Source organism: Felis catus, chromosome B2 (genome assembly GCF_018350175.1).
Source record: "Felis catus isolate Fca126 chromosome B2, F.catus_Fca126_mat1.0, whole genome shotgun sequence".
In the NCBI taxonomy this organism is placed as follows: Eukaryota; Metazoa; Chordata; class Mammalia; order Carnivora; family Felidae; genus Felis; species Felis catus.
In genome coordinates this window covers 138822142-138894230 of record NC_058372.1, presented here as the reverse complement: position 1 = coordinate 138894230, position 72089 = coordinate 138822142, and the positions used below count along the sequence as shown (strand labels likewise).

At 39.5% G+C, this 72089-nt stretch overlaps 1 protein-coding gene, 1 non-coding gene and 1 pseudogene across 2 annotated transcripts; 2 read left to right on the top strand and 1 right to left on the bottom strand.

The window, feature by feature from the left end:
• The first annotated feature begins 5822 nt into the window (after nucleotides 1-5822).
• On the top strand, nucleotides 5823-5907 carry TRNAP-UGG. Its single transcript has one exon. It is a non-coding gene; the product is annotated as a tRNA-Pro (tRNA).
• Nucleotides 5908-15275: 9368 nt separating this feature from the next.
• Nucleotides 15276-38176, bottom strand: LOC123385583 (nitric oxide synthase-interacting protein-like). The gene is made up of 2 exons (XM_045058259.1): nucleotides 37041-38176; nucleotides 15276-16690 (listed from the first exon to the last, which is right to left on the bottom strand). The coding sequence occupies exon 1, from the start codon at nucleotides 38051-38053 to the stop codon at nucleotides 37613-37615; it is 441 nt and encodes a 146-aa protein (XP_044914194.1). The 5' UTR covers nucleotides 38054-38176; the 3' UTR covers nucleotides 15276-16690; nucleotides 37041-37612.
• Nucleotides 26582-26679, top strand: LOC111560678 (annotated as a pseudogene).
• Nucleotides 38177-72089: the final 33913 nt, after the last annotated feature.

Sequence of the window (72089 nt, the reverse complement as noted above, 5' to 3'; positions counted from 1 at the left end):
GGATAGTCCTAAATTAAGTCAGGCTACAAGAAGAAATTTTAGTGAACAAAAAAAATTAAGCACAGACAACTCACAGACTCGGTGCTGTGGTACTTAACGCTGTGCATTATTCCCACTTAGCACAGGGCATGCACATAATTTGGGTGTTCAATGTATACTTGTTAAATGAACGAATGAATAAGTAGGTTATGTCTCCTGGCTTTCACCACACATTTACCCTAAATGCCTCTGCAGGATTGCCATTGCTAAAAAGCTGATTTCATCATGTGAATCTTCAGCTCAAAAATACCTTTGCATTGTCTACAAAGCAAAAATTTTCCTGGCCCAAATAAAATCTTGCTTTACTTTTAATTCTTGCTCCTTCTAAAATAACTCTTCCTGCCCCAGCCAAGCCCATTGTTTAGCACACTTCTTAAAATACACACATGCAGCCTTCGTCCACCGCTGAAACCTAATTACACCTCTCTGTCCTGGTAAGGTTAGCCCGTTGCTCATTTCCCTAGTGAAATACTCCTTGGGCACACCACCTTAGTTTGCTTTTACTTTTGTCTTAGTAATAGTCAACACCTGGCCCCTGTGAATGCAGATTCCTTGGCTCCTCCCCACATCTAATTAACAAATTCTAGAGGAGGAGGCTGGGGATCTCCTCCAGGGGTACTTTTGATAGAAAAGTATAGGAGACTGCCACATTGCAGCCCTTTTTGGTCATGTAGTCATTGGTAGCCTTTTACTGTTACCTGTTGCCTCTGTATTTCTCCTCGGTAAAATAGTGTGCTCCTGATGTGCAGGGACGATGTTTATATTTATTGTATTCACTACTCCATGCCTAATGTGATGCTGGGAGTATGTGATTGACAAATTCCATCTATATAAATGGATCATCTGATAAAAATTTTGCCTAGGCAAACTTTTTACAAAATGTGATTTGGAACATTGGTCCCTAATAGAAGTATTTGTGAAGAACAAACATTTCTAGTTGAAAATGTTCCTTTCTGTTTGGTTGAGAAAGGAATAGAAAAAACTATTACACATCTTCAACATTAAAAGTGAAAAGGGGGCATATGGGATTGTTTAGAAGTAAACTCTGGGTAAGTGCTTGCTCATCAAAGATTCTATATTTAAGCACTGATGTTGGAACGAATTCACAAATAGACAATATTCCATGAATATTTAAGTAAGCCAGAAATGTGAAGTGAAAGAGTGAGGCCCACGAAATTGGAACCAAACATCTTCAACTCCATGATCAATTCTGATTTTTTAAAAAATAAGTTAGTCTTTGAGACGCTGATTTGATACTAATGTGTGTTCTTCAGTTTGAGCTCTAAAATGAGTAATTCATTTTATTTCAAAAGTCTTTACTGTTGGGTGTCTTTTAGTGAATTTGTTAACCTTCAAAATCCATACATTCCTTGTATAAGATCATGAGAAAAGAGAGGTTACTTCTGGTTTCTTAAAGTGTGAAAGGTGTATTTTCCAACTTGAAACTCCTATTTTTCTAACTCAAAATTGGATAAATGAGGTTTTCTGTTCAAATCCTCTCCATTCCATCGATCAAATTGAAATGCTAAAATACACGGCTATTTAGAGGTTTACAGGAACATATCCATGACTGTCTGATAAAGGATGGGTGTATGAGAAGTTAGTTTTAGCTTTAACATATGTTCTCAGGGAATGAGAAAATGCCATTTCGAGAGGGAGAAAACCTGACCTGACCGAAGTAATTTGTTAGAAGAAGTTAAGAGACCATCTAATGAGATTTTAAGGGAGTTTGGCTTAAAAGGAAATGCCAGTTTCTGTACTATTTTCAAAGTATTTTTGCACATTTGATAACTTTCTTTATGCTTTTGTGACAGTAATGGTCCATGTAACACTGATTTGCATTTGCTGTATGTGGTGCCAACTTAGAATTCTTCTCTCGTTACGCTTCATGCTCCGGAAATACCAAAACACTTGTCAGTCTCTGAGTGTACCATGCTCTCTGAACACTTTGTGTTTTTCAAATGCTGTTTGGAATGCCTTTCCCAGGTCACACACTGCAGACTCCTAACCTTCTAAGTGTGGACTGAAACATTGCTTCCACGACAATCCCCCTGTCTCGAGACAAATTTAGAAGCTCCTTCCTCCTCGGTCCCATGGAGTCTCCTGGGGCCCCTGTATCTATTACCTTGCCATTTCACCATGAGGCTGTAAGCAATTTCAGGTCCAGAATGTGAGGCCTGTTTATTTGTTCTGTTTTGTCTCATTCTTTTTGATGCCTGGAGCAGTTGTCTTTTGCCTTATAGTAAGAAGTTGCCAATAAATATATTGCAAATGAGTAGAAACTAGACAATCAATAGTGATCAATAAATCCTCTAGTAACTGAGGGCCTCTATTACATTTTTCATATTAAAAAAAAAACCCTCTTAAATCTTTTAAAACTGATTTTTCCTGGGTGTGTCCTCATAATAAGATTGAAAACCAGTGAGGCCACATTGAAGGAGTGGTGGGACAATTTGTCTTCTTTGTAATGCTGATTTTCTGAGCAGTTCCCCAGTGTCTTTGTGGGTCCCCTCCTTAAGGCAGTACTCTCCTTTCATTTTTAAATATTCTCTACGAAAAATCAGAAAAAGTTCAGATACTAGTCATTTGTGCTTTGTTACATGATAGTACATAATTTACTAAGTCCCAATACGTTACCTTAATTATGTGTAAATAATGTAGTCTAATTCATTTATTTGGGGAACAAAGTTCCTTTTTAATATTCAAGTTAATTTTGAGACTGCTGGTTCAAAGTGGTGAATTCAGGGGCGCCTGGGTGGCTCAGTCGGTTGAGCGTCCGACTTCGTCTCAGGTCAGGATCTCATTGTTCGGTTCATGAGTTCGAACCCCACGTTGGGCTCGGTGCTGACAGCTGCTCAGTTGCCTACTTCAGAATCTGTGTCTCCCTCTCTCTCTGCCCCTCCCCCACTCGTGCTCTGTCTCTGTCTCTCTCTCTCTCTCTTAAAAAGTAAACATTTAAAAAATTAAAAAAAAATTCAAAGTGGTGAATTGAGCTCATGCTTTTTTACCTTTCCCTCTTGAATCCCTATCAAAACTTACAATAATGAAAAGAAAGAGTGCCTGGCTGGCTCAGTTGGTAGAGCATGTGACTCTTGATCTCAGGGTCATGAGTTCAAACCCACATTGGGCATAGAGCCTACTTTAAAAATACATAAATAAGTTAATTAAATAATACAAAATTTAAAGACCAATAATAAAAAATATATACATAGTCATCACAACATAGAAAAGAAATATGGGTAAGAATTTTAACTTGTTTGGAAAAGATGAAAAACAGAGGAAACAACCAATAAAACAGACTAGGTGACCTATTACTTAGAAACTATGTGTAACAGATGCTGCTAAAGAAAGAGCCCTCTGCTGTGCAGTATTTTGGGGACACTCAAAATCTGTAGAAACCAGGCACAGTGGAGGACACTAAAAACACAGAAATTAATGAGAGGATAATGGAGGGCCTTTTTTCTTCTAAATGCATTAAATGAAGTGGACAAAATCTGGAGAATTCGAATGAAGTCTGGGCAAAACCATGGCAGCTTTGGCATTCTGGCATATGGGGGGCTACTCTCTGTACGTGCATTTTTTTTTTTTTTTTGGAGAGAGTGCAAGTGGGGGAGGGGCAGAGAGCCAGGGGGACAGAGGATCTGAGGTGAGCGCTGTGCTGACAACAAGGAGTTCGAGTTCGATGTGGGGCTCAAACTCATGAACTGTGAGATCATGACCTGAGCTGAAGTTGGACGCTCAACTGACTGAGCCCCCCAGGCGCCCTGCCCTGTAACATGCCTTCTAAAGCAATGCCTGCTAGTTGAGAAACTCGTCCACAGCTACAGAGCTTCCAATCTGCTGTTCTGATTCTTTAGTCATAAATATGACAGTAAAACCTTCCTTTGTGAGCATAATTCGTTCTGGAAACGTGCTTGTAATCCAAAGCAAACTTGTATATCAACGCGAATTTCCCCTAAGAAAGAATGGAAACTCAGATGATTCATTCCACAACCCCAAATTATTCATATAAAAATGATTACAATACTGTAATATAATACAAAACAATAAGCAAAATATAAAACAAAGAAAAATAAATTAACCCGCACTTACCTCTGAAAACCTTCCTGGCTGGTGTGGGGGAGACAAGAGAGAGGAGGGTCGTTGTGTAGGACGACTTTCATGATCACTCGCAGAATCATTGCTATCTATTGGCCCAAAGGGATCTTTTTTTGTGTGTGCAGCTTTGACAAGGAACCTGTCCAATGACATTTGCTTGCCTCCTTTCGAGGATTTCTTGGAAATGTGACATTGCGTTGTCGTTAAATAGATTCATCGCTCACACTGCTACAGCCTTATTCAGGTGGTGCTTTTCTACAAAATTTTGCACTATTTTTCACATTTTACACATCTCCCTAATCTCATTTGAAGTGAGGGACTCCTCCACCTTTTTCTCCTCCTCCTCTGCAGACGTGATGCAGATGTAGACTTGTTTTAAAATCTTGCCATTTCAGCCACTCGCATGCCTCGTTCGTACTTCTCCATGATTTCCTTCTTAACTTGCACTGTAATCGTCTCCTTACCGCCTTTCTTTTCAACGTTTTTCTGTACGGGGGCCATCATATACACTTACACGGATGTTGACTACAGTACAGTATTAATAAGCTTTCGTCATATACTGTATTTAATGTAACTGGCAATAAGGCAGCAGAGGAAAGGGTCTATATCTGCAGGCAGCCTGACCTGGAATGAAGCAAAGCATTCCTAAGCTTACTCTTGAATGGGAAGCAAAGGACTGTCCATAGGGACTTTGAAGTGATAAAAAATACCCTAGTGCCAGTTGTGGGCACCTTCCAATGTTCTGAACCATCGCTGATTTCTGCCAAACACCGCAGCCTGAGACCGAGCACCCGAGCATGGGAGACGATCACCCACAATCCCACAGGGAGAGAGAGAGAGAGAGAGAGAGAAACCATTGGCTCAGTTGTGATCATGTGACATTCGGCATCACTTACTACTCGTGTTGCAAGACATTGCTCATTTATCAAGTTAAAATTTATCAGAAATGTTTGCTCCTCTTTGGGCACACTTGCAGGACAAGTTATTCGCAAACCAAGGTTTTACTGTATGATGAAAAGATCATGAAGTTAATGAGGAAGAACAAAATAGCAAGCAGAAAAACTGACCTGAGAGTAAACAGATGATTCAGGCAACAGAAGAGAACATAATTTTGTTTTTCACTAAAGAGTAGCCTCTTCCAAACTCTTTGTTTGGAACACAGGAGAAGGAGACTCTGCAAAGGGAATGCTCAGAGAAGGAGAAAGAGATTTTCTTTACCAAAATGTTATGGAATATCTGGGGCGGGGCGGGGGAGGGGGAAGCTGAAGAGAGATCTCAGGAAGTTGAGCCAAAGGAGATGGAAAAATAAAGCTGGAATCAGAGAGTATCATTTCAGGGGGTCAACGACAGGTGAGTCATTTGTCATTATGCGGTTGTGCAGTTCACAACTTACAACAGCCAAACGAGACGGATCTGGGGAGAGAGAAGAGAAATAACAGAGAAGAGGAAAGGAGAATTTTCCAGAGCTGCAAGATGCGCATCTTTAGATGTGAATACCAGAAACTTGAGGCTAAAGTAAGATTATTTTCATTTCCATTTTCAGCCAACGTGTTTTGCCTCCCAAATGTAAAAGCCTGAACATACATATGAGGGTGTGAAGAAACATGAACTACAAGACACGGTTGTGGACATGTAAACTGGAATAATTCCTTTGAAGAGCATTTTGTCAGTACTAGTAAATGGGTGCCTGGGTGGCTCAGTTGGTTGAGCGTCCGACTTGGGCTCAGATCATGATCTCATGGTTCGTGGGTTCGAGCCCCACGTCGGGCTCTGTGCCGACAGCTCAGAGCCTGGAGCCTGCCTCGAATTCTGTGTCTCCCTCCCTCTCTCTCTGCCCTTCCCCCCGCATGTTCTCTCTCTTTCTCTCTCTCTCTCTCTCTCTCTCTCTCTCTCTCTCAAAAATAAATAAATTTAAACAAAAATATCTAGTAAAACTGAAGCACACAGACTATGACTCAGTAATTCCACTTATGGATATATTCTCTGAAGAAACCAGGACCTTTTCTTAAAGAAACATAAATAAGATTATACCTTGCAACAGTGTTTATAATAGAAAAACAGATTATTGTATAATAGTTAAAACTATTACGTATCAACATGGGTAACTCTCAACACCATTATGTTGAGGAAAAACAAAAAAGAAAAAGCAGGTTACAAAGTGATATATTCAGAAGATACTATTTTAGCATATTTAACAATCTAAATGATACTGTATATATTTTTGATAATAAAAATAGAAAAAAAAATCCAGAGATGAAAAAAAAAAAGCAAAGAAACAATCCAGGTTATCCAGAAAGAACATGAATCAGACTGGCATAGGCTTCTAACAGCAATATTGAGTATTACAAAATATAGGGTGATACATTAAGAATTCTGAAGCTGTATGATTTTATGGCTTTATGGAGTTTTATTGAAGTAGAATTTACATATCATAAAACTCACCCATATTAAGTGAAAATGCCAATGATTTTTAGTAAACCTATAAAGTTGTGAAGCTATGCCCAAAATCCAGTTCTAGAACATTTCCATCACTTCAAAAAGATTTCCCCAAATCACAGTCGATTCTCAGTCACACTCCAGCTCCACGTAAGCACTAATCAGCTTCTCTCCCCATAGATTTGCCTTTTCTATACATTTTATATAAATAGAATCATACAATGTATAATCTTTTGCATCCGGTTTCTTTCTCTTAGCTTAATGCGTTTGAAGGTTACCCATATTGTAGCAAGTATCAGAAACAAGTTTCTGTTTATACTTAACTTTTAAAGAAACTTCCAAACTGTTTTCCAAAGTTTCTGTATCATTTAACATTTTCACCAGCTATGTAGAAAGGTTTCGGCTTTTCCACATCCTCACCAACACTTGTTATTGTGTCTTTTTTATTAGAGTCAAGTAAAGTAGCATTTCATTGTGGTTTTAATTGTATTTCCCTAATGACTAATGAGGTTGAGTATTTTCACTTATTTATTAACCATTCATATAGCTTCTTTGATAAAATGCTTAACAAAATGATTGGCCCATTTTAAAAATTGGGTTGTCTTTTTATTATTGAGTTGTAAGTGTCTTTTATATATTATGGACACTACTCCCTTAGCAGATACATGAGGTAAAACGAGTTAAAATAAATAAATGAGCTATTATATATATTTTTTCTCAACAGATTTTTTTTTAAAGTTCATTTACTTATTTCGAGAGAGAGGATGAGTTGGGGAGAGGGACAGAGAGAGAGGGAGAGAGAGAATCCCAAGCAGGCTCTGCACTGTCAGCATAGAACCCCATGCGGGGCTCGATCTCAAAAACCGTGAAATCATGACCTGAGCTGAAATCAAGAGTCAGACATGTAACCTACTGAGCCACCCACGCACCCCTTGCTATTATATTTAAGAACTCTGCAAAACCAAGTCATGAAGGTTTTTTCCTATGTATTCTTCCAGAGTTTTATAGTTGTAGCTCTTATATGTAACTGTTTGATCTACTTAGAGTTAATTTTTATGTATGTGTGAGATAAGAATCTAAATTTATCTTCTAGGACCTGGCAATTGTTCAAGCTAAGGTTCAAGCTAATTATTCAAGCTAATGATAATTGTTCAATCATTTGCTAAGAAGACTGTATTGTGCGTTACATTGTGCTTCCTGATCCCTGTCCACCCAACTCATATGTTGCCATCTTAACTCCCAGTACCTCAGAATGTGGCTTGGTCATCGAAGATGTCATTAGTTAAGATGAGGTCATCCTGAAATAGGGTGAACCCTTGACCCACTGCAACTGGTGTCCTTATAACAAGAGGAAATTTGGATGCAGACACGCACACAAGGAGACACCATGTAAAGATGAAGACAAGGATTGGAGTGATGCTTCTACAAGCCAAAGAACCCAAAGATTGTCCTTAAATCCCCAGAAGCTAAGCAAGAGGCATGGGACAATTCCTCCCTCATGGCCTCAGAAGGAGCTGACCCTGATGACGTCTTGATTTTAGACTTCCAGCCTCTAGAACAGTGAGAAAAGGAGTATCTGTTGGTGAAGCCACCCACTCTGTGATATTTTGTTACAGTGGCCCTAGCAAACGCATGCAGACTGGCCGTCCGATTTTTAACCTAAAATTCTAATCTTAGCCCAAACTTAATCAAGGGAGAAGGTTGAATGAGAGTTTTGTTTGTTTGTTTGTTTGTTTGTTTTGACATTCAAAGACTCAGAAGGTTTATGTGCAGTACACCATTTCTTAGGAAGTTACTTTAGGGTATACTGTAGTAGGGGTGCCTGGGTGGCTCAGTCGGTTGAGCATCCGACTTTGGCTCAGGTCATGATCTCGCGGTTTGTGAGTTAGGGCCCTGCGTCGGGCTCAGAGCCTGGAGCCTGCTTCGGATTCTGTGTCTCGCTCTCTCTCTACTCCTCCCCCACTCACACTCTGTCTCTCTCTCAAAAATAAATAAACATTAAAAAAAATAAAGATAGGGTATACTGTAGTAAAATGAGGAAGAAACTAAGAAGAAGAAGAAATGTGATCTAGAAAGTGTGGAGCTAGAAGAGAAAGAAAAGAAGACCCAGCCGTGTAGCGGATCCATAGAGCAGTTGATCTGGATGATAGCAGGAGTATGGAGGGCCTCAGGAGGAATCCCAGAGATTTGTTTGTGCTTTTGTTGCTGGGAACATGAGGCTTTATTTATTTACTTATTTTATTTATTTATTTTGAGAGACAGAGAGAGAGAACACAAGCAGGGGTGGGACAGAGAGAGAGGGAGAGAATTTCAAGAAGCCTCCCTGTTGTCACAATACAGAGCTAGAACTCATGAACCATGAGAATATGACCTGAGCCAAAATCAAGGGTTGGATGCTTAACCCACTAAGCCACCCAGGCACCCCAGAAAAATGGAGCTTTACGCTAAAGATGTCAATAAACCCACAGGAAACTTGTATTCATTTTCTAGGGCTGTTGTAATAACAAAGTACCAGAGACTGAGTGATTTAAGTAAAAAAATTTTTTTTCTTACAGTTCTGGAGGTTTGAAGCCTAAAATCAAGGCATCAGCTGAGTTGATTTCTTTTGAAAGCCCCTCTTTAGCTTGTAGATGGTCTTGTGTGTGTGTCTGTGTCCCAGTCTCTTCTTCTTATAGGGACACTGGTCATATTGGACTAGAGCCCACCCATATTACCTCATTTTACCTTAATTAGCTCTTTAAAGGCCTTATTTTCAAATCCTCACATTCTTTTTTTTTTTTAATTGTTTTTAATGTTTATTTTTGAGACAGAGACAGACAGAGCGTGAACAGGGGAGGGTCAGAGAGAGAGGGAGACACAGAATCTGAAGCAGGCTCCAGGCTCTGAGCTGTCAGCACAGAGCCCGACGCGGGGCTGGAACTCACGAACCGTGAGATCATGACCTGAGCCGAAGCCGGACGCTCAACCGACTGAGCCACCCAGGCACCCCTCAAATAGTCACATTCTTAAGAAGGGAGTAGGATGGGAGTAGGGGACACAACTCAACCCATAACCAAGTTGAAGAAAACAGTACAGATCCAGTGGTCTAGTTTTTCAGCCATCTTTCTTTTCCTTTTTTTAAAGTCTATTTTTGAGGTGGGGGGGGAAGGAAGGGGAGAGAGACAGGGAGAGAGAGAATCTCAAGCAGACTCCAAGCTGTCAGCACAGAGCCTGGCATGGGGCTCAGACTCACAAACTGTGAGATCATTGCCTGAGTTGACACCAAGAGTCAGACGCTTAACCAAATGAGCCACCCAGGCACCCCTCAGTTGTCTCTCTTCACAGCAGGAAACACTGAAATTTTCCCTCCTCCTCCAAGTATGGCAGTGATTGTTTACATGGTGGGGATGACAGGTGGCAGGCAAGTTTCTCCCGGATTTCTTTCCCAGAGGGACTCCACCTCACAAGAGCGGGTTCGGGCTTCCCATGTTCCAGTTAATTGTGAATACAGATCTTTCAGTTTACTCCTACAAGTCTGTTGATATTCCCTGTGGTATAGTATTGGCATCAATGGAACTCAGTTGGGAGATTAAGTCAGTTGATTTCAGCATCAAGGCAACAACAGGAAGTGTGAGCCCCATGTGGGATGGGATATGTGTGCCGTCTCTAGAGGAACAGCCTCTTCTCACATCACCCAACTTTTGCAACATGAGTATGCCGCCCCACTGGTGTATGTCTGTTTTCGGTGGAAAGTTGGAAATCTGGACTTTTATGTAGGGTTTTCCCAATTCTAAATATGATCAGCACATTCAAATTCAAAACACCGCAGAACCGATGCCTTCTGAGCCAAACTAAACATTTCTACACGTGGAATTTGACTAGTGCGTAGTCTTGGCACGGACTCCACCTAGCCCTCGCCTAAACACCTTGTACCTATTTCATCATTGCCAGTTCTGTTCTACAAAGTCCATTCAGGCACGAGGCCACTGCTTTATTGAAGCACAATGGGAGAGCAGGTTTGGCCAAGGTCACAACACTAGTTAAGGTCACAAAGCTAATTGGTAGGAAAGTTGGCCTAGAAGGTAGGTCTTCTGACTCCTTGGTCACTGCTTTTGCCAACACATTCTATTATTTTCTGGTTGACTTCTGGTAGATTGACCTAGAGTTATTCCCTAACCTTTTCTTTCTCCTTTAATCGTTCAATTTGTATCAGCATCTGGCCTTTTTGTGAGTTTAGATTCCTCTGAGACTGTGTACAATCAGTCTAGCGGACAGTCTTACATGGCCCTGAAATGAAAACTTCTTGATTTTCAACCTGATAAATCACAGAGATTTCATGAAACTTCTGGTCTCTGACAACCTCATTCTCAATGATAACTGGTGGGGAAATTATAGTGATCGATTAAGAACTGGTTATTCAAGGCGCCTGGTGGCTCAGTCAGTTGAACGTCTGACTTTGGCTCAGGCCATGATCTCACGGTTTGTGAGTTTGAACCCCACCATCTGGCTCTCTGTTATCAGTGCAGAGTCCACTTTGGATCCTCTGTGCCCCCCTCTCTCTGTCCCTCCCCTGCTCACTTTCACACTCAAAAATAAACATTGAATTTTTTTTTTAAATAAAAGAAAGAACTGACTATTCAAAATGTTATTTTATTATTAGGCTATTAAAATGTGATTACTTAAAAAGAAAATTTCTTTTTTTTATTAAAAATGTTTATTTGTTTCTGAGAGAGAGAGAGAGCTCAAGAGTGAGCAGGGGAGGAGCAGAGAGAGAGAGGGGGGTCCCAAGGATACAAAGTGGGCTCTGTGCTGATAGCAGAGGATACAATATGGGGCTGGAACTCACAAACCATGAGATTGTGACCTGAGGCAAAGTCGGATGCTCAACCTACTGAGCCACCTAGACACCCCCAAAAAGAAAATTTCTTGGTTAGAATCTAATTGAGAAAAAGAAATTCACATGAATGCATCATATTTCCTTTTTGAAACATAAAACATTTTGTTTAAGTAAAACTTCAGCTCTTGCCATGAGAAGAAAATAAAGCTATTTCAGATGACACCTAGAAATTTACAGATTGTTATAAATATACAACTTGCATTTATTAAGTGTAATGTGTGCTGGGGTGCTTGGGTGGCTCAGTTGGTTAGGCGACCGACTTTGGCTCAGATCATGATCTCTTGGTTCATGGTTTTGAGCCCCATGTTGTGCTCTGTGCTGATAGCTCAGAGCCTGGAACCTCTTTGGATTCTGTCTCTCTCTCTCTCAAAAATAAATATACATTAAAAAAAAATTTAAAGTGTAATGTGTGCTTAATATTATATAAACAAATTCTCTTTTTTTCTAATTTTTTAAAATGTTTATTTTTGAGAGAGAGAGACACAGAGCACAAGCAGGGGAGGGGCAGAGAGAGAGAGGAAGGCACAGAATCTGAAGCAGGCTCCAGGCTCTGAGCTGCTATCACAGAGCCTGATGCAGGGCTCGAACCCGTGAGATCATGACCTGAGCCGAAGTCGGACGCTTAACCGACTGAGCCACCCTGGAGCCCCAGTATATAAGCAAATTCGCAAATTCTTAATGACTTATATTCTTCTGTAAAAGACTAGGTAAAATACAATTCTGTCTCATTTTGATGCAAGACATTAAATTATAGTAATTCAAAATATTTTCAGTAACACATGCCCCATGAATATCTTTGGTCAACAGTTTTGGAAAATTGATCTTAAAGTTGTATGCACTGTATCAGGTTGCTCATTTGGCCAGAAGTTCTAGGGTCACTTTAACTTAACCTTTGCATGTACCCTCACCTTTACAGCCCTTAGTTTGTCAGGGCTATGACTATTTGAACCTCATCTATAAGCTCATAGCACTATCTTTAGGACTAATGCCATCCCTAAGTAGGATATATTAAAGCGTATTAGACAATCTGTCTAGAATTCAGCAGAACCTTCCTTATCTTGCTAATAGTCCAGCTTTGACCTTATCTCCAGTTCTAATATTTAGGCATTTATCTTTTCTCTCATATGTATTTTTTTTCTATAACACATAGTATGACATAGTAGACATTCATGACAAAAAGTGCTCAATTATCTCAAAGTGAACACAATTACCACCACCTGAGTAAGAAATAGAACATTAACAATGTCTCAGAAGCCCTGTGTTCCCTGCCCCGTCTGCTACCCTCTTCCCAAAGTTGACACTAGTCTGCCTTCTAATGCCTGGTTTGGAACTAGAATCTTATGGTATGTATTCGTTCATGACTGGCTTCTTAACGCTCTACATTGTGTTTATGAGATCCAAGAAAGTTACATATAGCAGGAATTCATTCTTTTTCATTGCATAAAATGCCATTGTACAAATGTACTGTGATTTATTTTGCTTATCTACTAATGTTGCACGTTTCATCCTAGACTTTTGCTCTTGTGAGTAATGCTGTTCTGGACATTCTTGTACATATCTTTTAGAGTACAGATGCATGCATTTCTGTTGAGTATACATGTAGAAGTCAAGCTGTGAGGTCATAGACTATTTGTATATGCTCAATGTTAGTAGGTGATGCCAACATTTTCCAACTTGCACCCACTTACACTCACAGTGTAGGCGATTTCTCATTTGTTCTTAGCCTCACCAAAGATGTGTCTTTTATATTTTATTTCTTGGGAATGTTGTGCTCTCTCATTGCCATTATAATTTGTATTGCCCCAGTGATCGATGAATTTGGGTCCCTTTTCAAATGTGTGTTGGCAATTAAATTATTCTCTTATAAAGTGTTGATTCAAGTCTCTCGTCCACTATGTGGCAATGAGAAAGAATGAAATATGGCCCTTTGTAGCAACGTGGACAGAACTGGAGAGTGTGATGCTAAGTGAAATAAGCCATACAGAGAAAGACAGATACCATATGTTTTCACTCTTATGTGGATCCTGAGAAACTTAACAGAAACCCATGGGGGAGGGGAAGAAAAAAAAAAGAGGTTAGAGTGGGAGAGAGCCAAAGCATAAGAGACTGTTAAAAACTGAGAACAAACTGAGGGCTGATGGGGGGTGGGAGGGAGGGGAGGGTGGGTGATGGGTATTGAGGAGGGCACCTGTTGGGATGAGCACTGGGTGTTGTATGGAAACCAATTTGACAATAAATTTCATATATTTAAAAAGAAAGAAAGAAAGAAAAAGTCTCTCGTCCATTTTTCTATTAAATTCTCTGTTTTTACTAATTTGTAGGAGTTCTATATATATAATGGATAGAAATATTGAGTCAATTATATTGGTTGCAAATATCCTTCCCTACTTTTTGGTTTGCCTTTTCATGGCAAATGAAAACACCATCCTAATGGCGTTTTGTTGAAAAGCAGAAAGTTAATGAAGCTTAATTTTTCTGTCACTTTCTTTATTGAGACTGCTTTTCATTTCCTTTTAAAGAAAGATTTTCCTATCCCAAGGTTTGAATTTTTTCCTATGCTATCTTCTAGAAGCTTTATTGCTTTATTTGTCATAGTTAGAACTATAATCAATCTGGAATTAATTTTTGTGATGTGAGGTATGGACAAGTTATATATATTTTTTCTGTATGGCTATCTAAGTGACCTAGCACCATTTATTGGAAAGATTGAGCTTTCCCCGTTGCTGCCTCTGTGTGTGTGTGTGTGTGTGTGTGTGTGTGTGTGTGTGTGTTTAAAGACTACTATTGTATGTGCAAATGTTTTCTTGAAAGATGCTCTGCGACTTGATCATTATAACCGACCATAAGTAGACGCAAACACATTTGAAGTTTTATTTTTAAATTACAATGAGTTATATTTCATAACCTGAGGAAAAAAAGCTGAGAATAAAAGGAGGCAGATAGGGTTAAAGAAGCCAGAAATGGGAGGAGAAGGAAACACATATAAGAGATTCCAGCAATGAGGAATTGAGTCAGAGCCCTCACAAATCTGTTCTAAGAAAATTAAAAAGGAGAATATATGGTCTACATGAAAGCCTAGGTCATGGTGGCAGGAAGAATTTTCCAAGTTTGAACTCACCCATATCTCAAGAGTGGTGGGGTGTGTGGCAGTAATTTAAGTGCAGTTTAAATGTGAGACTGAACGAAGAATCCATAGGTCTCTAGAAGAGACTGGATGGAGGCTTCCCCTAGTTGTGAATTACTGAAGGAAGTGAGTTTAACAATACATAATGAGATGGGAATGCAAGCTGGTGCAGCCACTCTGGAAAACAGTATGGAGGTTCCTCAAAAAACTAAAAATAGAGCTACCCTATGACCCAGCAATTGCACTACTAGGCATTATCCATAGGATACAGGTGTGCTGTTTCGAAGGGCACCCCCTATAAACATGCACCCCCATGTTTATAGCAGCACTATCAACAATAACCAAAGTATGGAAAGGGCCCAAATGTCCATCGATGGATGAATGGATAAAGATGTGGTATATATACACAACGGAGTATTACTAGGCAATCAAAAAGAATGAAATCTTGCCATTTGCAACTACGTGGATGGAACTGGAGGGTATCATGCTAAGTGAAATTAGTCAGTCAGACCAATTAGTCAGTCAGAGAAAGACAAAAATCAGATGATGTCACTCATATGAGGACTTTAAGAGACAAAACAGATGAACATAAGGGAAGGAAGCAAAAATAATATAAAAACAGGGAGGGGGACGAAACATAAGAGACTCTTAAATATGGAGAACAAACTAGGTAGGGTTCCTAGAGGGGTAGTGGGAGGGGGGATGGGCTAAATGGGTAAAGGGCACTAAGGAATCTACTCCTGAAATCATTGTCGTACCATATGCTAACTAATTTGGATGTAAATTAAAAAGAATAAAAAATAAGACAAGTTAATAAAAAAACAATACACAATGAGGGTGGTTTAGGTTTGAACAAAATGATTCAGTGTTGAGTAATTGTACTATGCTCTCTCTTACCTCCTGTGCAATTCCTCCCGTAAGAACCAAGGAGAAATTGTTACTATCAGAGACTTAAAGATTCCAGAAGCTTACACTTGGGAAGAAAACAGAAAGACACCGAAGAGGGGGAGTACCAAGAGCTTCCCTTGATGCTTTTCACTTTCAAAAAGGGAAGTTTCAGTTTCTGCCTGTGGCTGGTGATCACGTAGAGACAAGGAAGAAGTTGGCGAAAAGGCACACATAGGAATGGGTCAGGGAGGTGGTACTGGACTCAGAGTTGAGGGTGAGAGAGCTCTGGCTTTTATTTCATCGCAGACAACAGCTGTTATCATGTGAAAGACCTATTTCAGTTTATTAGGAGTAATCTTTTATGCAGTGCATTTACAGCCATCTGATTTACTCATGAAGATTATTTGGTGGCATATATGTGACTGGCTATTACTGGAGATTTAAGGTCGGGGTGGGGGGAGAAAAAACTATGGCTTTTGGTGTTCCTACTGAAAAGGTGTTTCCAGGCTCATAATAACTTGAGATGCTCTAAAATATCCTCAGTGTTAAGCCAGGGAAACTGCAGTGTAAGCATAAAGTACTAAACACATGATCTCAGGCTGCTCAGGCTCCGAGTTAATAGTTGAACCATTTTGTATGTGAATTATTGGAATGATGAGCCACTTGAGAGCTTGTATCATGTATGTAATCTGATCTCTGGAGTATCCAGTACAGTGGTCTGAGTATATGGGACTTAATAAAGGCTTTTTGATTGATTGCAACTAAAATCTTCAGCAAAATTCTGTAATGTTCACTGAAGCCGAGCTATACTGAACTGAAGATAGTCGGATGAAAGAACACTAAAAAATAACAAAGTGCTGGAAAATGTTGTCTCCTCTGTGGTTATAATAATCATCGCAAAGCAGACCCACAAAGAAGAGGACCTAATAACAGCTTCTCATTTCAACAGTCCAAATCTGTATGTTTTCAGTTTGTACAACTCCCAGAGCCTAGCCCTTTTTGAAGTAATGTAAAAATCCCCCTACGATCCCACGTAGCTCTAAAAACCTCTAAATTCTAGAGAGAAAACTGCTGCTCGCTTTTTCAGCTCCTGAAATCCACATCCTTTATCTTTCCGTCATCTTCGTCATCTTCGATGGTTCAGCATTATCCTGTCAAACCAGTTTCTGTGTTACTAGCCACCGTGCCTCTTGGTGAAGTACTTCAGCTTCTTGGGAGCACTGCCAATCCTGTTGTAAGGAGCAGGAAATGACGAGAAAATAGTTTTTCGAGAGTGGACAGTATCATTAATATGTTGAAGATATTTTCTCAGTCCTTCCAAAGGAGGGTTTAACCTCTCCTTATACTTGTTGATATTCTATCACTAGGAATTCTGGGTCTCCATGAAAAACTTTGCTGCTGACCAGTGTTTTTCTACCATCCCTTATCCCCCAAATGTCGTTGATGTACTCGGGTAAGCTGTCTACTCTGGGGTACACGCATGTAATTCTGGGAAACAGTTATACCTAAAACCATCTTTAGATCTTAGAAAGTGCTTTGAAGATTTGCTTTGATTTTATGACCTGTTGGATCTTCTCACATCAGTTCAGTACGACAAATACAATTGAATTCTCCCATATGTGTGACATTAACCCAAATGCTGAGGATACAAAGATGAGTATTTCCTTTGTCAAAGGGGTAAACATCTGATGCAATGGCCTTCAACTCTAGAGCATTCACCTCACTTGGGGAGCCTTAAAACTTATGAATACATGGGAAGCCACATCCAGAATCTTCTAAAGTAAAGGTCTTGGGTGGGTCCTGGGCATCAAAATTTAAAAAAAACTCCCCAGGTGATCTTAACATACAGTACAGAGCAACCAATCTAATAGGTGAGTTAATAAAAGTTAACATTTATTAAGGGCAGCTTTATGCGAGGCATTATTCTGTTCTCATATTTTATATTATTTAGTTATTCTAATAACCCAGTAAGATAAACGTATCGTTACCTCCATTTTTTAAAGAGAATGGCTCCATTGATTTATTATTATTATTTGTAATATTTGTTTATTTTTGAGAGAGAGAGAGAGACAGAGCGTGAGCATGGCAGGGGCCGAGGGAGAGGGAGACACAGAATCTGAAGCAGTTTCTAGGCTCAGAGCTGTCAGCACAGAGCCCGACACAGGGCTCAAACCCACAGACCACAAGATCATGACCTGAGCTGAAGTCGGATGCTTAACTGACTGAGCCACCCAGGTGCCCCTATTTATTATTTTTTTTTAGGTAAGTTTTATATCCAACATGGGGCTTGAACTCACAACCTCAAGATTAAGAGTCACATGCTTTAGGCTGAGCCAGCCAGGCACCCCTAGTTACCTCCAGTTTATGCATAAGGAAATGATTCAGGGTAAAGCTTAATGACATATCTAAGGCCACACAGTTAGTATGTGGGAGAATGAAAAATGAATGCCACGATCCGCTCTAGAGCCTGTGTTTCTGCATGTACTGCCTTGAGTTACCTGCCTGACAGTGATTTAACTTGATAAGCTTTTTAGTGGTGCCAGTTTGTAAAATGTACTCAGAGAAGAGAGCTCAGAGTTGTTGATTCTGACCATGATTGAGGAGGCTGGAGAATATTTTACAGTGAAGGGACTATCTGAACTTAACCTTAAATGATGAATAGGATTTATAGGCAGAGAAGACAGTTGAAACAGAAGAGACGTTCTCTGCAAAGGCATTCAAAATTTATGCATGGAATATTCCAGAAATATGTTCTGTCTTTTGAGTTGGGTTCTGCAGTCACTTTAAACCCTTGTCTTTGAATGATCTATCCTCAGTATCCCAGCCTACCTAAAAAGTATGCTTTTCCTCAGTGCTTTTAACACTCATTTTATATTTCAAGATATAAAGATCTATTTTAATATATTTAAACATCTTGAACCAAAATGAGTAAGAGTACAAGTAGAAGCACTTGTGCGTTGTGTTGGTCAGGTCACTGAAGCACATGACTTTTGTTCTCACTATGCTTCTCAACACTCTCTACGGTGTTGATAAAGTGGGGTATGTTCTACCATAGCTAAAATAGCACTTTCCTAACTGGAACTATAAGTTATCATTATTTCAGCTGAGTCATAATGATAAAAATGCTTATTTTTATTTATATTTATAAAAGTATTTATAAATACTTTATAATACAATATATACTTTATATACTATATATATATACAATATGTAATATATAGTATTACTATATAATACTTTATAAATACAAAAATGTTAATGTTTATTTCCATACTCATCCTTATTAGATAGCCTTTTGCTCTTGGAATGTTGTATTTATGAAATGGGTGATAAATGGAACTGGATGATATACACCAGATTCTGAGGCTGAGAGACCTCCATGAATGTTTCGTACAGGCTGCATCTGTCTGTGAAGTGATAGATTAATACTGCTTTCCTGACAAATCAAAGTCCCAGAGGTAAGGCATGGGTAGGCCTGCCCTAGGCATGCTGACAGCATAAAAACTAGAATTCTGAAGTAACTAAATCATGCAGCAATAAATTCCTAAGGTAATACAGTGTATCCTTGTGGGGGCTGATGTGGCCTCCAAGGCCTAACGTATAAATGACCATGAACTTGTGTTCTGGGTTCCTCTGACATAGCCAAGTCCTCACTGAAGGCTGTATTGATCAACTCTATTACCACTAAACTTGGTGTTATGGACTGAATTGTGTCTGCCTTCCCCTGCCCCAATTCACGTGTGGAAGCCTTAACCCCCAGTGTGACGGGTATTCAGAGATAGGGCTTTTGGGAGATAATTAGGTTTAGGTGAGTTCATGAGTGTGGGTCCCTCTTGATGGGATTATTGCCCTTGAAAGAAGAGACACCAGAGAGCTTGTTTTCTTTCTCTCCGCCATGTGAGAAAACATTGAGAAGGTGGTTGTCTGCAAGCTAGGTAGACAGTCCTTACCAGGAAGCTAATGAGCCTGCACCTTGAACTTGGATTCCCAGCTACAAGAACTGTGAGAAATGAATTCTGTGGTTCATTTTTATTTTTATCTATCTATCCATCTATCTATCTATCTATCTATCTATCTATCTATCTATCTATCATGTTTATTTATTACTGAGAGAGACACAGAGCACAAACCGAGGTGGGGGCAGAGATAGAGACACAGAATCAGAAGCAGGCTCCAGGCTCTGAGCTGTCAGCATGGAATCCAAGGCAGGGCTCAAATTCATGAAATGTGAGATCATGACCTGAACTGAAGTATGATACTTAACCAACTGAGCCACCCAGGCATCCCTGAATTCTGTGGTTTAAAAAGCCCCCCAGTCTGGGCGCCTCAGTGGCTCAGTCAGTTAAGTGTCTGACTTTGGCTCAGGTCATGATCTTATGGTTCATGAGTTCGAGCCCCACATCAGGCTCTGTGCTAACAGTGTGACGCCTGCTTAGGATTCTCTCTCTCCCTCTCTCTCCGCCCCTCCCCCACTCTCCCTCGTGTGCACTCTCTCTCTCTAAAAATAAATAAATAAACTTTAAAATAAATAAATAAATAAATACCCCTCAGTCTTTGGGATTTGGTTCTGGCAGCTCGAGCTCCAGCAGGCTAAGACCCTTGAGAGCACCTTGATGAGGAACAATGGAAGCGTGGAAAGCTGTGTGCACTCGTTTGTATCCCTAATCCTAGGTGTGGCATGTTTTTTGGTAAGAGCTGTTGAGAAGACAACTTTGGACCCAGTCTGAGTTGTCATTCCTGTCAATTAACCCTCTTGTTTTTCCCTCAGTTACCTTGTTATGTCAAGCAAGATATCTTATTTTGTTTTCTTTTCTTAGAAGATAAGTGAATTGTGTATGAATATTAGGTAGACTGTCTTGACAACCTAATAGCTTTATATTTTAAATTTTATTAAAATAACAAACTTAGCATAACCTGCCTTGACAGAAGGAGATGCTTATTTTCATGAAGTGTAACTGTTTAGCTAAGAATCAACTTCAGGATCCACGGGTTTCTAGTGACATCTGCTGGACACATGAATGGCAGCCATCATTTGTTGCCCAATTCTGCCTTCCTGTGCAGTAAGACCAACCAGACTCCAGAGTGAGGACAGTGACCTCTAGCGAACAAGCCTTAGAAAGTTTCTTTTTATTTGAATTTGTAAAAGCTCAGAATGCCATTTAGACAGTTTACAATTACAGGAAAGAAAGGTAAGAGTGTAAGTATTGAGTACACTCAAACTCATCGATGATGTTGAATTCTTTTCCCTGTGAAGAGAAATCTTCTATATGTAATAGAATTATATTTGGATGACTATAGCCTGTTTTATGGATTTTCCATTTTGCTCTCATGTATCATTTTATACCAAAAAGCTATCTAGTATAGTAGCTTAGAGCATAGGCTCTGGAGTCAGAGCCAGGATTAAAACACAGGCTTTGTCAATTACTAAATTTTTGCCTTGAGCAGGTTACTTAACTTTCCCATGCCTCAGTTTCCTTGGCTTGAAATGGAGATAATTGTACCTACATCATAGAGTAGTATAATGCAAAGTATCAAGTATACAAAGTGTCATACCTGATACAAAGTAAAACATGAAATTAGCTGCTTTTATTAAAAGAGGATTAAAAACAATCCTTGTAATTTCTATCATTCTTGGATCAGATTAGTCTCTTGGCCTTCTTTTTGTTGGTAGTAAGCTGCAGACAAATGACTCATCCCAAGGATAGGGGAGGCATTCAACAGAAGGGAAGATACAAATTTGTGCCCATGGCCTCATAAAATCTGGATGGAGAATCCATGGAGACAAAGATATTCTAGTGGTATGAATGTGGGTGGTTGTGGCTACTGTAGGAAGTGCAATTTTTGTGAGCTGATATATAGTCACAAGGGTGGCATTGGATTATCTCCATAGAGTGGGGGTCGGGGCGGAGTAGGAAGCTCAATGATAAAATGGCATGGAGTCATTGGGTACTAGAGAGGGCTGGAGAGGCCTTCAGGTCTGCTGAGCTTGGTCCTTGGATTGGACGTATGCTCTGCAGGTCCTCAGATATGGCCATTGTCCTCCCTGAGCCATCGGCAAGAATTATATACAGGGTATGCACAAAGAACAAGATCTCAGGCAAGCCAGTGTTGGAGAGGAAGGCACAGATACAGAAGCTGGGCACAGAACTTGACGAACACTTGCAGAGTTAACATTTCTGCAAAACTTCTGGAGCTGCAGTTAGGGCTTTGGTAGAGCAAGCGGTGGTGGAGAGTCAATTGCCTCACTTCTCTGATGGGAATACATTTTCCAGCCAGGGAAGTCAAATCAGAGTTGGCATTTTGTGGAGGGATTTTTAAATTCCTTTTTACTTTTAATTTTTTAATCAAAGTAATACAGGCAAAAATTTAAAGACTAAAATAGTGGAGCACCTGGGTGGCTCAGTCTGTTGAACATCCGACTCTTGGTTTCAGCTCAAGTCATGATCTCCTGCTTCGTGGGTTCAAGCCCTGTGTAGGGCTCCGCGCTGACAGTGTGGAGTCTGCTTGGGATTCTCACTCTCTCTCTCTCTCTGTCTCTATCAAAGTAAATAAACTTTAAAAAAGCTTAAGAAAACAAATAAAAACTAGTCTATGCTTAGACTAATAAAAACTATAGTCCTTCTGATGTTGTTCTAAAGATAACCAGTTTTAAGCCTTTTCACTTTTTTTACTCCCTTGGTTACCTTCACAGGTCTGAATAATGTACTAAACTCACTATTCATAAATATATCTATTTAAGAAAATATTGATTGACTTTCTGCTCTGATCCATGAGCTTTCAGTTCACCATTTTAGTGTCTTGCTAGTGGGTGTAGACTGGCAGTCTGTATTTGGCCTACACACTGTTCGAAAAAAAAAGTTTGAACCAAAATGTAAAGGATCAAATATAATTATAACACAAAAATATAGATTTTCCTGCTTCTCTTAAAAAAATGGTCAAATATTCAAAACTGGGTTTGCATTCTTTTACGAAACAGTTGGCGTGAGTTGAGTCATGACTGCCCGTCACTCCGATTTCCAGCTTCCCCCAGATTCTAGCACTCGTATCTTTAGTACTGAGGTACTAAAGCACTTTAGTACTAAAGCACTCGGTCTTTAGTACTGAGGCTGGATACGTATTGCCATTTAACATCACTGTCCCTGTTTTTCTTCTGATAGCAGTAAGCTATTTCTTCAACCCCATATGGGAAAATTAAAAACTGACCACGCAGGCCAAATAATCTTTCTTAGCCCTGTTTTACTCATTTGCTTTAGTTGCCTGCCTCTACATGCACATGTATTTGGGACTGTTGACTGCTCTATCCTTACAGTGTTAAATAAACAATACACTAGAAACAGTATATGAAAATGGGATGTGTCTTGTCTTCATTTTGACTGAACTTCTAATAGGATATGTACCATGACAGATATGAAGCAAACTCCCAAATGCAGAACTATAAAGGAAGCGGTCAAGAACCAGTTTATTGACGCTTGAGCTTTTCTTTAGCTGCTACGCTTCAAGAATGTGTTGCAGTGTAGATGGAGGGAGCGCTTTATCTGAGAAAGATTTTTTTGGAGAAGATTCTGTTGGGAGCCTCATCCGCATATCCCAGCAACGGGGGTTGGGGCAGAGATCACCTATTTCACTGCCTCAAAGCGAGCATGAGGGGGCTTTACGTGGACCAAATGAGATGTCCAGTATGTGCCCCTGTGATCTGGGATACAAAGCAGACTGAGGTCTAATTCGCATTGGAGGAAATCTGGAGGACAAAAAAGGTGATACTGTTGGCCACCGAGCAGCTTAGATGGTAGAATGCAAGGATGCTGCTATTCCAAGTGGGGAATAACTGAACCCCTGTTCAGTGGCCAGTCCAAAGGGGTGTGAATATTTCTAATGGACAGAATGGGGACCACACAGAAAAGTGTGGGATGCTCTGCAGCCATATGAAGTCCTGCAGAAGGATGGTGTGATGCAGCCAGCATCCTTTTCAGTGAATGGCTGGAGAACCAAGTGGTGGGGGGGAGAGGCCAACTGAAAGGGATGCATCACCCCTGTCACAGGTACTTCGGCCAGAGCAACCCAGTAGGTAAGCCTCTGCCAGCGCTCATGGCAGAAAGAGACAATTTTAGACATCTGGGACAGTCTTTAAACCTAACTTACAGTGTTAGCGATTTAAGTAAGCAATCACCCTGCCCCCGTTTCCCTCCTCTCTGTGCTCCAACCCCGGAGAGGTGAGAAGCACTAGCCTGGAGAAGAAAAGCAGCCGGAGAGAGACCACACATCCCTTTTCTTCTGCAACACTCAGCCCATGACGAGACTAACAAGTGGAGAGACGATCTGAGGTTCAGTCAATTGAAATTTTTGATTATTTTGAGGGCTGGATTTTATCTCATTTTTAAAGTTTATTTATTTATTTTGAGGGGGGAGGGGCAGAAGAAAGGGAGAGAGAGAATCCTAAGCAGGCTCCAAGCTATCAGCACAGAGCCTAAACTGTGAGATTGTGACCCGAGCCGACATCAAGAGTTGCATGCTTAGCCAACTGAGCCACCTAGGTGCCTTGAGGCCTGGATTTTAGATTTCTGACTTAAGATTCTGCAGTTTGAAGTAACAGAGGTACATCTATTACCTGGCAGTTAGCAGAAAATCATGGGATCTGGCCAAGAAGATTAATAATATCTTCTGATTATGTTCTTAATGTTGGTGGAATTTTATCCAGGGGAACGGAGAGGGGAGCATCCCTGGCTGCATCTGTGAGGATCAATGGAAAAGTAAAATAAAGCTGTATTTTGGTCATGTCCCATGAGTTGTGCTGGTTAGAATATTGATACTTGTATCTTTATTTCTAGAACCATCACAGACCACTTCACAAGATAGGGCTGTTAGTACCTTTATTCTTCTCTTCAATAAGCTTCTCACTCTCTCAACTGCTGCCATCTGCATTTAACTCCTGAAATGTCAATGTTAAAAACATAACTTCTAAAGCCATTACTATGTCTTCAATGCTTCATCATGCTTTATTTAATACATAGATTTCTGATTTCAGTTAGAAGGATATAGCTTGTAGCATACCAATGCTCCCATCAAGAAAACCTGAAAAACTCAGTGCCAAAAACATGTTTGAAGGCATCTGAGGCAATATGGACTTGAGGTACCAGTATATTGAAGAGAAAGACATGTTACTGAGAAGGAGCCTCCCATTCTGCCTGAAGTTTGATACCTCGGGGCACTTGCCAGTTCTGGGCATGGGGACCGAGACTGAGAAGTTGGGTAGAAGGTGAAGGCTAAGAAGAATCAGAACCGGTCAAAAGTCAGCAATCTTGCAAGGCTGAGGCGGTGAACGTTGGAGTGTGGGGGCTGTCAAGACAGCCAAGACTTGAGGGGACAAAATCTTGGAAAGAAAAAGGGAATACAGAGAATTTAACCCAACACTTGGCTAGTTTTCTCCTTGAGGCATTTGCTGATTCTTTTTTTAAATGTTTATTTGTTTATGTTGAGAGAGAGCACAGAGGAGGGGCAGAGAGAGAGAGGGAGAGAGAGAATCCCAAGCAGGCTCCACACCATCAGTGTAGAGCCTGACTTGGGGCCCGATCCCACGAACCACGAGACCACGACCTGAGCCAAAATCAAGACTCAGATGCTCAACCGACTGAGCCGCCCAGGCACCCCTCATTTACTGATTCTTAAGCTGAAAAGAGAAATTGAGCAGAAAGTGGTTGAAAAGCCAGGTGGGAGTCTTTGGTAGCCTCACAGTGCCAGATAAGAAGATAAAAATCGAAGCCATGGAGGAAGTGCTCTAGTAAACGCCCCAGGCTTTGTTTGGAGAGCTAAAGTCTAGGAGTGCATACAACTAAGAGAAAAGTCAGACCGTGAAGAGACTGTAGGGCAGCTTCAAATCTAAATGCACTGTGTATTGGGGTTTCCTGCACCCACATCTGTCACCCGCCAGAGAATAGGGTGAATCCTCTCTGACAGAAGATAACATCACCCAGAGCCTCTGTGATTTTTCATATATAATGCCTACTATTTGATGAAAAGTTACTACTTGTTTCAAGAAACAGGATTAAGAGAGAGAATAGACCTGCAAATGACTCAAATGTCAGTTACCAGACACAGACTCTAAACAGATTATGTAGATTTTCCCTGTCTTCATGAACTAATTTTGGTAAGGCTTATTTTGCTGGAATTTCATCCATTTTTATCAAAATTCTCAACATCATGGGCATGGGGCTATTAATAATATCTTCTGATTATGTTCTTAATGTTGGTGGAATCTGTAGTTACGTCTTCCTTACATTCTTTGTATTGGTCACTTGTGCCTTCTTTTTATTCCCCCTTAACAGTTTTCCCAAGTGTTTCTCACTTTTCTTAATCTTTCCAAAACACAACCTTTTGTTTCTCTTGATTCTTTATTATATATTACTTATTAGCCTTTTGTCTTTATTATTAACTTTCTTTTACTTTTTGTAGATTTTTTGGTTCTTTTTCTAGTTTCTTGAGATAGATGTTCAGCTCATTGCCTTTCAACTTAATTTCTGTCTTCTTTATTTCTTTATTTTTTATTTTAGAGACAGAGAGAGAGAGCACGAGCAGGGGAGAGGGGCAGAGAGAGAGAGAGAGAGAGAGAGAATCTTCAGCAGGCTCCTGACATAGGGCTTTGCCTGATTCATGGCCTGAGCTGAAATTAAGTCAGACGTTCAACCGACTGAACCATCCAGGCACCCCCTCCACCTAATTCCTTTCTGATATAATAAAGACTGTAAGTGTTGCTTTAAATGCTAAACATTTTTGATACATATTTTGATATGTTTTTATTATCACACAGTTACAAATACTTTCTAATTTCCTTTTTGATTTCTTTTTTGAGTCATAGGTTATTCGGAAGCATATTTATTACTTTTCAATAGATGGTTAACTTTAACATATGGCTTGTTATTAACTTTCATCTTAATGTCATTTCGGTCAGAGAATATAGTCTGTACGACTTCAGCCTTCTGGAATACAAACTTGCTTTAGGGCTAGATTTTTGACCCTCCTTTTTTTCTGGTAAATATTTTATATGTGCTAGGTGATTTGTTGCTTAGACCCCCACATACTTGCCATACTACCAGGTTTAGTGGGTTTCATTGATAGGCTTTGCTGTGGTGCTGTCTTCAGCAGCACATCTACTAAAATTGGAACAATATAAAGAAACTCAGCACGGCCCCTGCACATACTAATGTGTGAAGCATTCCATATTAAAACAAACAAACAAACAAACAAACAAACAAAGAAAACAAAGATGGCCTTTCCTATGAAGAACTTGCAAGTCTGGGAAGTGTTGTGTGATCCCTCTGTGACATTGCTTTCTTGTCAGTGCAGCATGGTGGCCTGACTCCATAGTCTACAAACACCCTTTCATAATCTCTGCTGTATTATTCTAATTTTTCATGAACCTACATGTACTCATATAGTTAAAAAAAGATTAAAAAATTAATAAATCCACTAATGTTCATAGAAGCACCGTTCACAATAGCCCAAATTTCCTTCTTCTTATAAGACACCAGTCATCCAGCATGGCCTCATTTTAAATTGATTATATCTGCAAAGACCCTATTTCTAAATAAGGTCACCTACTTCTAATTAAGGTACTTTGGGTTAGGACTTCAACATCTTTTTTTGGGGGGGGGGATGTAATTCAATCCATAACAGGGACAGTGATATTCTATGTTCACATACAGGAGTCCAAACAAAGGGCAAAATTCCCTCCAAAATGCAGAGCAAGCGGTAAATGCCCTCATAGCCTCTCACACAAATGGCCTGTGATTTAAGGTCCGCCCTCAAACTCTTATCCCAGGCTAACAATAATCAAATTATACCTCCCTTCCATATAAATGGACAGTCAGTGGCCATTTAACTCCCTTCGGATTGTCTTCCAATTTCCACACTACTCTCTTTTATTCTCTCTTCAGCATCTTTATTAGTTTGGCTCTTCACATGATGTGTAGAAGGTTATCAATAAAGCAATACATTAAAAGTGTTACTGAAACCCTAACATTTTCCTTTAAACTATCCTGAGTAGAAATAATCCTGGGTGGGTAGTATAATTTTCACAGAATTGGGAAAACACCTTTCTATCTTTGATTACTTCCTTCACTTTCTCCCATTTCCTTGATATCTGAAATTGATTTGAGAGGTAATAAATCTTATTTTGCAGTTAGAGAAAAGGTTAGTGCCCTTGGGAGGAGTAGCACATTGTTTGAGTTTATTCTGTGTGTAAGTGATGGATAGGACATCCTGTCCCAAGAATGGGGTTGATGGAGTGAGGAGCAAATACCACCAGCTGGAACTCTAAAATGAGAAGAAAAGGTCATGCAAAATACAGCATTCTTTTTTGATAAAAACCCTCAAGAAAGTAGGGATAGAAGGATCATACCTCGAGATCATAAAAGCCATATATGAATGACCCAACGCTAATATCATCCTCAATGGGGAAAAATTGACAGCTCTCCCCCTAAGGTCAGGAACAAGATAGGGATGTCCACTCTCGCCACTGTTATCCAACATAGTATTGGAAGTATGTTATCCAACATAGTATTAGCCTCTGCAATCAGACAACACAAAGAAATAAAAGGCATCCAAATCGGCCAGGAGGAGGTCAAAATTTCACTCTTTGCAGATAACGTGATACTCTGTATGGAAAACCCAGGATTCCACCTGGGTGCTAGAATTGATTCATGAATTCATCAAAGTTGCAGGATATAAAATCAATGCACAGAAATTGGTTGCATTCCTATACACCAACAATGGTTGCATTCCTATACACCAACAATGGTTGCATTCCTATACACCAACAGTTGCACAAAAAAACATAAAATACCTAGGAATAAATGTAACCAAAGAGGTGAAAAATCTTTATGCTGAAAACTATAGAAAGCTTATGGAAGAAATTGAAGAAGACACAAAAAAAAAAATGGAAAAAGGTTCCATGCTCCTGGATAGGAAGAACAAATACGGTTAAAATGTCAATACTACCCAAAGCAATCTACATATTCAGTGCAATCCTTATCAAAATAACACCAGAATTCTTCACAGAGCTAGAACAAATAATCCTAAATTTTTATGGAACTAGAAGACACCCCGAATAGCCAAAGCAATCTTGAAAAAGAAAACTAAAGTAGGAGGAATCACAATCGCAGACTTCAAGCTATACCACAACGCTGTAACCATCAAGACAGTATGGTACTGGCACAAGAACAGACACTCAGATCAACGGAACAGAATAGAGAACCCAGAAATGGACCCACAAACGTATGGCCAACTAATCTTTGCCAAAGCAGGAAAGAATATCCAATGGAATACAGACGTCTCTTCAGCAAGTGGTGCTGGGAAAACTGGACAGCGACATGCAGAAGAATGAACCTGGATCACTTTCTTACACCAGACACAAAAATAAACTCAAAATGGATGAAAGGCCTAAATGTAAGACAGGAAGCCATCAAAATCCTCAAGGAGAGAGCAGGCAAAAACCTCTTTGATCTTGGCTGCAGCAACTTCTTACTTAACACGTCTCCGGAGGCAAGGGAAACAAAAGCAAAAGTGAACTACTGGGACCTCATCAAAATAAAAAGCTTCTGAACAGCAAAGGAAACAATCAGCAAAACTAAAAGGCAACTGACAGGATGGGAGAAGATATTGCAAATAACATCAAATAAAGGGTTAGTATCCAAAATCTATAAAGAACTTCTCAAACTCAACACCCAAAAAACAAATAATCCAGTGAAGAAATGTGCAAAAGACATGAATGGACACTTCTCCAAAGAAGACATCCAGATAGCCAACCAACACATGAAGAAATGCTCCACATCATTCATCATCAGGCAAATACAAATCAAAACCACAATGAGATACCACCTGACACCTGTCAGAATGGCTAACATTAACAACTCAGGCAACAACAGATGTTGGTGAGGATGCGGAGAAAGCGGATCTCTTTTGCATTGTTGGTGGCAAGGCAAGCTGGTGCAGCCACTCTGGAAAACAGTTTGGGGGTTCCTCAAAAAAAAAAACCTAAAAATAGAACTACCCTACGACCCAGCAATTGCACTACTAGGCATTTATCCATGGGATATAGGTGTGCTGTTTTGAAGGGACACATGCAGCCCCATGTTTATAGCAGCACTATCAACAATAGCCAAAGTATGGAAAGAGCCCAAATGTCCATCGATGGATGAATGGATAAAGAAGATGTGGCATATATATACAACGGAGTATTACTTGGCAATCAAAAAGAATGAAATCTTGCCATTTGCAACTATGTGGGTGGAACTGGAGGGTATTATGCTAAGTGAAATTAGTCAGTCAGAGAAAGACAAAAATCATATGACCTCACTCATATAAGGACTTTAAGAGACAAAACAGATGAACATAAGGGAAGGGAAACAAAAATAATAAAAAACCAGGGAGGGAGACAAAACAGAAGAGACTCATAAATATAGAGAACAAACTGAGAGTTACTGGAGGGGTAGTGGGAGGGGGGATGGGCTAAATGGGTAAAGGGTACAAAATATAAAATTTCCCTATTAAAAGATTTATCCTTCCCCATTATTATTCACTCACTTAAAATTCTTCACACTGTGAAAGGAATTCAAATCTACTTCTAAAGATATGCACAATTTAGCAAGATGAACTAAAAATAAGTACAAACAATGAGGCAAATGAAAAATGTAGGCAGAAAAATAAGGCAGGGCTGGGGATGTCCACCCACAATGTCCAGGCCATGTCCATGTGTGATGCACACACTATGCCACCTGCTTCTATCTACTTGACAGACAGAGGTCCCAAGTGTTCTGATAGCTAATGTGAAAAAGAAGCATGTGCCCACCAGTAAGCTTTGTGGTGAACTAGAATCTCAGAGGATGGGACTCACGTGTTTTTAAAAATAGTTTTCATGTTGTTCTGATGTGTGTTCTTCACGCCTCAAATTCTTGGGGCGCTTGGGTGGCTTAGTCAGTTCAGCATCTGACTTCAGCTCAGATCATGACCTCGTGTTTTGTGGGTTTGAGACCTACATCGGGCTCTGTGCTGACAGCTCAGAGCCTGGAGCCTGCTTCGGATTCTGTGTCTCCCTCTTTCTCTGCCTCTCCCCTGCTCGCACTCTGTCTCTGTCTCTCTCTCTCTCTCAAAAATAAACATTAAAAAAAACCAAACAAACAAACTCAAGTTCTTAAAGGTTTATGATTTCTCTTTCTCTTACTCATCAGTGTCTTGTCTTTCAGTCATTCCCACATTGGTGTAGAGACATCATAAAGTACATTCTAGATAAAGTGCAGGAAAAGCATTTTGAGTAGAATAAAATGTTGTAGGAAATTGCTTTCTTCAAGAGACATTAGGTGATTAAAGTAATATAAAGGGAATTTTTTTTTGAGAATACAGGATACAATAATATTATTTCCCCTACATCTAAGAGTTAAATAATTTAAAATTAAAACGTTTAATATACATAATAGAGGCGTCCATGAATTTTAATGGTGAAGTAATGAAATAATTCTTTAATATCACAAAGTAATTTATTAATTATTTAGGACAAATCTCAGTGAAGTTATTCTGACTTGCATGATTTAGGTATGCTAATTTGGTGACTTGAATTTCATAATTGCTTAAGGAAGCCTGCTGTTTCCTTCCCAAGACTATATGCATTTGCTGGTGCTCTCAAAATATAACATTTTTAAAGCAAATGAGATAAGACACGTGTATTCTTCCTCTCTGTGTGGTGTCTGTGCATACAATTTCTGAGTGTTCCTGAATGTGAGGTGTGCGTTGATTTTCATGCATTGATTCACATGAATAGGAATGCATTTTGAAATTATAGCAAATGTTTTTGGCTGCTGTCTCTGATGTTACTGTAACTGAAATAGTTCAAAAGCACAAAAGGTGATGTCAGGCATTTATGTAAAATTTACTAGTGCTGTTTATAAAGGTACCTTGTGTATTATTGCTTTGTTCATGCACTTTATAGGAAATCCTGTCATCCTGTCATTTCCTTCCATAGTTCAGCTCTTTGTCCCTTTGTCCCCCCATTTCAGCTTAATGTCCCTTAAGCCACATGGTGGGAAGGGGGTGTGGACCTCGGTTAAGTCTCACTGGCTCTTCTAAACGATAGCTTCACTCAATCATATGTATGAAAGATGTGGGCCGAATTTCACATCTGTTATTTTGCTATGTCCAAAATGTAAGGCATCATCCATAGACAATCTCCCAAAGAAAAGATTTTATACACTGAGTCACAAATGTCTCCACCCACCCATTGTTAGTCTGACTTTTCCCTAGTTACCAAATCTAATTTTATCCCTTATGTGATAATGGCCATTTATGCAGAAATTTTCTGAATAGATCTTGAAAAAAGGCCTCCCTTAAGAAATTTTTAAAAAGCTTCTACTCGTCATCAGAGTTCTATATGTCCCCACTTCCTGTCAGCAACCTGTAGAGGTGGTCATACTTCAGACTTGGCTATCTCACGGATCTGTTCCAATGTACAAGATCTGGAGCTCTTAAGTCCTCTCTTTGATCACCGCTTCATTTATAAAACCCAAGTGGTAGGAGGCAGGACTGGAAAGACTGTGCTGTGGAATCAAATATACCCCAAAATCTGGAGACTTCAAGGCAACAAACATTTTAGGTCTCACTTGTGGGCCTACTCTGATGCTGGTGACACAGCTCTCTTCCAAGTGGCGAGTCAAGGACACATATATTCTATACAAATGAGTGGCTTCAGTGTGTTTCACATCCACTCTTTGGTAAACAATTCTGCATTTTCTCGGAGAAAAGGACAACTGGAGAGGAAGAAGAAAATCCAAATGTTTCTGGGTAATTATTTGAAACCACAGCTGGCAGCCTTTCAAGAGGTTGGGAATGGCTCACTCCAGAGAAGGTCTATTTTGAAGCTTCTTAAAAATAAACAACCCTGAGGAATAAGCTTACATTGATTTTATTTATGTCAGGCTTAGAGCTGTGTTAATGATGGTCACTTAAACATGAATTGGCACATGGATTCATCTTGTCGGATAATAAACTACATAGCAGTGAAGAGTTTTATGGTCCAAAGCTCTTTCAAACTTCAGTTCCCATCCTCACAACAACCCTGTGAAGTAAGTGGCAGGCTGGTTTTAATCTCTGTTTTACAGATAAGGAAGCTGAGGCTCAGAGAGGTAAGTGAGTTATATAAAGTTAACAGTTTCTAAGTGGGAGCATTGGGATTAGGGTTGACCTCTTTAGCTTCTACAGCTTGATCTTTTTCCTTACATTCATCTCACTACGTGGATTCACTGCTAGAGCAGTGATAGAACTTGGGAAAAGGTGCATATTCTTTTGTCATCATACACAGGCAACCAGAGGAATGGAGGGCATACAGCCTGACTTTTTTTTTTTTTTTTTTTGTAATCAGAATTAGGCCCCCAGGCATGGGATGGAGGGGAGCAGATGATTCATCCTGTCTTTGTCATTCATGTTCAGGTAGGTATGCATTCCAACCCTGTGTCCCCACTTGCAAAATTATGTCATTTCTCTTACATCTCTTTAATCTAATAGAGAATTATGGAGTTTTTTTGTGTGATATTGACACTTCCTACCTGTGAATGTGGTTTGCCTTTGTTTTCAATCTTTTAATCTCTTATAGTGTTTTAAGAGTTTCTTCATGTAGGTCTTGTGCATTTCATCAATTCCTAAGTATTTTATTTTTGTTTATTTTAATGGGACTATTTATTCCATGATAGCTTCTGAAGGGTTGTTGTTTGTATGTATCAATTCTATTGATTTCAGCATATTAATTTTTGTACCTAGTCAACTTATTGCTTTCTCTTATTTTAAATAGCTTTATAGTTGATTCACTCAGGTTTTATGGGTCAAGAATTATATAATCTTCAAATAATGATAATTTTAAAGGGCTTACAATGTTTTCCTCTTGTGTAATTGGACCGTTTAGTACCTCCAGTACTGTGTTAAATAATTATTGTGGTAAAGGACACCCTTGTCCTTTTCCTGTTTTTAATGGAAATGTTTTTAGTGTTTTTTCTATTGGGTAAATCTTGGCTTTGGAGTTGAGCTAGAAATAGTATTATGTTAGAGAAGCATTCATATAGTCACATTCATTTCCTATTTTATTATAGTTATGTGTTTTGACCAGATGGCACATGTCAGTACATGAACTCCTAAGATCACTTTGATGAGACATTGGATCTGGTCTGTGTAATGGAATACAGATTAAAAAAAAAAAATGAGGCGCAAGATCATGACCTGAGCCAAAGTCGGACGTTCAACTGACTGAGCCACCCAGACGACCCAATGGAATACAGATTTTTAAAAAAATCTAGAGCTGCTCTATTATGGTAGCTAGTAACAACATGAGGCTTTGAACATTTAATACGGCTGGTTATGAACTGAGAAGTACTCTAAGTATAAAACATACATTGGACTCTGAAGACTTAGTATGAAAAAAATCATGTGAAAGATCTCAATATTTTTATACTGATTGTATGTTGAAATAATAATACATTGGAAATCTGCATTAAGTAAATTATGAAAATCAATTATACCTTTTTTCTTTTTACTTATTTAAATATGGGTGCTAGAAAATTTAAAATTACATGTGGGGTTTCATTTGTGGCCTGCATTATATCTTATGTATATCTGCAGTACTTTAAAAAAAATGTTTATTGATTTTGAGAGAGAGAGAGCTGGCGTGCGAGCCATGCACAGGAGTGGGGGAGGGGCAGAGAGAGAGGAAGAGAGAGAATCCTAAGTCGGGTTCGATCCCACAAACTGTGAGATCATGATTTGAGCCAAATTCAAGTTGGACACTTAACTGACTGAGCCACCCAGGTGCCCCTGCAGTATTATATATATTAGCTGGTGCTTTACTAGGGTTATCCACAGACTGTTCCCTATATACATTCAGGAAGAAAAGGCTGCTATGAGCAGAACGTTTTTGTCCTTCGGTCTTGGATATGTGTTCTTATTGTCACCTCTGTAACACTGTCGTTACACAACAGTGTGTAATTAGGTACCTTTAGATACTCTGCTAGAGCTTAGCAAAACCTGCCTCTCCTCTAGGTGTGTAGTCCTCTGGGGAGGGGTTGGGCTAATTTGCATAGAGAGTTCAGAGACTCCCCACCCACCTAACCTGTTCTCTAAAATTTAAAATTAAGTGGAGATTGTGGATGAACCAGTGTCCAGGTGGGGCAAGAAGGTGACTGAAATAAAATTTTTTCGAGGAAAGTTGTGGTCTGCTTGGTGATCCATTCTTAGTGGAGAATCTGGGGGTTCAAAGAGAAAAATTTCGTGTTTAGCACAGAGTGCCGATAGTGGTAAGTCCTCTAGGCTCACCTGCTTTGGTTGCAGTGATTCTGTTTTGGGATGTAGTGTCTGAGTGTGGGAGTTACTGTTGCAAATAAAATGAGGTGTTGGCATTCAGTGCCAGGCACAACTCAGCCTGTGTAGGTACCTGGGCCGGCGCAGGTGTTCAGGAGCAGTGGGCAAGTTCATGAAGCCTGACACATACCCTTCATGTCCCCTTCAGAGAAGCCATATTTGCATCAAAGTCAGTCAGACCTGATACATACTTACTTAAGATATTGAAGTGTAGCTGAAAAGTAGGTATCAGCACCTTCCTAAACGCAGCAGAAAAATAGCTGTAAAAATTGCCAAAGCCATTTTAAGAAAAGGTGGTTTCTAATCCTTTCCCATAGGATCATTATCACTAGCAGCAATGGCAGAAGCTGTAACTGTACATGTGGCTGTCAGGGAGGGGAGCTGGAGGAGTAATTTATTCTCTAAAGCATCAGCAGTTCTGATTCTAGATATAATTTAAAAGTAGGCAAAAAGACTGTTTTGTTTTGAGGCCCTCTCACCTTCCCTTCTTAGTCCTGGGTATGTTCCCCTTCTAGCCAACATTGCCTTTCTTCTCTTCTCCCTAGAAAATTTGTTCATTCATTTAGTCTCTTATCCAACAGACATCTATAGAGCACCTTCTATGCCATCCATCAGGAATACAAAAATGAATAAGATATAGTCCTTGCTGTCCAGGATAGTCTAGCAAAATGAACATTGTGAGAATAAGCGGGGAAGATCACAACAGAGAAATCTTTGCCAAAGGCATTGCATCCTTGAGTGGTTGTAGCACCAATCTTCTGTATTACAGCTGAAGGTGGTAATTAATTTCCCTACAGAGACATTCAATTGCCAGATCATAAGAGCTTAGGATGTTACTCAGCTTTATAGTCTCTACACCACTAGATTTTCAACGTTTATTTATTTTTGGGACAGAGAGAGACAGAGCATGAACGGGGGAGGGGCAGAGAGAGAGGGAGACACAGAATCGGAAACAGGCTCCAGGCTCTGAGCCATCAGCCAGAGCCTGACGCGGGGCTCGAACTCCCGGACCGCGAGATCGTGACCTGGCTGAAGTCGGACGCTTAACCGACTGCGCCACCCAGGCGCCCCTACACCACTAGATTTTCAAAAGGAAGTAAGGAAATAATGTACTGAGTTCCTATTATCTCACCGCTTTCATGTACACTATCCCCATTTAACAGATGTGGAAATAGGGCTTCACAAAACAAGTGACTTGCTTAAGGTCCATAGCATGCAGAAGAGCTGAGATATGAGCTCAGGTCTGCCTGACATACAAGTGCAAGCTCTATTTTCTCACACTGTCTACACAGGAGAAATTCTCTAATTATAGAGCCTCAGATTCCCTAACAAGCAAGGAGTCGGTATTTTTGGGTAGGGAGCTCTCCAACATCCATTTTGTCATCTAAGCAGGTCAGTGCATTTAAGGCTGGCCCTGGGTGGTTGACAGCTGAACTACATGTCCTTCTCTGCTGGGAAAGCAAACCAGGGGATCAGCAGGCAGAGCGGATAGGCTCAGAGGGTCTGATGGACTTTGTAATTCCATGGGAGCTGCAAAGAGCAAGTTAGATCCAATGCCTTTCATCCCGGCTGTCTGCCCAATCCTTAAACTGCTGATCTCAGATCCCACACCTATCAGATCTTCCAAAAGCTTTTTCAGGGCAGTGGACATGCATTGTATTAATTTTGTAACCCTCTTCCCCCCTCCTTTTTTTTTTTTTTTTTTTTTGAGAGAGAGAGAGAGAGAGAGAGAGAGAGAGAGAGAGAGAGAATGCACGCAGGAGCCCAGCAGAGAGAGAGAGAATCTTAAGCAGACCCCACACTCGGCATGGACCCAATGTGGGCTCAATCCCAGGACCCTGGGATCACGACCTGGGCAAAATCAAGAATCAGACGCTCAACCAAGGAGCCATCCAGACTTCCCTGTACCTCCTTCTGTGCTTAACCCAACTGTATTTGTGTAATAGGTACACAACAGGTTAACTAGTGCCTTTGTTTTGACAAGATGAATTATTCTAATATCAAAATTTTAAACTTCTTCAAGAATCTTTTGGTCAACCCTGTACATGGTAATCTTCCAGAATGTGGCTTGGCTGTATTAAAGAGTTGAAAATTGGTATTTCATGACTAAGACAGGTTTTCTCACGAACTCCACCCTGAATGCACTCTTGACTCCCAACAGGAAATGCTGTTGTGATCACAGAGAAACACATGACTCACGGGAAAGCCTGCCTTGATCTCTCCGCTGCTGCTGCCTCCGTGTGTTTTGAGATGCTTGAACATTTAGGGGAGTTTCCAGTCTTGTTTTGATTCCTCTTTCCTGAATGTCCCTCCTATCCAGGCTCTCCTCCCTGAAAATGTCACGTTTTCCACGTAAAAACCAAACCAAAAAAATGATAACAGGACAACCCATCACAGAACCGTAAATTCTTCACTAGTCCACAGTGATCCTTGCGTCTGTGTGTACGCGTTCAATTCAGGTTTTACTCTTAAAGTGAGACCACATTAAGCATGCTTAGCCCACGCCTTCAAACCGGAGTCACTGCAGAGTGCATGGCCCGGCCTCCTAGACCGCCGCGTCCCCACAGCTCCAGTGCTGGGAGCATGAAGGTGCCACCCAGTCAGTCACGTCCAAGGCCGTTTATGCGGTCTCTTGCTCATGCAGGCGTGCACCACCGGCCGCGAGCTGTCGGCCCACAGCTTCATTCAGGAGCCCCGAAGCCCAAGTCGCCCCACTGTGGCACAATGGTGTCACCGTCCGTTTTGGGGTCCAATATGTCCTTCCAAGTCAGCTACTCCGTGGGCCCAAGGGCGGCCTTGGCCCCGGGGGACTGCAGCACGGCGCGAGGCACGCAGCAGCTCAGGGTGTGGTGGGTCACGGCGCACGCGCAGCGCTCACAGTGCGTGATGCTTCCCCTTGGGGCCCAGAGCCCTGGAGCAGAGACGCGCTTGCGCATACCGGCTGACATGCGCAGTGGGTGGATCGCTGTACGCGACGGCTTCTCCCGGTTGGGGGCTTCGGCCTCCGGAGTCAGTGATGGGGTCCAGGGGCTGGGCAGCGCCTTGTCGTTGTCCTTGCTTGCAGGCCCTGCAGTGGTCCTGGGTCGCGTATCCTCGGGGCCGTTCCCTGAGGCGGTCTTGGGCGAGAAGGGGTGGAGGGACCGGCTCTTGATGGCTGCCTCCTTCTCCAGGAAGCCCCCATCTAGTTCTGCGCCGCTCATCCTGCTGCGCATGCCTGGGCACCCTCCTGCTTCTCATCTGCCTTCGTCTGCAGGGCCAGTTCCTTCTGGCCCGAAGTGTATCCAGGATTGCCTCACGCTCATTCAGGTAGACATCTGTGGAAAGAGGCAGCAGCAGTCGGAGTCCTTGACGTCATCCCTGGCTCCGTGGAACGTTCTGGGTGGTGTAGCTTGAGACCCCGCTGTGTCTTCTCACGGTAGGCATAGACCTCCCGCCTCGCAATTCTTGCCGTCGTGTGTCATCCTCAGAAACGACTCCGTGTTTTTTCATTGCTTCTTCACCTATGCTCCAATACAGTGTTTATTTGAAAACCAACACGCATGCACACTTTCCCTTCATTTCCTTCGACAGATTGAAGCTCAAGGCTGTCAACATAAATTTCAGACGTTACCTTCGGTAGGCAGACATCAAACATTATTTTCCAGCCCCTTATAGACAAAAAAAAAAAAAAAAAAGTTTTTGCAGAAAGTTACTGGGGTCGTTCTTTTCGTTTTCACCAGTAATTGATTGGTGCAGAATTTTATTTCAGCCCTGGTTCCTGGCCAGGGTCTTTGGTCCTCAGTTTACGGGCTGTGAAAGCAGTGGTTTGCAGAACGTGATTCAAGTGTGCTTTTCCCAAAATACTGCTCTCCCTTTTTATCTGTTCGAAAACCTGTACTATAGAATTTCTTTTCTGTTTAGTGATGTAGGGGACAGAAAGTCACCATGGGAGGCAGTATAGGCCCTTCATTTCTGCACGCACACAGTTGACTGGCCAGCTGGTTAATACGGAAAGCCATATCCTGAGATGTAAAAGTAATGGATGGCGGTGGAAGAAACAACAAACTTCAGGTGACTGCAGGTGCCTGAAATTGAATGCAAGAAAAGGAAAGCGCGTAGAGGAGGAGGGAAATGTATGAGGTGGAGAGGAAGAAGCTTACAAGTTTGCTTTGGCTTGGCTTCTGCTAATTGTGTGGCATAAACTTGAGTCTCTGGTTCTGTAAATGAAGATGAGAAAAATTAGGGGAAATAGAAACTAGAAACCATAGAGCAGTGTCAAAACTAATTTATCTAAAATTGTTAAGAGGTGACAGCAAATCAGTGTTGATTCATAAATATCCATAAACAGATTATCCTTCCACTGATGGAACTCAGCTGTTGAATTGTTTTTAGATGTCACGACTCTTAAGAACTGACAAGCTCCAGAGAGGCAACGCCACTGTTATTCTCATTTTGTAGGTGAGGAAATAGAGGCTGACAGAAGTTAGCTGCTTGCGTAGTCGTTCGGCTCGTTGGTGACAGAGGTGTGACTTGAACACAGAGATTCTAAGTTGAATACTCACACACTCAGCCACCTGCTTCCTGTGCCCGAGAGAGGCCTTTGGGAATAGTTTGGAGTAGATCTCTTCTTTTGTATTCTAGTGGGGTGAAAATATCATAGTCGCTTAGGAGGAAAATAGAACAGTATGGGAATATGTTTGGACACTAATCCCTTGTGAAATATAGATGGGTTGGGGAAAGGTGGGAATTGATTATATCGGATTAATTCTCCTTTCACTTCAAGTGAAATTAAGGAAAAATTGGAAGAATAACTGGTTCTGCCAATGTTACCAGCTGTCACCTTGAGAGGTTAGGTCTCAAGGTGGAATATTCCAAGACAGTAGAAGAGAACAGTTTTCTGCTTTTTGCCCTCTGACCAGAATAACATGGCACCTCAAAAGGAGCAAAGACTCCTTTTTGAAATTTAAAAGACTCCTTTCAAAACTATAGGAATAGGTAGGACCAACATATCTTGAGGGAATTTATTAATAGAGAACTTCCTATAGTTTTTATGTTAAGGCTGGATTTCTTGTGATATACAAAAGCTTATTAACCAAAACTTTGAGTTATGACTTACTGGGTTTTGAATTTAATTTCTGTTCCTCCTTAGGATGTCATTTGGGGCAGCCCAGATCATGCTCTGGTAGCAAACAGCCCTCAACGAAGATTTTTTTCTTAGTCATGGTTCGTGTCCTAGCAGGTTGGCAGAGGGGCTTTGCTGGTAGGGGTCATTCAGGTATTCAGGCTGACTGGGAAACCTGGTCACTATGCTAAAGGAAGAAAAGGGAGGACCCTGGAAGGTCTCACTTACACCATCCAATGCTCCAGAAAGGAAGTGACATTGCTTATAATCCACTGGCTGGATTAGTTCATATCCCCCCCTTACTAGGAAGTGTAGTCCTGTCCTGTGCCCAGAAGGCAGAGAACCAGAAGTATTTGGTGGGTAGCACTAATAGCCATCCAGATTCATATGTAAATAGGTGAGACCCGGGTAAATAAAATCCTGTAAATCAAATCTTTTTCGTAATAGTGTTGATGATATAATTATTTAAAGAATGAAGTATTCCCAAATGCCTATTCATAGTTATAGTCACTAAATGAGAAATATGACTTAAGGTTGAGAGAAGAAAACAGAATTTTAACATAGTCATTATTATATTGGTCATGAACGTAGAAATAAGGAAGCTCTTCTTTCGGACCAGGAAGTATAGTAGTAAATCAAGTATTTTTTGTTTTTTTTACTTTTTTAAAAGTTTATTTATTTTGAGAGAGAGAGAGAGAGAGCGCGTGCATGGCGGGGGGGGGGGGGGGGGGCAGAAAGAAAGAAGGAGTGAGAGAATCCCAAGCAGGTTCTGCACTGTCAGCACAGAGCACGATGTATGATGTGAGCTGAAACCAAGAGTGGGATGCTTAACCGACTGAGCTACCCAGGCACCCCTATTTGTCTGTTTTGAGCAGAAGATGCAATATATTAGAGAAATTCTAGAATAGTGATAGCAATTAGATTTTATCTTCTGTAACAATTACAATTTTTGTAAAATAGTGGACTCTAAACTTCTTTGATTTCTTCTATTGGTGAAACATACAATTTATTTGCTTTCATCTCCCATATATATATATATATATATATATATATATATATATATATATATATTTATTTGATTATCAATTACTGTAATAATTTATTGCCTATACTAGAAAATGTTTACAAAGATAGAAATTAAATCTGGAGGGGCACCTGGGTGGCTCAGTCGGTTAAGCATCCGACTTCAGCTCAGGTCATGATCTCACAGTTTGTGGGTTCAGGTCCTGCATCAGGCTCTGCTGACAGCTCAGAGCCTGGAGCCTGCTCCTGATTCTGTGTCTCCCTCTCTCTCTGCCTCTCTCTCAAAAACAAATAAACATTAAATTTTTTTTTCAAAATAAAAAAATTAAATCTAGAAATAAGTAGTCATTTCCTTCCTTCCCCACAAAGAATTGTCTTATCTGTCCCTTTTGGAGACATATGTCCTTGAGCACTTGTTGAACTGGATATTCAGGCTAGGCCAAGGCTCGGTTCTTAGTAGCAGTATCTGCCAAGCAAAGAGAGAAGGATGTTATATGTTCCAGATAGTTGAAGTCTTTGACTGGAGTTGGCAACGGTTGGATACTCTACATCAATTTTTGCTTCTTTTCCGTTGCCATAAGACATCCTACCCCAGGTCTCCATTTTTAGATCATGGAAAGTTACACCCTCACAGGTCTTTCAGTGATTCAAATAAGTCCTTCTGAAGCTGAACTAAGTGGATAATTGAACAGGGGAAACTACAGTGCATCTGAAAGTTCACAATTGCAAGGAGTTAGACAATGGTTAGCAAACTGGATCCAGAAACTATACATAACATCATGGGAAGATTTTATATATGTTTCTTTAGTATGAAAGGTGCCTGAACTTTTTGTAGTGTATGAACTTTGACTCTCCTATAAGGCTTTTTGTTTTTTTTTCAAAACTAATTACGAATGTAGTGCTCACAAATTTGAAGGGCAGGAATTACTAGCTTTAGAAATACTATGTGCCACACCTAAAGGAACTAGAAGCAGAACAGCAAAGGCAGCCTAAACCCAGCAGAAGAAGAGAAATAATAAAGATCAGAGCAGAAATAAACAATATAGAATCTAAAAAAACTGTAGAGCAGATCAACGAAACCAAGAGTTGGTTTTTTGAAAAAATAAACAAAATTGACAAACCTCTAGCCAGGCTTCTCAAAAAGAAAAGGGAAATGACCCAAACAGATAAAATCATGAATGAAAATGGAATTATTACAACCAATCCTTCAGAGATACAAACAATTATCAGGGAATACTATGAAAAATTATATGCCAACAAATTGGACAACCTGGAAGAAATGGACAAATTCCTGAACACCCACACTCTTCCAAAACTCAACCAGGAGGAAATAGAAAGCTTGAACAGACCCATAACCAGCGAAGAAATTGAATCGGTTATCAAAAATCTCCCAACAAATAAGAGTCCAGGACCAGATGGCTTCCCAGGGGAGTTCTACCAGACGTTTAAAGCAGAGATAATACCTATCCTTCTCAAGCTATTCCAAGAAATAGAAAGGGAAGGAAAACTTCCAGACTCATTCTATGAAGCCAGTATTACTTTGATTCCTAAACCAGACAGAGACCCAGTAAAAAAAGAGAACTACAGGCCAATATCCCTGATGAATATGGATGCAAAAATTCTCAATAAGATACTAGCAAATCGAATTCAACGGCATATAAAAAGAATTATTCACCATGATCAAGTGGGATTCATTCCTGGGATGCAGGGCTGGTTCAACATTCGCAAATCAATCAACGTGATACATCACGTTAACAAAAAAAAAGAGAAGAACCATATGATCCTGTCAATCGATGCAGAAAAGGCTTTTGACAAAATCCAGCACCCTTTCTTAATAAAAGCCCTTGAGAAAGTCGGGATAGAAGGAACATACTTAAAGATCATAAAAGCCATTTATGAAAAGCCCACAGCTAACATCATCCTCAACGGGGAAAAACTGAGAGCTTTTTCCCTGAGATCAGGAACACGACAAGGATGCCCACTCTCACCGCTGCTGTTTAACATAGTGCTGGAAGTTCTAGCATCAGCAATCAGACAACAAAAGGAAATCAAAGGCATCAAAATTGGCAAAGATGAAGTCAAGCTTTCGCTTTTTGCAGATGACATGATATTATACATGGAAAATCCGATAGACTCCACCAAAAGTCTACTAGAACTGATACAGGAATTCAGCAAAGTTGCAGGATACAAAATCAATGTACAGAAATCAGTTGCATTCTTATACACTAACAATGAAGCAACAGAAAGACAAATAAAGAAACTGATCCCATTCACAATTGCACCAAGAAGCATAAAATACCTAGGAATAAATCTAACCAAAGATGTAAAGGATCTGTATGCTGAAAACTATAGAAAGCTTATGAAGGAAATTGAAGAAGATTTAAAGAAATGGAAAGACATTCCCTGCTCATGGATTGGAAAAATAAATATTGTCAAAATGTCAATACTACCCAAAGCTATCTACACATTCAATGCAATCCCAATCAAAATTGCACCAGCATTCTTCTCGAAACTAGAACAAGCAATCCTAAAATTCATATGGAACCACAAAAGGCCCCGAATAGCCAAAGGAATTTTGAAGAAGAAGACCAAAGCAGGAGGCATCACAATCCCAGACTTTAGCCTCTACTACAAAGCTGTCATCATCAAGACAGCATGGTATTGGCACAAAAACAGACACATAGACCAATGGAATAGAATAGAAACCCCAGAACTAGACCCACAAACGTATGGCCAACTCATCTTTGACAAAGCAGGAAAGAACATCCAATGGAAAAAAGACAGCCTCTTTAACAAATGGTGCTGGGAGAACTGGACAGCAACATGCAGAAGGTTGAAACTAGACCACTTTCTCACACCATTCACAAAAATAAACTCAAAATGGATAAAGGACCTAAATGTGAGACAGGAAACCATCAAAACCTTAGAGGAGAAAGCAGGAAAAGACCTCTCTGACCTCAGCCGTAGCAATCTCTTACTCGACACATCCCCAAAGGCAAGGGAATTAAAAGCAAAAGTGAATTACTGGGACCTTATGAAGATAAAAAGCTTCTGCACAGCAAAGGAAACAACCAACAAAACTAAAAGGCAACCAACGGAATGGGAAAAGATATTCACAAATGACATATCGGACAAAGGGCTAGTATCCAAAATCTATAAAGAGCTCACCAAACTCCACACCCGAAAAACAAATAACCCAGTGAAGAAATGGGCAGAAAACATGAATAGACACTTCTCTAAAGAAGATATCCGGATGGCCAACAGGCACATGAAAAGATGTTCAGCGTCGCTCCTTATCAGGGAAATACAAATCAAAACCACACTCAGGTATCACCTCACGCCAGTCAGAGTGGCCAAAATGAACAAATCAGGAGACTATAGATGCTGGAGAGGATGTGGAGAAACGGGAACCCTCTTGCACTGTTGGTGGGAATGCAAATTGGTGCAGCCGCTCTGGAAAGCAGTGTGGAGGTTCCTCAGAAAATTAAAAATAGACCTACCCTATGACCCAGCAATAGCACTGCTAGGAATTTATCCAAGGGATACAGGAGTACTGATGCATAGGGCCACTTGTACCCCAATGTTCATAGCAGCACTCTCAACAATAGCCAAATTATGGAAAGAGCCTAAATGTCCATCAACTGATGAATGGATAAAGAAATTGTGGTTTATATACACAATGGAGTACTACGTGGCAATGAGAAAAAATGAAATATGGCCTTTTGTAGCAACGTGGATGGAACTGGAGAGTGTGATGCTAAGTGAAATAAGTCATACAGAGAAAGACAGATACCATATGGTTTCACTCTTATGTGGACCCTGAGAAATTAACAGGAACCCATGGGGGAGGGGAAGGAAAAAAAAAAACAGGTTAGAGTGGGAGAGAGCCAAAGCATAAGAGACTCTTAAAAACTGAGAACAAACTGAGGGTTGATGGGGGGTGGGAGGGAGGAGAGGGTGGGTGATGGGTATTGAGGAGGGCACCTTTTGGGATGAGCACTGGGTGTTGTATGGAAACCAATTTGTCAATAAATTTCATATTAAAAAAAAAAAAAAAAAGAAATACTGTGTGCCAGACATATTTTTAAAAATATCTTGTTTTGAATGATAGATGATATCTTCCAGGAAAGGACTGGAGAACTTTCTGTGCCCATGGCTGGAAATACCCATGTTTTATCTGTTTTAGCACAGAAAATGATTTTAATTTTTAATTTTTTTATTTTAGAGCATGAGTCGGGGAGAAGAAAAGAGAGAGAGAGAGAGAGAGAGAGAGAGAGAGAGAGAATCTTAAGCAGGCTCCCTGCTCAGCATGAAGCCTGATGTGGGGCTCCATCCCATTGGGATCGTGATCTGAGCCCAAATCAAGAATTAGGCACTCAACCGACTGAACCACCCAGGTGCCCCAGCACAGATAATGATTTTAGAAGCGCTGAGTTTTTAGGAAACTTGAGAGGTTGAGGAAGAATACCTTATGCCTATTGAACTCAAGAAAAAGTTCCAGATATTCTGGTATTTAGATGTTTATGCATTATAACAGGCCAGGAATTTTATTCAAAATACAAAATAAGCATGACATCTTTCCTAAGTAAGGATTGGTATTACAATGGGAATGTCTGTTTATGTTTAAATTGATTTGTTTGGATAGGGGATTTTAATATACTACACAAAATTTATTGTCGGTTCTTTCAAACCTGGCAGTGGTTTGTAGGAGTATGATAATTATCAAGATCAGAAACTTCCAGGAAGTCATGGGAACAGATTCTGTGTGGCTATGTGTAGTTGTTTCAGAGTTTTAAGGCAGTGGAAGGAAGTAAAGGTTGTGACATTTCAAAGATACCTACAAGGCTACAAACATTAATGAAGATTTTTTTATTTCATAGATAAAAATAATTATAAAATAATGTAAATTTAATGTGTGTGCATATAACAGCTCAACCTTTACAAAAAGATTGTATGGGAGATATGATGTATATACACAATTTAGTACTTGTTCCACTAAACTTGAAGCTTCTAACTCTTAACAAGATTCTTTATCAAGTATTTTGGAAAGACTTAAAAACATTTTTTTCATATATCAAAAATGCTTTATTGGTGATTGACATTTCTTCTTTCCAACAGATGGTGCTCTCTTAGCTGCCAGCTGTTCTGTGGCAAACCCTCCAGATAAGTCCCTTTCTTGATACCAACTACTGGTTCTCGTACATCTGTCCCACGCACCAGTTGGGTATCATAATATCGTAAAGTCTCCTGAAAACTTCATAATAAATGTGTTTGATTTTTTTTTTGGTAGTTTTCCTTTCCTTCCTTCCTATTAGCTTATTAAAAGCCAGATGTAAAATGGATGCATAAGTTACTTCTGGCTTCCTAATATTCATTGTTTGACTTGGCCATCAACGTATTGAAGGAAGATAATTCGTCAAAACAGCCAGATTGTGTTGACCTAAAATAAAATACCAAAGGGATTTTGAATAACTCTCCCATGTACATCTCTAAATATTTAAAAAGGAAAAGATAGCTTTATTGTGTGAGACCCTTTCAGAAGCAGAGGCCATCTGGCGATCTCTCTAAGTCTCTTTTAACTATTTGACTTCTTGGGGCGCCTGGGTGGCGCAGTCGGTTAAGCGTCCGACTTAAGCCAGGTCATGATCTCGCGGTCCGTGAGTTCGAGCCCCGCGTCAGGCTCTGGGCTGATGGCTCAGAGCCTGGAGCCTGTTTCCAATTTTGTGTCTCCCTCTCTCTCTGCCCCTCCCCCGTTCATGCTCTGTCTCTCTCTGTCCCAAAACTAAATAAACGTTGAAAAAAAAAAAAACTATTTGACTTCTTGACACCATGATTTTTGAGTTAGGCCTATTAAAGTTGTTAGATACAACATATAAATACAGATCTAGCTAACACAGAAGTCATTTGCATCTTCTTGGCCAGTTTTCTGTTCATTACTGCCACATTTAATGTAATGGCTTGAAAATTAAAGGTAAGTGTAACAATTGAGCTATATCAAATACTTAGGAAAACATATTTATAAAGCAGTTTTAATTTAATCTCTCGTTACTTTATTAAAACTTTTTATTTTGAAAAATTTCAAATGTACATGAAAGTAGAAGAAATAGTATAATGACACCGCATTATCCATCATCCAGCTTCAGCAATTATCAATATATTGTCAGACATTTTTTTATCTGTAAATCCCCATCTGATTCCATGTTGTTGTTGGTTTTTTTTTTACAGTTTTATTGAGGTATAACTTTTACATGCCATTAAAGTCACCCATTGTAAGTGAATGCACACTTCTACTAATTTGTTATTTAGTGATTTGAAATTAATTTATAGAATTATGAAGCTATCACCACAGTCTAATTTTAGAATATTTCCATCATCCCAACAAGTTTCCCTGTGCCTATTTGCATTCAGTCCTTACTCTCACACTCAACTCCAGGTAACCACTAATCTGCAAAATCTATAGATTTCTACTTTCTGGACGTTTCATATAAATGGAATCATACAGTGTGTAATCTTTTGCATCTCTCTTAGAGTGTTTTGATATAACGTTCATCAGTGCAGTCACATGTACTAGTGGTTCATTCCTTTTTATTGCTGAATTGTATTTCATCGTATGGATATGTTTCAATTTTCATTACCATTCATCAGTTGATCAACAATAGGATTGTTTCTACTTTTGGGCTTTTATGTTACGTATAATGTTGTTAAGAACATTCACGTAATATGTGTGAATTGTGGGAATATGTGTTTTGATCTCTCTTGGGTAGGTACCTTATTTGTGGAATTGCTGGGTTGTTTAATATTTACCTCTTTAAGAAACTCCCAAGCTGTTGCCCAAATGGCTGTACCATTTTATATTCCCAGCAGCAGTATGAGGGCTCCTGATCTCCACATCCTCACCAACACTTGGTTTTACCTGTCTTTTTTATGAAAGCCATTGTAATGGGTGCATAGTGGTGTCTCATTGTCCTTTCTAATTATCTCTTAAATGTTAAGTTTATTGAATGAGATTAGTTCTTCCTCTGCCCCAGATGACTTTTGTGGTTGCTCTTAAGTATTGCAAAGAATCTTGATTTTGTCAAAATGTCCTAACTGATATAAAGGTGAGGCACCTACCCCCCATCTTCAGCTAAAGCCTAAGTTGAGGTGTTGGGTGGGGGCAAGGTGGAAGGGGAAGCTGGTAGTTGGCTTTCTTCTTTTGCCTTCTTACTCTTCTTTTAGCTTTTCCCCGTATTTTGCTGCAAAGGAACAAAGCTAGGGGAAAGATGGGGAACAGAACAGTCTATTCTGGTAGTGTAGTGAGGTGACCATTTTCTGGGCCTGCAGGTGTTTAACGCTGACTTTTTCATTGACTTTTGAGTGAGTACTTGATATTCCTACCTCTCCTGCTCCCTCACATGCAGCAAATACATTTGCAAACTGACTGGTTGCTTATTCCCTAAGCAGCTAGAGCTTGAATTATAGCTTCTGGTTCTCTTTGCTGAGGTCTTTTTGCCCCTATAGTTTGTCCTTTTGGTTAGGACCTAAATAACCCTTATGAGGGAGGCCCACATCTGGTCCTTAGGCAACATTAACTCATCTCTGCCGCCATCACTTTTGCAGCTTCTGAGAGCCTAACACGGCCATCATTCGTTTGGCCCCTTTGATGAATCCCTTCTCTGTCACGTGAGATTTCCCAGCTTAGAACCAGAGAACCAACAGTTCACTGTCACCCCAAACTGAGAGATTCCACTGGACCCCTCTTAGTAGACTTGAAGAGAGGGATGGGCACCTCCAATGCCTCCACATGTCAGGGGGGACACGGAACACTGACATCTAAAATCTTCCAGTCTGCTCTCTTCCTATCCTTTTATGTCCACAGACAGGTGAGGGGTCAAGAGTTATGTGCCTGTTTGTTTGTGAAATCCTTTGAAGATTCGTATTTTGTTTGATACTCCACTTTGGATATTGATTATATCTTGAGATAGCTCTGTGTGATAGGTCTGGACCAGAGTTGGAGGTCTCTGTAGTGTGTGTGTGTGTGTGTGTGTGTGTGTGTGTGTGTGTTCCCTTACTGAGAAAAAAAAAATTTTTTTCAGTTAAGAGTAAGTGACTGGAGGCACAATAATTGTGTTTTACAACTCTAAGAAGGCAGAAGAGTAAAGCAGCAGGTTCATGATGTTTAGTTCTATTTATTTAGGTACCTTCCTTAACCTCTTAGGGTCTATTTTATCCTTTGTAAAATTGAGGCAATACTACATATCTTTTTGGAGATTGTGAAGAATAAAAGAAATGGTGTATGAAAATAAATTAGCTCAGTACCTAGCATATAGTGCATGCTTCTTTATAACTGTATAACCAAGTTATGAAACATTATTTGTATTTGTTTCTTAGAGCTGCACAGTACTACAAACTGACTAGCTTAAACAAAAGATATTTATTTCCTTAAATTTCTGGAGGTTGGAAGTCCAATAACAAGGTATCAGCAGGATTGGTTTCTTTCCCTGACTTATAGATGGCTTCTTCTCCCTCTGTCTTCACAGGGCTTTGCCTCTGTGTGTGCTTGTGTCCTAATCTTCTTTCCTTATAAGCAGTCAGATTAGGGTCCACTTTAGTGACCTCGTAAAATTGAAAACTTAATGACCTTTTTTAAAGGATCTATCTCATTCCGAGGTTGAGGTTAGGACTTAAACGTATGAATTTTGGAAGGACATAATTCAGCTCATAACAATGATTAAAAAAGAAGAAAATAGAGCACCTGGGTGGCTTAGTCTGTTGAGTGTCTGATTCTTGATATTGGCTTAGGTAGTGATCTCGTGGTCATGCAGTTTAGCACCGTATTAGGCTCCCGTACTGGGCATAGAGCCTGCTTGGGATTCTCTCTCTCCCTTTCTCTCTGCCCCCTCTCCTCAAAATAAATAAGTGAACATTAAACAACAAGGAAGATTAACAAAATCGTTGTTATTTATTGATGATGTGATTGTTTACATAACAGATAAAAAGGCTCTATAGTTTAAACTATCAGAATTAATAAATGAAGTTATTAAGTTGCTAGATATAAGGTCAATACACAAAAATCATTTATGTTTCTATAAAATAGTAGAAAGCCATTGGAGAATAAAAATGGAAAATATGACTTACATTAGCATCAAAACCACCAAATGCCTAGTAACAAGTCTAATAAGTGATGTATAAGACCTTCTCACCAAAAAACCCCACAAAATATTATTTAGAAAGTTGAAAGAAATGAAAGAAGACCAATCTATACCATGTGAATGGATTGGAGGACTTAATACTGTAGAAATACCAATTTTCTCAAATAGATATATAGATCAAATAAAAAACCAATAAAAATTCAACTACAGGTTGAGTTTTGTGAATGTTATGTTGATCTTGAGATTTATGTGAAAATTCAAAGGGTAAAAAATCCTCAGATTTGATGATTGTTTAGGAGGACTCCCAGGACTCCAGACATAGTCATACTCATAGATATGATTTATTACAGTGAAGCGATACAAAGCAAAATCAGCCAAGAGAAAAGACACGTGAGGTGAAGTCTGGATGAAATCAAGTGCAAACCTCCAAAAGTCTTCTCCCAGTGGAGACACATTTAATTTCCCCAGCAAGTTATGACAATACATGTGAAATATTGTCTATTAGGGAAGCTCTTTAGAGACTCAGTACCCAGAGTTTTTATTGGGGGCTTCATATTTTGCAAAGTACACACCCAGGTTCCAAACTCTAGAAGGAAAACAAGTGTTCAGCATAATCTATACTGTTTGTACAAACAGTTTAGGCACAGTGAGACACTCCTATCAGTTCTGGGAATGGTAGGAACCTTCTCCAGATCTAAATTCCTGCATTCCATCCAAGGGCTGTCCTTATGTGCAAGCCTATCAAAGGATAACATTCTCAGACCTGCTCTGTTAACTCTTTTCTGAACGAATGCAAGAGTACATAAATATAGTAATAGAATAGGAAAAAAGTCCAGAAGTAGACCTACACATCTGTAGTTAACCTGATACATGACAAAGATGTCATTACAATATAGTGAGGAAAAGATGGCATTTTTAATAAATGATGCTGAATCATTGGGTTTCCTATCTAAAGTAGACCTTTTCACCTACTTTACACAATATCCAAATATCCATTCCAGATGGGTCAAATAATAAAACGTATAGAAGATGACTTGAGGAATGTCTTCATGACCTTGTAAGCAAGGTGTCTCAAAAAGTTCACAAAAAGCACTAACCATAAAGGAAAAGATAGATACATTGGACATGATTAAAATTGGAAACTTTGCTTTATCAAGATAGCCCCGAGTGAAATAAGCCATGGGCTGGGAGAATACGTGGTAAATATCATTATCTACAAAGCACTTGAATCCAGAATACGTAAGGAAATCCACCCGCCCTCCACCCCAGACAATGTAATTTTAAAAGTGTGCAAAAGACCTAGGCAGACAGGCACTTCATGAAAAAGAATATCCACTTGACCAATAAACATACAAAAAGGGGATCATGTGATTTTCTTATTATAGCCATAACAAATTACCACAAACTTAGTGACCTATGACTGGCTCCTTGGAATACTCAATAGAAATGTGTACCAGTACTCAAGAGACATACTAGAATTCACACAGTAGCACTTTCTATAATAGCTCCAAGCTGGAAACTATGTAAATTTCCAAGGGCAATAAAATGAATAAATTGTGTCATATTCATGCCATGGAATACTGAACAGCAGTAAGAATGAAGAAACTACCACTATTTCTACATGTAACTACATGGATGAAACTCCCTGATGTAACTGGAGCAAAAGGATCCAGGCACACAAAAGTACATACTGTGTGGTTCTGCTTACATAAAGCTCAAAGATAGACAAAATTACTGTATGATGTTAGAAGTCAGAGTAGTGGAGGGTGCCTGGCTGCCTTGGTCAGTGGAGCATCCAACTCTTGGTCTTGGGGTTGTGAGTTCGAGCCCCACATCGGGTAGGAGATTACTTAATAAAATCTTTAAAAAAAGTCAGACTAGTGGTTCCTTTGGGGATGATAATGAATAGGAGGGGGCAATGGGAAGTTTGTCAGTGTTGGTGGTGCTCTGTCCTCTTCCTGATTTGGGGCTGGCTACACAGATGTATTCATTCTAAACTAATTCGTCAAGTTCTTTACTCAACAATTTGTGCACTTTCCTACATGTCTGCTAAATTTAGTAAAAAAAAAAAAAGTTACAAAATAAGTAAGTAAATGTGCATGAAGTCTTTTTCAGACATCTTTGAAAGATTATCTTGTAAAGTTTTCCCCTTCCCACCCTACCCTGAAGCCTTTTACCTGATAACATTTGTTTCCTTTTCAGGATCCTCACACTTTCCAGCCAAAGGCTGGGTCTGATTTTAAGTTAGCAGAGTAGCTGGAAAGTTGAGACTATCCTTTCAGGAAATGGGTCCTTAATTGTGTGAATGTGTTTCACAGGTTACAAAAACAGGCTTGGTGGGAATTTCAGCTCAGCATTTCAGCCATTGCCAGTTGCACTTGATACAGAGACTAGTGCCTCATCATTTCAGGTAGTGACAGTGAGATTAAGATGCGTTTGGAAGTTCAGGCACCAGGGATATCGGTTACTAGTACACCAATTTCTATGTTTTGTCTTTTCAATGAGGCACATATTAGTGGGTTTCAACCCTGTGTGTGATTGAGGGTATCCTCTAAATTTAAGATTTCATACAGACCTTTAAAGTTCCTTTTATCTCACTGAACTTGTTTGCTTGTGCATTTATTTATAAACTTGCTTTAAGAAAACCTGTAGTGAAAGATACAGAAGAAATGGAAGACCAAATTCTTTTCCTTTGGAATTATGGAATCTGGATCAGTGAACCATGTATCCAGAATGTTTGAGGGGAGAGCATATTTCTGAATTGCTTTGTTTGAATAAAAGAAAACTTCCACTCACGTTCCTTAGAGGAGAGTTTCTGCTCTTTTCTCATCCACTTCTACTTGGTGACTTATCTGCTTGATGAGATTAGTTGAGAGCACTGAGCACTCTGTGGCTTGGTTCCCTATCTTTCTTAGAGCATTAGGTTCTGAAGCTGTAGGCCTTTATCTGTCATCAAGTGAAGTACTTCTTGGAGAGAGTGTTGTCTCTGCAGTGAGGTGGCCTTGTGTATAAGTTGAACTCATGCTCATAGGTAATGGAAGGTCGATTGTAGCTACAGATTTAAGTCTCCGTCTTCAGTATGCCTTTACCATTAATAAATATTTTATTTTGATTTCTATGTGTCTTTCTTTATTGGGCTCATTCCACTTTGGTTTCAGATGGCCACATATCTTAAACTGTTCAGATCACAGACTGGATGGCTTATAAACAACAAGAATTTGTTTCTCAGAGTCTGGAGGCCGGGAAATCCAAGGTCAAGTTATCGGCAGATTTAGTGTCTGGTAAGGGCTGTATTTTCACATGGGGGAAAGGATCTAGGATTTCTAGGATTTCTGTTATTCATGAAGGTTCTGCTTTCATGACCTAATTACCTCCCAAAGTTCCCACCTCTACATATTGTCGCATTGGGCACTAGGATTTGACATGGATTGTGGAGGACACATTCAGTCTGTAGCACCACACAATGCCCAGGAGTATGCCACTCTTCCCACAAGGCTTAGAAAACAGTATGTCTTGTACAGTTGAGCAGATTAAACTGTTAAAAAGAACAGAAAGCTTTGCTAAGTTTTCAGGAGAAAAAAAAAAGAAAAGAAATATACAAAGAAAAATAAGAGAGTTAAATGTTGAAAATGACACGAATGCTGAAATCAGGAATTTGGGTACCTCTAGTCCCTTTCCTTGAGATTGGCTCACTGGTACTCCTGCTGCCCAGCAGGTCAACAAGGAAAATGACATTCTTGTTTTTCTGACTGTATAGTAAAACTCATGTAAAAAACTCTAGCAACAGAATGGCATAAAGAAGAATCACCTAAAATCTCACTAATTGGGTACCTACGGAATGTTTTGGGAACCATTCTTCAGAGAAGGGGCATGAGGGCACCTTCTGGAGTCCTGGAATGGCCGTATTTTTTTATGTGGTTGGTAGTCACATGGGTGTATACAAAGTAAAAATTCATCAGGCTGTACAAGATTTGTGCATTCTACTGTATGTGTATTATATATCAATTTAAAAATTTCGAGGGGTACCTGGGTGGCTCAGTCAGTTAAGAGTCTGACTCTTGATTTTAGCTCAGGTCATGATCTCACAGTTTGTGAGTTCAAGCCCCACATTGGGTTCTGTGCTGACAGCACAGAGCCTGCTTGGGATTCTCTCTCTCCCTCTCTCTCTGCCCCTCCCCTGCTCATTCTCTCTCTCTCTCTTTCCCTCACAAATAAATATTTAAAAAAATAAAAAATCTTCCAGATATTTCTCTGTTTCTGATTTTACAGAAACAGAATTGTATTATCCATGCTGTTTTGATAAGTCTTTTCTCAGAGAACACATTATTATAAACCCTTTCCACAGTAGTACACTTACCTATACATCTTTGTCCTAGGGAATGTTTCATGGCAAGTTTTAGAATCTTATGACAGCTGGTTTAAGAGAAAAGAAATTTTAGGGATAGAATATAATAGGCATTCTCACAGCATCCCAGACTAATTATGTTTCTTCTGATTTTTTTCAGGTAGGCTTCACACCCAGCACAGAGCCCAACGCAGGGCTCAGACTCATGACTCTGAGATCAAGACCTGAGCTGAGGCCAAGAGTTGGACGCTTAACCAACTGAGCCACCCAGGTGCCCCTATATTTCTCATTTTTTAACTTCTTGATTATTTTTAAGTCAGTCTTCTGAGCCTTCTCTAATTTATCTTTCTATAAAATTGGTGATCTTGGAATTTCATCATAGTCTTAGAGAGTAGTTTCATGGTTTCCATCAGAGTTTTCTCACGTAAAAGGCCACTTTCTGAGGTCTAGATGGCCTATGAAGTTCCCTGTGTGAGTATTCTGTACTATCCAATGGAGCTATGTCTGCAAAGCAGGAAAATAAGTATCAGAGAAGGTAATCTGCATCTTCTCAATAAATCAAAATTGTTGGTTTAGTTATGTGGGAAAATGGGCAGAAATAACTTCTGTTACTATCTTACAAGTTCATTCAGTGGACATTTGTTGATTGAGAAGCTGATGTGTGTGACGTTGTATTGGTTGCTGGGGATACAACAGTGAATATGGCATATATACTGGACCTCAGTGAACACAGTCCAGTGGAAGGTGGAGCATTGAGTGCCCTGTTGAAGCAAGTTTCCAGGATGGATGTTTCCCGATTCTGTGATTGTGCAAGGGGGAGGGCTGTACTAGGGCAGTCTCACTGGGGACAGTGATGGCCAAAAATGAGGGATTTGTATTGTTAGAGTAAAAAAAAAAGAAGCAGAGGTGTAAAAACCTGAAGAAGCATTTGGAGATTGGCAGAAGGTGAAGCAAGCCAGTAGAAGACATTGAAGCCAAATTATGAAGTCAGAAATTTGGGGCCTCATTTATAAAAAGAGGGATAGAAGGTGACAGGTGAATTAAGAAAGAGAAGAAAGAAGATAAATAGAAGCACAGGTAACTGCTGGCATTTGAAGTGAGTACATGGGGCAAAATGGCCAGGGGAAGAAAAGAGTGAACAGACAGTCAAGATCAAAACAAAACAAAACAAAAACATGTACAATAAAGGTGATATAACTCTGGAACCCACAAGAACCCATGATTAGGTCTAACTTTATCATAGCAACAGACTGAGGTTTTGTTTTAAGTACCAGATTTATTGAAAAGATGATAAAAGTTTTAATTGCCTAATACTGGGTGCATAACAAGGTTAGTGATCTTTTCCAGAGTACGTGTATCTTTTGGTATTTTCTGAGGTTCCCACTCCTGTCTACTTAGGTTAAATACTGAATAGAAACAACCACTACAAGAGTCTTTTCATTAAGAGGATATAAATGCTTCTGAAGATGGAGTAAAAACCCAACATAAAATGCAACAAAATATTGCCAGTTGGCGGTTGGTGGGTGGTCTGGTTTCTTAATTGTTCTAGAATAAGCCTCTTACTGTCAAACTGGAAAAATGTGAAAACCAAACAAAAATTGTGTCCAAGATAGGATACTTAATACAATCATTAAGAATGAGAAAGGACATTTGAAGAAGTAAAACACAAGTTAATTACTCTTTGGTGAATGTTCATGTTTAATATAATGGCTAACGGACTCACCTCTACTAACCCCTAACCTGACATCTAAGCCAAATACTTAGCATGAAAGAAATGCTAATCAGCTCTGTTGAATTTGATCCCAGTGGAAATTTCATTTCTATTGTTTCTTAGAATAAGTGCATTTATGTTGGCTTCCATTGTTTGAGGAAATGCTTTGATTCCTCTGTACTTTCCAGCCAAAGGCACAGGGAAGACTTCCAGAGTAGGAGGCAAGCTGTGTGTGTGTGTCTGTGACAGACTTGGGCAGTTTTTAAGAATTTTCAGTTCAGAACTGTGGGAAAATGGGAGAAACTTTCTGATGAAAAAAGGTAAAACCCAGAAGTTTGCCACTCTAATCTGCTGAAATTTTAATTCTGTAACTTTCAGTGTTCCGTGTATAAAATTCATGCATTTTAATTAAATTTCCTGTTTACAATAGGTTATGAGAGAGAGAGAGAGAGAGAACTAGAAAGTTCCCATTGCACTCCTATTGCTGTGGAAGTAAACTTGATATTATAAATATGGACATTTCCTTATATTTGCTTTGTAATCAATTTGTTATCATCATATATATATACATATATATATATATGTATATATATATATATATCAGTTGGCCATATCCAGTGCTTTAGGTGTATAAAGGTGTATAAGGATGATATCATGCTCATTGGATAAACACTTGATGAAAACAAAGGAAAAGGGTACATTCTATACCTGGGAATGTACTGGCAAGATCACTGAAAGTTGGTGTCCTTGCCTATCATTAAAGTGCCTGAAAGATCCATGGTCACGAAATGTGAATGGTAAGAACTCCATTTTCAAATAGAAGGAGGAGGAGGAAGAAGAAGAGGAGGAGAAAGCAGCAGTAGCAGCAGAAGGGGAAAAGTGGGGTGTGGAGAGAGAAGGAGAAAGAAAGAGAAAGAAGGAGAGGAAGAAAAAAAGAAAGAAAGTGGGGGAAAGAAAGAAAAGCAAAATTGCTTCCTACTAATCAAATTCCTGGCACAGGCAGGCTGGACCCCACACCTTTGTGCTCTTGCCTCTGCCTAGAAGACTGAGTCTCCAGGCCGGCTCACAAGTGTTTCTGTTCTGTCTCCAGTTCCTCTGTATGTCAGTTGCATTTATGATTAGGGCCAAGCGTTCGAATGCATGGTTCTTTAATGGATCATATCTGCTAGCTTTCTCTCTAAAAGACTGTATCTTCACAATGGCAGAAACCCTGTGCTACACTGCCTGGCAGTACTATGTAAACAATAAGTACTCACTTGATCCCGCAACTTCTGAAAAGTTACACTTTCCTTACGTTGTTCCCCACCCACCCAGTTCCCCTTGCTAGAGGCAACCGTTACTAGTTTCTTGAATGCCTTTCCAGAGATAATCTTTGATATTCAGGTGATTACATGTGTGGTTCCCTTGCCCCCATTTTTACCCAAATGATATTCTGCATTTTGCTTTTCTTAACCTGAAAATATACCTTAATTTTTGCTGCTCATGAGAACATAAGGAGCTTCCTAATCCTTTCTTTAGAAAGGTCTTTAGCATTCTATTCCACTGTGTAGAGTATAATAATTTTTTTTTTAAGTTTATTTTTGAGAGGGAGAGACAGAGACAGAGACAGAGCATGAGCAGGGGAGGGACAGAGAGAGGGAGAGACACAGAATCTGAAGTAGGCTCCAGGCTCTGTGCTGACAGCTCAGAGCCGGATACGAGGCTCAAACACAAACTGTGAGATCGTAACCTCAGCCGAAGTTTGATGCTTAATCTACTGAGCCATGTAGGTGCCCTAAGTGTCATAATTTTTTAGATGAGCCAACTTTTAAGCTACTCTTGTTATTTTGCTACTTCAAATTTTACCGTAGTTAATGAATAACCTTAAGACTATATTATTTTACAGAGGTGTGAGTTTGTATGTAGGATGTGTGTGTGTGTGCGTGCGTGCGTGTGTGTGTGTGTGTGTGTGTGTGTGTATAATTGGCTAGGTTAAAGATATGCAAATTGTAAATGTTAGTAGTTATTACCAAACTCACTTTGTAGAGATATTGATGACATTCCGGTCAGTGACGTATGAGAATGTACAAGTATGTCCTGTCATTGAATGTTTCATCTGTACAAATCTGACCTTTGAAGAAAAGTATCTCAGTAAAATTTGAACTAGCATTTCCTTTATTTCAAGTGGAGTAGAATATCCTTTCATATGTTTAAAAAGTATTTGTATTTCCCTTTCTGTTATCTGTCTGGTAATATCCTTTACCCATTTTTTGGGTACTTTTTTTTCTTATTGATTCTAGGAAATCTTGGTATGTGAGGGAAATAAGCCCTTTGTCAGTGTTAAGAATTGCAAGTATTTTCCATTTTAGTATCGCTTTTATGCAGCTGAGTTTAGCAGTTTTTTATTTCATGGTTTCTGTATTTTGAGTCATTTTTTAAAACACTTTCTTTACTGTGAAGTTTTTTTTTAAGGCTTTCTTTGTTTCTTCTCTTTGTTTACCTTTACGTCTTTGATCCATCTGGAATTTATTTTGCTATAATTTATGAGATCCTTTAATTTAAATTTGTTATAGTATTAGATGATTGTTCTGCATTGTCATAAAGTTAGTTACCCTGTAAGTGATGTGTATAGAGCCAACAATGGCTGTTAAGAGGAACAAAGTGTCTATCTGGTAATAGAAATAAATCAGGTTGCCTAAAAAGTTCATTAAACATTTAATGCACTACCTAGTAGATTGTTAACTGTATAAATATTGTTTTACATGGTATTAGTTCTCCATTATATCATTAAAATAAATCTTAAGGGGCGCCTGGGTGGCGCAGTCGGTTAAGCGTCCGACTTCAGCCAGGTCACGATCTCGCGGTCCGGGAGTTCGAGCCCCGTGTCGGGCTCTGGGCTGACGGCTCGGAGCCTGGAGCCTGTTTCCGATTCTGTGTCTCCCTCTCTCTCTGCCCCTCCCCCGTTCATGCTCTGTCTCTCTCTGTCCCAAAAATAAATAAACGTTGAAAAAAAAATTTAAAAAAAAATAAATCTTAATATTACCACTTGAAATATTTATTTTGCATAATTTGAAGGTGAACTTAATTACACCTCTTAAAAACAAATACTAGTTTTTGCAAAAGTCTCCATGTTTAATGTACTGCGTAAAGTAATTCTTATTGATGTATTTCAGGATTTTTTTTCGACATGAAAGAGGTCATTTTGGTCATTTTGTAAGTTCAAACCATACAGAAACTTCTGCCAATTTTGCCTTCACCAGCATGAGAGCTCTGGATGGATGCCACAGAGGAAAGGTACAGATTTCAGGGCCAAAGGCAGAAGGAAAATTAATTTTGTCTATGACTTTGGCAACTTTTATTGAACCTAATTAAGGAACTTGAAGAAAACAGATAATTCAACTGAGTAAGACATTTTGGATTTATGTTTACTTAGGAGTGACCTTGACGTTGACTAGGTTTTGGTTGAAGTGCAGGGCAAGACTGCAGTGGAGTTTGCACCATGACTTTTTTCCGAAGTTCAGCTTAACTGTAGAAGGTTATTTTAGAGATGATCTCTATCCCATGTTAGAGTCTTCTCATTTTTCTGATTAAGAAATCAAGGATCAGTAAGATCTGATAACATGTCTACACACTCAATATCACTAGTGAACATCTTTAAAACAAAGAGTGGTTGACCCTTGAACAACATGGGCTTGAAGTGTACAAGTCCACTTACCTGGGGTTTCACAGTACTGTGAGTGTATTTTCTCTTTACTTATGACTTTCTCTGATAACATTTTTTTCCCTCTGGCTTGCTTTATGGTAGGAATACATTATATAATAGATATACCATGCAAAATATGTGTTAATCGACTGTTTTTGTTTTTAACAATGCTTCTGGTCAACAGTAGGCTCTTAGTAGTTAAGTTTTGGGGGAGTTAAAAGTTATATGTGAATTTTCAACTGGGCAGGGGGTTGGCACCCCTAACCCCCTCCCATGTTGTTCAAGGGTCCAACTGCATTTAGTGATTTGTAGAAGTACATAAAAATACAGAAAGTAAGGAGAGAAAATAAAACTCGTTTAATCCATCATTCTTCCTAACAGAAGGTAAAAAGTGTTCCTTATAAAGAAAATATTTGAAACAAGTTTTCAAATATCAGAAAAGTTTAGAGGGCAGCCTTGAATGCTCAACTAAGTCATTTTAGAACAAACAAGGATGATTTTACTAGGTGAAGAGTAAGTTCATGGAACATATTTCCTCAGAAAGTTCTCCCTGTTAAACTACAAAGAGATTGAATTTATGGATGATTGTAATTATTGAGGAAAAACTAGTTTTTCTGAGTGCATTTTTGACCTTTTGAGTTTAACTTCATGGAACATGATCGTGGCTTTCCAGAATACATTCCTGTCAGGGACAGGATAATAGGCTGGTTTAACTCAGTATGGAGTTTTCTTAATGAAAGTCAGTTTAAATAGAAATAACATTATGTCTCTCCCAGTCACCAAAAACTTCCTTTCAGAGTATTTATCCTTACAAATAAAAAAACAAGTATTAGGAACAGTCAGAGATGAATGAGATTCTTTTGCCCTAACTGCCCATGTTATTAGAAAAACAATAAAGTCAGTTGCACATTTTGTCTATTGGAAAGCTGTCAAGAAGCAAATTCAGGAAAATTTACATTTGTGGAATTATAAAAGAAATGATATTTTGAGAGTCAGAGTCCTATGGTGAAAACTAAAACCAGTGGAAATATTTAAATGCAGAAAGGCTTTATGTTTAGAATTAGCCACAAATTCTTATCATTCATATGGTTGTATGAAGAAAGAAAACAGGAAACTTCTCAAAAAGTCATTGACTTCTAGGCTTTAAATCAAAATGGCCTTTAGAGCTAACTGTGGGATTGAAAAACAAATCAAATGAAGATTGTTGTGCCACTGACTTCATGACTTGAGCTTTCTTTATCATTTGTTTATTAAATGGAGAGTGATGACATTTCAGGAAATTGAGGATAGATGTGTACAAAATATGAGAAATGAAATACGAGAGCAGAATTGGTCTTTGAGATGTGTTCTTAGTTTTATTTTCTTGTTCTTATCTGAGCCAACTCCTGTGGCGTGTGCCCCATAAAATTCACAATATGGGGGCACCTCAGTGGTTCATTTGGTTAAGCATCAGTCTCTTGATTTTGGCTCAGGTCATGATCTCACGGTTGTGAGATTGAGCCCTGTATTGGGCTCTGCTCTGGACTTGGAGCCTGTTTAAGATTCTCTCTCTTCCTCTCCTTCTGCCTCTGTCCTACTCATGCATTCTTTCTCTCTCTCTCTCTCTCTCTCAAAAAAAAAAAAAAAAAAGAATAGAACAGAATAGGATAAAATAAAATAAGAGAATTGAATTGAATAAAATAAAATAATTCACTTTTTGAATTTTATCAAGCCAGATTTTTTTTCTGAAGCAAAAATACTAGACATTTATATACTTTAGATGCCTAGTTATATACTTTTATCAAAGAAGACATTAGAGTTTCCTTTAAAATTTTGTTCTTATGATTTGAAATCCACGTGAATAGAATAGGGCTCTATTTCTAAGGAGTTTAAAATTTCCATTTTCCCTGCTTTTGTTTCCACCCCTGCTATCAAAGTACATCACTCTTGTATATATTGTAGTGGTTATTAGATATTGGTTACATAAATCCAAGAAGTAATTTGGGAACAGCACAGTTTCTTTTTCTCTATATTTGGGAGCAAAATAATAAGTTGCAGTCACTATTCCTTAGAGTTGATCATTGTCAACATTGACAATAGGGTCTTCTCTGTACCACTATTGGAGTATAAACTGAGATGGACCACATTTTCGGGGCAGGGTGCTAAGGGGAGATACAAAGATGAGTCGGGCCACAACTATTTTTGTATATGCATTAGAAAGAAAGATGACCTCAGCTTGGCTAGCTTACCCCTGCCTTACTAAAATGGATATTGCCCCCCACCCCTTGTACTCCATTGCTAAGGATATAGAGGAGAATAAAATTATCCAAAGTTATTTTGTTTTGGTCTGCTTTGGTTTTCCTTCTTTTGTGTTTAATAAAACTCTGAGTTCATGCTTGAGTATATGATTTCTTGAAAATCATGTAGATATTAAGAAGTAGGATGAAGTAAGGACATTTTTATCTCCACTGATCTGAGGACTGACATTAGACAAGCTATCTTTTATCAGAGTTTTCTTGACATAATTTAAAGAGAGCAAAAGGAAAAATATAACGCTTGACTTTGTCTTCCCATAAATTATAACAAAATACTGAGTTTTTCCTAGGCTGAAACAAACATTCTGAATATAGCCGAATGTAGGAAATTATACCCTGAGAATAATTAGGATATTTCTTTCCAGGTTTTGACGTTACACTTATTTTACTTCTTTCTTGTCTCTCTTTGTAGTCTTTGAAGTGGTATTTGTAAATTTTTCCTTGCCAGTGTTTGATCTCTCTTCCCATGTTAGAGAATGGGCCATACATGAGTTTTGGAAGCCATAAAGGTCATATATATGCTTTTCTTGGCGGTTGGGATATAGACCATTGGCTCAGAAACTCAGAGGCTCCTACCTAGACTTTGAAGGGCAGATAACGTGGAGGGGCCAGGTTGCTTGGGTTTGAACGCTAGTCCCTCACATAGCAGCTCTGTAACCTGAGGCATGCTGCTCCGTCTCTGTGAGCCTCAGTATTTTCACCTGCAAAGTGGGACAATTACTCTCTTTAGGGTGTCATCCTGAGAATTAAATGAGACAAAGTCAACTTGCTTAGAACGGGGCTTCACAGGTAGTGAGTTCATGGTAGATGTGAGCAAGGGGCCAGTGGTGCAATGAAATGGTGATTTCAGATTCATCTGGCAGGGGCTGTGCCTTGTACTTGCAGGCGGGCGGTGCCTTTACGGTCAAGTGGTTCCTCTTACGTGACCCTGGTTGTGGATTCCTTTGATTTTTTTCTAGTTTCCAATCTTAGTCCTCCAGCCTTCAAATCAATTTTATGAGCCACTAAATAACTGTCCAGAAAATTCTTTTTCAGCTTTAACTTTGTAAGAGTTCATACCTAGATGGATGTAGTCGGTGACAGTCAAGTGACTGCCTGACTGTTGTGTTAGACTGTTTTAGTTTGGTTTCCTTTATATGGGCCTTTTCTTGATAAAGAGGAAGTTAACATAACTACAAAGACCGTACCTTGTATTTTGTTTGAATCAAGCATAGAACCTTGCAGGTACTGGGCCCAGGACCAGCAGGTGCCACCCTGGCTAGCACATGGGCCAGTGGAAAATAGAAAGGCATGTTGAAGAAAAGAATCAGTAGATGGAGTATTCAATAGATATTATTGACTCAGAGCTCTGACATTGTTGAGCTGTGCTGTGAACCCTTTAACAGGCTTCTGGTTTAAGTGAAATAGAAATTCTTGTATATTATTTTTTGTTTTTTAGTTGGTATTCTATAATTGTGGCCAAATACATCCTAACATTAAGATTAAATGTTTTTTCCCGTAGACACTACCTTTTTTTGTTATTGTTATCCATCTACCGCCAAAGAAGTACTTCTTGCCACTTTTTTTGGAAAGTGATTTACTAAGTGTGCTGTACAGAGTCCTGCTGGAAACAAATATTACTTTGGAAAGATTTTGTATGGTTCATCAAAACCAGCACTGTTTGCTTCTTTAATTCTGGAGAATCTCTTTTGTAGAATATCAGAACAGATGGGATATGAGTAGACGAGATACAAGATGGAGGCAAATGCTTTTATTTCAAAATGCAACTTTTTATAAGGCTTTTGCATTAAGTTTGGTAAAGTTTGCATTAATTTGCTATTAAGGGATAATAAGGTTATTCGGATTATACATGTTCAGAAAATGAAAAACAAATGAAATTATTATTTTTTTGTTTAGTTTTGAACTTCCCCAATGGCCTGTCTTTACAGAGGTATTTTATAAAACAGCCTGAGTCAACATAGAACAAAGAACTTGAGCATGCACAGCAGATCCTTGGAAAGAGTTCTGTCAGAGCTTTCATTTGACCGCCAACCTGAAACGCTGATCAGCAGCCAGAAAATCTCCCCACGTTGTCTCCCTTCAAGAGGTGTTACATTGCAGTGTAGTCAGGATGAAAAAAAAAAGTCAGATTTTAATAATATCCAGTCTTAGATGTCATCAGCAAGAAGACATTTCCTGGAAAGAACTATGTTATTACAGTATTATTATTTGTAATGATTTGCTTGATATGATCAACAAAGAAAAAGTAAATGATCCAAATGGGACTTCTGGCAGGGAACTGCATTCTCATTAAAAGAAGTATGAGTGGGCCAAACACATTTGAGTAAACACTGAAGATGAACTTGATTTAGAAAGGAGGAGCTGTCTGTGGAGACCACAAGAATTTTTAAGGCCAAGGACTTCCGGTTTCACCCACTGAGGGAGAATAGAACCAGGCTGACCTTTGCCAAACCTCTTGGCAGCCTTAGCCAGGATTTATATTTACGGAAAAGTTAGAAGTCAAAATAACATAGTTTACATGACGTCACGTGCTTTGTCATTGCCATCTTTTAGATATGTAGACAATGGCATAATCTTCGGAGCTCTGGCATTTCAGAAAAATGCCAGGAAGAGTGGGAGTGGTAGAGAAGACTTCAGATTCACTGCTACAGGGTCATCAGCTTGAAAGATAATCAATAAGTCAGAGGCGACCAGCTGTGAAAGTATTGCCACCTAGGTTCGTCAGTGAGAACATTCAATACAGGAATATTAACGATGACATTGATGGTTTAGTTATGACAGAGACTAGAGACAATTCAACCAAACATTCGTTTCTACATTTGAGACAGTTGCCTTTTAAAAATATATAAGATGGAGGCACAAGTAAGATTTAAGTTAGGTAAATGATGTCTGGAGATGGTCTCCTGATAGATCCCTGCCAATTCCTGCTGTAATATACGCCAATCTTAGTTTCTAAAAATCTTTGTGTAAATGTAATATTTCCAAGTCCCAGATGTTCAGTGATCTCATTCGAGTAACATTTGATCCAGATCTTAATGGAAGACATTAAACAGTTTAGAGTTACTTGTAAGAGGGTATGAGCAATATTATTAGTAAATAACTATGAAAGTACTGAAATATAACTCAACTGTTAATTGCTCTAAAAAGTTATTTTTTTTAAGTTTGTTTTTTTGAGAGTGAGAGCGAGAGCAAGCTCACACAAGTGGGGGGGGGGGGTGGGCAGTGCAGAGAGAAGGAGAGATAGAATCTGATCTGCACCACCTGACACAGGGTGCAAACCCATGAACCACAAGGTTGTGACCTGAGCCAAGATCAAGAGTAGGACGCTCAACCCACTGAACCACCCAGGCGTCCAGTAAGTTGTTTTTAGTGGGTAAAAATAAGATATATTTTTTTCCAATCCTAATTTTAAAAATAAGGATAAATTATGCTGCTGCTTACCTCCCAGGTGTTATACTAGGAAATGAATCAGACTTGAATGAGAATTATTATCTTCAAAAAAGCAGTAGGTTCACTCAGGGGCTTGCTCCACTGACTAAACTTTATGCAAAAATGCTTCCAAATCATTTGAGAAGATAGATTGAAAAGTCACATTCTTGCATAGGGAATATGGTACGGTTTGCAAATTAGACCCATGAGCTGGTGGAGTAGAGAGAGTGTGCTATGCAAAGAAACTTAGAACCACTTTTTCAGTTTCTTTTAAGTTTATGATGGATGGATCATAGTGGATTGCCAGAAGGCAGGCTTCCCTACACTTCTGTGTAAAGTTCTTTCTAGGACAGTCCAAGACGCTAAGAAAATTAGACTGTTTTACAGATGTAAACCTTCTTCCTCTCTCTTATTTCCCACTCCCAGTTCATGTTCCTTTCATCCCCTGAATTCCAGGTGGATGCCAAATTTGAGTATCTTTCTCATCCCTTAGAGCAAACACTCTGCACCTGGTCCCATTTTAAACAATATTTTGCACTTAGTCCAGATTCTTTGACTAATATTTGTTGAATTGGAATATAAATTACAAAGGGGATCTAGGCCTTTGAGGCCTACTGACCCGTTTCATTTATTAATGCTATTTACAGAGTATTTTGGCTCTGGTCCTATTAGAGGACGCTAGACCAGCCGGCCCAGGTGAGGGTAATTATGGTTGCAGTCCAAACCCCGAGCTACCAGAAACCCAGAGGGCAACGTGGAAAGACAGGTTCGGGAGTTCATCCCTCTTGGGTGGGTGGTTCACTTTTGACGGGAACAGTGTACTCTTTCCACAGATGGGAAAATAGTTCTGAATTTCAGAATTCACTTGGGTAGTTTTTAACACCTGCATTAGGAACTCGAAACTGTCCACATTCTTCTATGTTTTCTTCACCTCGTATAAACCATGGTCTTCCCTGGGGGCTTTCCCATTCTCACTTCTGAACACAAAGCTCAGGTGTCCCCTTTTTCACACTGCATCCTGGGAAGGCTTCCCTTTTCAGGATTAGGACTCACCTGGAAGAGGACAGCTACATGTCCTCTTGGAAACTTGTTACCATATGTCATTGATTCTTAGGCACACGTTTTTTTCATATTAGTATCTCTGAACCAGATGCTTGTTTCAATCTGCTGGCACCTTATATTCAATAAAATACAGTGTAACAGCCAACACTTTCTGGTGACAGCATTAACACCATGTCTTTGGAAGTTCCTAAAATTACACTGGGATCTATAGTTACGGTGCTTGAAAATGCCTCTCAAGGGCTATCTGTGTCCTTTATATTCAGAGCCCTGAGAATCATTATATGGCTTTCCATCCTCTTAAGGTTCTCTAACTTAAATTAGAAGAGTATAGCAGTTGAATCAGTAAAGGGCTGTTTTTTGTTTTTTGTTTTTTGTTTTTTTTTAAATAAGGCTAGCTTCTCATTCTTTGCCTGTTGTAGCCACCACACAAAATAATTACAGCTAATACTGTACTAATTTAGTGTTGACTGTGTAGCAGGCACTCTTCTAAGAACTGCAAATGTGTTAAATTACTTAATCTACATAACAACTGTAGGAGGAAGGTACAGTTACTCTCTTTATTTGGCAGATGATGGCGTTGAAGCCCAGAGAGGTGAAATAACTGGCCTTAATATTAAGTATTGGAACAAGGATTTCAATCCCAGCAGCTTGACTCCAGGGTCCACACTCTTATCATTCATCACTGCCACAAAAAGATGTATGGTAACGTGATTGACAAGCACAGGCTACAGGGAGTCAATCTTCAAGCTAATGCCACTGAGGGACTACTGCTGAGAGCCTTGTTATTATATGATTAAATTTATATCCTGACATCTGAACTTCAGGGTTATAAGAAAAGTTCAACCGATTTTAGTGTCCCACTGAAAAACACTATGCTGACACCCAGAGTTAGACACCTGGGCCAGGAGGTGGAAGACCAGAATATAGCAAGCACCTTCATGCTTCCTTGTTTTATGTTTGAGTGTTCTTGTCAGTTATCACACACCTGTAATTGCCTTAATGATCCAGCCCTACTGTTCAGTTTTCCTCAAACTTGTCTGAAAATAGGTGCTGGCTGTTTTGGAAGGTTCAAATCCAACCTCAAAGGGCAAAGATTTTTCCCCACTGAAAATTTTCAAAAGAATATCTTGTAGTCCGTGGAGGTAATTCTAAAAGAAGCTCTCCTGAATTGTTCAAACAACAGCAACCTCACGGGAAAAAGTATATATTCTCTTGGACTGAACATTTAAATGTAGACATGCTCTTCAGATGTTCAAGTCATGGATAACTATTTTAAGTGTTCATTTATTTTTGAGAGAGAGAGCATAAGCTGGGGAGGGGCAGAAAGAGAGGGGGACAGAGGATCTGAAGCACGCTCTGTCTGCACTGACAGCAGTGAGCCCAACGTGGGGCTCGAACTCACGACCATGAGAGCATCACCTGAGCAGAAATTGGATGCTAAACCAACTGAGCCACCCAGGCACCTCCACTGAATAACTATTTTAAAATATAATTTGTTTTATGATTGGAGCTCATAGAGTACTTAAAATAGGATTGACCTCTTTGTATATTGTAGAATGATTAAACTACATTTCTATTATTTGCTTGAATTCTTCACAGAAAGTGATGTAATACAGTTTCCTTTTGGTTTTTAGCATTATGACTCTGAGTCCATAGTTGGTAAGGATATTATTTGTTTTTATATCTTAAAATTCTATTTACATGTACTTATTCTGGATTAAGATCATGCTATAAAATAGATTCTCCTGAAAGAAGGAAAATTCCAACTTACCCTGTGAATTACAAATAGATTCTATTTGAATAATTGGCCAGTTTGCCAGTTTTTTCCCTCTAGTTGCTTCTATTAATCTGTTTATCAGCTAAGATTTAGAAAAGCTCAGTTAAGACATTAATACATTTTTATGTGTATTTTTATTATTTTCTATAGCTGTTAGCCCTGCCTTCCAGTTACATGCAGAGGTAAAGGATTCTTTGGGGACCCACAGGCTCCACCCTTTCCTCTGGGCTACAGGACAGGATAATAGTGGCAGGATCACATTGGAATTTGCAGTGACTGGTTGAACATTGGCATGTGGCCCAAACTCCCTTTTCCATTCCCCCAAACTGTATAGTTGCCCCTATATGTTAAGTGGGTAGTCTAGGATCCAAAAAATCACATAAAAGCCTCAAGAACATTTTTACAAACATTCATTTGTCAGTTTCATTCTTGAATTCATTCATTCATTCATTCATTATTTCTAATCAAGTAAATTTTGGCAAAAAATTCTTCAGTTGTTAAGTGTGTCTTAAACACCTACCGTGTATGCCATACATAATAATTGCATTTTATCCTGATTTCTATGCTTCCAAGCAGTAGATCTTGCTGTCAACCTGGACAGAATTTTGGATTTCATCATACCTGAATATGGGGAGTGGCGAGCTGGCTGTTTCTTTATAATAATTTGCTAAGTTTTTTAAAAAATGTAGGTCTCAGTTGACTATAAACTATATGAAATTTATATGAAATCATTATATAAATTGTATGAATTATATAAATGTATATGTCAACTATAAATGTATTTATAATTATATAAATATTCCTCATTAGCATCTCCCAAAGCACTCCCTGAAATGAGAGTGATCTATTTATCTAGTACAAGTAATTTATTGAGAGAGAAACTTGTAAGGAAGTGAGGAAATGGCAAAAAAAAAAAAAAAAAAAAGCAAAGACATGGCTTTTGATGAAGTGCCCATGGATAGCTCTGGATTGTGAATGGTACTCCAGGGTAATCTCACCTTGAAGCAAGTGGAGTATGTTTTTTTTAGCTCAGCCAGTGGCTGTGCCCTACCCAGTGGGCAGTGGCAGGAGGCACTTAACCCCCTAGAGAGTTCTTGGTAAGGACAGTTCTCCAGAGAAGGGTGCAGCTTTGAGCCAGCACTTACTCACTGGGGGCACCTGCCTGGTAAGGGGACAGGACAAGGCACCAACACTGTCTACTACAGCCTCCAAAGAAGCTGTATAGGGAACGATCAGTAGTTAATCTCAAAAAGAAACAAAAAAAAAAACCCCAAAAAACACTTTGATTTGGTCATCTTTTGAGATGTGGAATTATTTTTCACTCTGATCAATTGACTATTGATCAAAGAAAGTGAATCTGTACAGAGTTACATCTATAAATCAAAAGAAAATGGGGAACTGAATAGTCTTACCATCAGACTTTTGAGAACTTGAAGTTTATTGCTAATTTAGTAAATCTAAGATTAAATTGTCCCCTATTTTCTAAACTGTTTTTGTTTTTTGGAAAGTGAAGACTAGTTGGGAATGAAAATAACAACAACCGACACTCATTTTGTTAAAAACTGAAAGGCATGCATTAAAAAAAGAATTATTTTCTTCATTTTATAAGATGTAGAAACAACTACATGCTGACTGGTACAGTTCAAAACATTAGAGGTATTTAAAGAACGAAGCAATCATTTCATGTCTGCCCATTTCTGAACCCAGCCTTCTAAGGTTTCCACTGTTAAAGGTTTACTCTCATTCCATTCTTTTAACTGTGTGAACGTAAACACACAAAACACACACCATACTTAGGGCTCCCTTTTCTGTTTTATAATAAAAGGGAGTACTTTTTATAAAAAATAGGCCTATGACATACTCTGGCCCTGGTTCAGTGAGCAGCCTTTGTGCTTAGCTCTGCTTTGGAATGATAAAAAGTTGAATCCCATGCATAGGGACCCAGAGGTAAGGGTTAAAGGATATAATAACTGGTCAAGAAGGAAATGTGGCCTTTGGACAGGGTAAGAGGGCGAAAATAGCTGCATTGGGAGGTTGATGCCCTTGGCCGTAAGGTCAGGCTTTAGAGTTTTGAACTCTTCAAGAATATTTTGAAGCATTTTGGCAGAGAGCTAGTTTTTAATTTTTATGTTTTGGACTAGATCGTTGGAAAGCTATCTGTTGTTTTTTCTTATGACTGTATGCAGAGGCAGCATAAATGTTTCCCTTCTTAAAAACCAGCTGGTGTTTTACTTCAGTAGACATTACCCTGGATCCCAGAATGAAGAACTGTTCAGAACTGAAAGGGGGCCATCCAGATTCAGCCTACCCTCTCCAGGCCATCCTGCATAGGGGACTTGTCCTCACCCACACAGCAGGCTGTGGTAGGTGTTGATTTTCTCCATGGCTGGTCCAAACGTCTGACACCCCACTAAGTTCCACTTATGTTTAGCCCCGTTTTACTGATGAGGATATAAATTGCCCAAGGTCAGAGTGGTAGAGCCTGCATAGGTTTAGCTCCAAATGCCACATATTTTCTGTTGATTCACACTGACACAATCCTGTGCCCATTTAGTGGGAATTGTCTCTATCCAGCATGAAAAAACTCTCATCAGATAGCGTGGCTGAGAGAAGAATAAGGTGAGTAAATATTGAAGTGGAAATGGCGAAAAGGGGGTAGCATCACAAGTCCAAGTGACTCGGATTCTGTGGCAGCTGTGTGGGTTTAGACAAGTCACATAACCTATTTAGCCTCAGTCTCTCCCGTCTGTTAATTAAGGCTGTGATCAATGGAAATAGAAGTTCAGGTACTAATATTTTCTGATTCTTGTCAGGAAAATGTGGAAGGAAGACCACATGAACTTGGTGTTGAAGGAAGAAGCGAAAGAATGGGGGAAGTCAATTAAGCTTCAAGAGATTAGTTCGAATAAGCTGTAATCTTAGGGACAGTAATACACCTCATATGTTCACTCATAAAGCAGGGTACAGTGCTTGGACAGCAGGTAGGAGAAATGCCAAGGTAGGAAGTACTTGGAGATCCGTGGTTATCCCACTCATTGTTCTGGATCACATCTCATTTTTTCTCCAGTTAAAAGCTTCCTTATTACCCACTCTGAGAAGGTGAACTGGAAATTTAATAATTCTTAAACTATGATGACATATTTGAGAATACATGCTAAATGCTACAGAGAAGCCTTTTTTATTTAAATTTTTTTTCAACGTTTATTTTTGGGACAGAGAGAGAGCATAAATGGGGGAGGGGCAGAGAGAGAGGGAGACACAGAATCAGAAACAGGCTCCAGGCTCTGAGCCATCAGCCCAGAGCCTGACGCGGGGCTCGAACTCACGGACCGCGAGATCGTGACCTGGTTGAAGCCGGACGCTTAACCGACTGTGCCACCCAGGCGCCCCCAGAGAAGCCTTTTCTTATTGACAAGAGATCAAATGTGGACTAGGGACTTGGGAAGCTCTTGCATGTGAGCTGGGTTATGAGGTTCAAGCCTCTCTCTCCTATTATCTTTGCTGGGCGTTCAGTTCTATTCAAGCAACAATTATGAAGGGTTGATTATACACATGACATTATGGATAAAAGCAGCCCACAGCCTCATGAGTCATAGCGTAAACGGCATGAAACTCCTAGAGAAATACTATGAACATGAATGGGGCTTTGGGAAGTGAGCGATTAAACCAGGCCAGAGGGATGGGGGAAGACTT

What these genes read in the sequence shown, in the direction of transcription:
- LOC123385583 (XM_045058259.1), bottom strand. Translation starts at nt 38,053, where the DNA reads ATGCGCAGCAGGATGAGCGGCGCAGAACTAGATGGGGGCTTCCTGGAG.